General features: G+C 40.5%; 1 protein-coding gene and 1 pseudogene across 1 annotated transcript; one reads left to right on the top strand and one right to left on the bottom strand.

Moving 5' to 3' along the window:
• Nucleotides 1-14,996: 14,996 nt before the first annotated feature.
• Nucleotides 14,997-20,085, bottom strand: LOC111611344 (G2/M phase-specific E3 ubiquitin-protein ligase-like). The gene is made up of 10 exons (XM_023347369.1): nt 20,012-20,085; nt 19,863-19,918; nt 19,744-19,777; nt 19,505-19,569; nt 18,465-18,548; nt 18,073-18,383; nt 17,798-17,916; nt 16,168-16,340; nt 15,621-15,835; nt 14,997-15,544 (listed from the first exon to the last, which is right to left on the bottom strand). Exons 4-10 carry the CDS (start codon nt 19,534-19,536, stop codon nt 15,309-15,311), a joined length of 1,170 nt encoding a protein of 389 aa, XP_023203137.1. The 5' UTR covers nt 19,537-19,569; nt 19,744-19,777; nt 19,863-19,918; nt 20,012-20,085; the 3' UTR covers nt 14,997-15,308.
• A 22,873-nt stretch (nt 20,086-42,958) lies between these two features.
• On the top strand, nt 42,959-49,946 carry LOC102218050 (annotated as a pseudogene).
• The last annotated feature ends 22,143 nt before the right edge of the window (nt 49,947-72,089 follow it).

Raw genomic sequence — 72,089 nt, 5'->3', positions numbered from 1 at the left:
CCCGAGGGCCAAATCTGGCCCACTGTAGATTTTTATGTGGCCCTCTATTGTCCAAGTTACATCAGTAAGTCCCTCCAGTTTTTCACAAATCCGCAAAATTCATACAAAATCAACAGATCCTTACATTTTCCTGATTTTACTGAAGCTTTTCTCACAATTGGCCAAAACCAACTGACCTCAGTTGTGGTCCAACCACATACGACGATAAGTAAACCGTCAATAAAAAGTCACATTTTAACATCATACATTAGCAAAAATATCGTAAAGATTCCTGACAAATATTTCTAAATTAGCACCACAAATTCTGTGATTTTGATTGCAAAAAACACAAAAACAATCATTAACTGATCAGTGTGAAAAGATGTTCAATGTCATTTAATTTTAAGAGCCACTTATTGAATGCTGAAACAAACAGCTATTTATTGATATTTTTAACAGATTAGTTTGTTTTATCAAAACCGGCCCTTTAAGAACATTCAGATTTTCGATATGTCCCAAAATAAAAATGAGGTTGACACCCAAGACTTGGAAAGTAAAACTTTTTTTTTTGTAAAAGACGTTTGGTTTTTAGGGGCACTAATGGTCTTCATCTATTAGTAGCTGAAGGGGAAGACATTCAGCAAATGACCTGGGGCTGGGAATCGAACCAGGGACCACTGTGTTAGGGACTTTAGCTGACTTGTGGTGACCCAAAGCAAAAGTTGTTCTCTACTGTGAAGTCATCAACTCATTGCAAAGCAACCTTTAGTATTTCCTGTTCCTTTCTATAGGCTAGTAACTCAGGGGTGCCTACAGTTGGTCCTCGAGGGCCGGCATCCTGCACGTTTTAGTTCTCTCCCTGGTGGTAGTAATAACCTTTTCAGCAAGTCAATGTTCTTCTTAGGCCTTCTGATGAGCCATCATTTGATCCAGATGCGTTAAACCAGGGAGAGAACTAAAACATGCAGGATGCCGGCCCTCGAGGACCGACTTTGGGCACCCCTGGGCTAGTACAAAGTGGCAAACTGTGAAGAATCTTAAATCCAACAAACTGGAACAAAATGTCTGGCTCCATGTGACCTAAAAAGCGCAGTATCTTTCCAAGTTGCATAAATTCAAAACTTGGTCTTAGGAAAGTTGTTTTGAACGTGCAGCAGCTGCAATAGCAACCAAAAGCTGAATGAAAAAGACACCTTGCTAAAGAGTTCCAGTCTGTCTCGAAGGCATTCACTGACTCTACAGATGTTCCCGAAAGCCAGGTGTCAATTTGGGGGTCCCTTAATTCCCTCGGGTCAGCCAACTTCTGAATGCCGTACAACAGAACTGCTAAAGTTTCTGGACACGGATGAATCGACTGGTCTGGAGCTTGATTTAGCTCTGAAGGAGGAAAGCTTAATGTAAATAATCCACTGATCCATTTAATTGGATTCTGAATCAGCAAGAAGGTTCAGCTGGACTCTAATCAGAAAAGCACAGAGCATCCCGGTCCTTTGTTAGACTCACAGTGAAGCCCATTTATTGCCCCATATGGTATACGGAACGACAAAATAAGAAGCACATGCTCTTTGTTGACAAGAATTAATGATGTTCTTTCATTTTTTCTTTCTTTTTTTTTGTCCGTGCCCTTAAATACTGTGGAGTCCTGACAAGGCAACATCTTGTGCACTAAACTGTGAACTGAGCTACACAGTTGCAGCTGACGATGCACATTAGGAGAGAAGGAGAGAATGAACCTGGACTGTGGCTTCTAATAAAGTGGGCAAAAAAAAAAAAAAAAGACATTACAAAATACAAGGACGAACAATGTATGGCTCCCGGCCGGGCAAACTGCACATCCCACTCCGGCTGAGTTCTTCAGATGGGAATATAGGGAACGGGCCAGGAATTGTTGATCAGCAGAATTTGAACGTAAGCTAGCAGAGGTAAGCTACTGTGTTTGTAGACGCACGTCGGGATCTGTAATTTAGTTACATTGACAGAAAAGAAAACAACATCCACCGAAGTCCCTCACGCGTGACGCATACTCACACGTTCCCTCGCATTCATCATCCTGTCAGCGTTCAAATCCAGTACATTTATCATTAATAAATTAGCTCGCGATGGTGATGGGTAGATGGGCTGAGGGCCACGCGTCCATTCATGTGTGGTCTATGGATTCTTTTATTTATTTATTTATTAATTATTTACCAGAGAATAGAAAAAGACAGGCGAACGGATTGGAACGTGTTTTTCTGATTTTGTGTATCGTTCAATCAACAGGAGCTACGTTCTCTGCGGGACATGGCTGACATTTTGAGAACAGCTGGTGGGACTCATTTTGCAGGCGTCACGAAGCAGTGGAGGAGTTCAAGTATCTCCTCCACTGCGAATGAGGGAAGAAGGGAGCAGGAGATCGACAGGCGGATTGGCGCAGCTTCTGCCATCAAGCGGGCGCTGTACCGGTCCGTCGTGGTGAAGAGAGAGCTGAGCCAAAATTGATTTACCAGTCGATCTACGTTCCCACCCTCATCTATGGTCATGAGCTTTGGTTCAAGACCGAAAGAACGAGATCGCGGATACAAGAGGCCAAAATGGGTTTTCTCCGTAGGGTGTCTGGGCTCTCCCTTAGAGATAGTGTGAGAAGCTCAGTCATCTGGGAGGGACTCAGAGTAGAGCCGCTGCTCCTTCACATCGAGAGGAGCCAGTTGAGGCTCGGGCATCTGGCCAGGATGCCTCCTGGACGCTGTAAAGGTAAATGATTATTTTCTGGTGTTTAATACAGTTAATCTATGACACGTGTAACAGTTATATACAATACTCTTATTTGGAACAGTTTTCTGTTGAGAATTTGGGAATTCAGCTGAAGAAGCAGGCCGAAGCAGGGTTTTTTCCTCCCCCGCTGACACACCAGAGCAATAAAATTTGCATTCCAATGGGAGTGGGGAGTACGGAGGTGTCTGTGAAATCTCATCTTAGGACATTTGGCGTCAGGGATCTGCCCGTATCAGGCAGCGATGGGCACGAAGTGGTCCGCCCTCTTACTTAGATAAAAACCAGACATCTGAGCTGTAATGAGGGGAGTTTCCGGGGTTCTCTGGGGGGCTGTAACAGGTCCCTGATTGGTCAAAACAACAGAACGCCTTCTTTGCATATATTAAATAGGGAAACGCCTCTTTAGTTAAAATTCCAGGTTAGCACCGGAGAGTCTCAGAGTTTTTTTCCATCTTTTCTCCACGTGGGCGCCTTTGTCTGTCTTATGTGTTTCGTGTGTGTCTGTTTCCCCTTGTGTGTGTTTTTTATTTTTATGAGAAAATGCATATCTCTGTTCCTCTGCAGCTTTGTTGTCGATTGCTTTGTATGAATTAAACTCTGTGATCTGTGACGTCATTGTGCCTCGCCGTCTCCTTGCCAGCCGTGACGACATCCGCTCGGGACCCGGCCAACAGGAGGAAAAGAGAGCCATGCTTTTTTCCAAAATTTAAGCTAACCTAATAACTTTCTTCCTTAACAACGCCTCCCTGGTGAGGTATTCCGGGCACATCCCACCTGGAGGAAGACCCAGGACACGCTGGAGGGACTATGTCTCTCGGCTTGCCTGGAACTCCATGGGATTCCCCCAGAGGAGCTGGAAGAAGTGGCTGGGGAGAGGGAAGTCTGGGCCTCCCTTCTGAAGCTGCTACCCCCGCAACCCGACCCGCAAACAGCGATGGACGACAAAGCTAGTTCTCTTCGCCCACTGGGGGTAAATCTTTGCTTCAAAAACAATCTGGAGGTATGCTGAAAAGACTATTGTTGTATTCAAATTGTGCTAAAAGGAGTTAGCCTATCAGCAAAGCTAATCAAGCATAAAAGGGCATCTTAATGCTAAAAATGTAGCAGCAGAAGAGGCGTCCCCAACGCTAATGTCATCATCCAGAGTCAACATTTCTAAATAAGTTCCACGAATGATGAGTTCTTGTAAAACAATATGGTGATTAGATAACCTGAATCACAGTAGAAACAACTAATTTCTTTATTACTGAGCTCATACAGTACATCGGTTTATTCTATCATTTATGGTGTTTGAAATGAAAAAGTTGATTATTTTGTGGATATATAGCTTCGTTATTTAATCGGATCCCACCACTAACATACAGCGAAATCTACATACTGATATCTGTAGACAGCAGAAGTCCTCTGACATATAGTCAACTCACAGTTGGTAACAACTTTAAAATTTGACATGTTTTTAATTAATCAATTTTTTTACTTCATACAAAACAAAATTAGACAGTTGTAAACTTTGCAGATTTGGCAAACGAATTGTAGTCCTAATGCAAACTTTACGAAGCCCATCGCAGCACATTCTTCTGCCAGTTAATCACCAGCTGCCAATGACTTTATTAAGACATAAACAAAGCCACGAATCCCATTATAGATGTGACGGCAACATTTAAGGTAACTCTGGGTTTTTAGTTAATTAAAACGCAACAATGTGACTGATGGAGAATAATAGCGGCGCTGTCTTTTCACCAGTTCCAAAAACTGCGCCTCACACATTTGCATTCTCCAACCTCTATTAGCCTATAAAATGGAAAGAGCTCAAGGGACAGGGAGAGATCCAGAGCTGCGTACGACAGCATTTTGACAGAGGACGCTCGCCGCGTTCCGGAGGGAGTCATTATTTATGCATTAGCGATGTGAAACTAATTGCATTCATCACCAGCTCACAGGAGCCCACAGAGCTGACATGCATTTTCACTTTAACATACAGTCATTTACACGTACCTGCCAAGTGTCCAACAAAACACACGCACCAAAAAAAAAAAATGGACCTGGGGGAATTGAGGTGTTTGAAATGAAATTCCAGAACTCTGCTTGTAGATTGTTTATTGGTGCAGTAACACTTTGCGCATTGAGCTTTCGGGGATTAAGGAATAAAAGCAAAAAGATTTACAGCCATTCATCAAAAATAAATTGCATTACACGGCCCTAATGCCCGTGAACAAAAGCAGTCTTGGAATGCGAACGGCGCAGGCCTGTGTCTCTCTCTCTCGCTGTTTATCGTCGGGCTGTTTCGTTGGCCTTCGCAGGCGGCGGAACCTCGGCGCCGAGGTGGAAGCGGTCGCCCCTCGTTTCGCTCAAACCACGTAAAAAAAAAAAAAAAAGACAAAAAATTATTATTACAGTGACGATTTTTGGCAAAGTCGGTTACCGTAAAGGCTTGGCAGACGGGCAGGCGCGTTGCTGGAGCCTTATATCTCCTCCAAACTAGTGGCCCAGAGCTTCATCTGGGCTGTGGAGCGTGTCTGGCAGAGCGTGTTGGAAACAGGAGGGGGACAAAAAAAAGGAGAGACAATGGGATGAAATGTGTTGGCACCAGACGGGGAGCAAGTTTGGCTCAGAGTTTTGTCCCCCTGTGTTCTGCTCTCGGCTTCAGCACCCACCTCCTTCCCTCTGTCATCCCACTTGTTCCTCTCTCCTCATTTCTTTTCTCTTCTTTTTTGATGACATTTCTCCTCTTTCGCCACAGCACAATCTAATCTGAGCAGCGCCCTGCGATTGGCTAAAGAGCATCGGCGCTCTTCCCCCTCCCCCCAGCACTACAAGCAGTCTGCTCAGCTGGAGTTGGACTTTGATCCCTTTAGAGGTTGGAGCTGTCTGGGTTCACTTCGGCAGGCTGCGAGGGCCCGGGGACGAGCAGATCATTTCTATATTGGCTCTTTTTAAAAACAAGAAGAAGAAGAAAAAAAGCCAAACCTGCGCATCAACATTTTTAGCGCTGTCACTTTCAGAGGGGCGTTCACTTGACGCCAGCTATAATCTAACACTACCTGACACTCAGTGGCAGGATGGGGCCGGGGAAAGTGTGTGGGTGCGCACGTGTGTGTGCGTGTGTGTGTGTGTGTGTGTGGATAGAGAGGGGTGTAAGCCACCCCCCACAATAACAGCGTTCTTTGAAGATTAGACTGACTGGGGAGCGTGGTAAATTGCTCTCTACGTGTTGCAACGGTTTGTGGAACATTTGTCACCATGTCTCCACAGTGAAATGTTAGGCCTTCTTTTTGCTGAAATGAAACAGGAAAACCTGTTCAAGCTTTCATTTCCAGAAATAGCCGACTGGAAACGTCCTGTCTCCCAGTCACAACTAGCAGGGCTGGAGCTGATGATTATTTCTGTAATCAAGAGTTCTGTCGATTACTCTGACGATTAATCGAGTAACAATCGGCACATTCTGTAGATTTTATATTGTGCGATATTAGAAACACAAACATGCATAAATAGTTTAATTCCTTTATAAATAATAAAATAATTAGCTAAAATGCAACAAGACAGCATTCTATTAGTATATGCGTGATCATTTTTTAATGGTAAGTCTCTATTTTGATTTTTGTTCAAGTTTGTCCATGAAACCTTTTTTAAGTTGGGTTGTACTGATCATCCCAGTCTCAGTTTAATGTAAAGTTTCTCTTTTCAGAAGCACTTGCTCTGTTTAGCCAAAATGAATCAACGTATGCTCCAAAGTCTGCTCTTAAAGGGGATGTATTATGTAAATCTCACATTTTGCACATTTTTGTACTTCCATGTGGGTTTCTACTACTTCTAAAAAAACAACAACAACCCAGGTTCTTAAAAAATAAACACCCGGCCAGTTTTTGGCAACAAGTTAATATTTTTTGGTGTCTGGAAAATGACCCACTTCAAAAACGTCACAAATCAGCAACACAAGTGGCGCTTCAGCATGTTTGTTCAGCTGGCTTTACCGCTGTACAATGGCTGCTGGAAAACTCAAGTGTTTTGTTGTTGACTTACCTTCTTACCAACCACTTGTTGCATTCTTGTTGGTTGTGCAGGAGGCGCCACTTCTGCTTGTTAAATATGTATGGTTGTATAATTGCGCATCTCTTTGCAGCCATTTTCACACGTGACTGTAAACATTGAGTTAGGGGGCGTGGCCAGAAATGGCTTATTTGGATTTAAAGTGACAAGACGCCCTAAATCAGTTCATTCTGAAAGGAGCTCAAAATTGGCAGAACTTTTTGTGCCTACGTCCTCTGAAATTAAAATTAAGCATAGACATGGATGATAAAAGGCATACACTTTTAAACATTTAAACTAAATAAAAATTTGTATTTATTAGTGAAAATTTCTCGCTTAAATCTTTTTTTTTAATGTATTCTTTTCCACCAAATGCCTTTTTTGTAACCAAATTTCACTTGAAATGGCCCTTAAGTCACACTTTGATTCTGTGAAGTTCTTGGTATCAGTTCTCAACACTGACTCCCTGTTGCAGAAAGTACACTGTTAGACATTTTATTGTAATTTTACAGTAACTTACTGGCAACACTGTTGATTTGTAGAAATAAAATCCATTTATATATTCGCAATGTCATAAAGAACAATGTCACAATACAATATAATGTTATATAAAACAACAAAACCATAGAACACACTACAGGTCATGTCAATATTTTTTATGTCACATGTATGTAGCAACATGAACATGTGTGCATTAAGTGCCAGCCATAAACTATTAAAAGACTGACTTATAAAAAAATATAGGATATACTTAACTTCATTTGAATATGAACTGCATTTCATTCAGTATGGACACTTGAATGTATCTGGATCCAATGACCAACAATCTTTACATAATTTTTTTGTATTTGTTGCACACCGTACAACAAAAGAACAACTAAAAAAAATTGGGTACTGCAAATTTTATGTACCACATAAGGTATGCACCAACATGAACACGTATATCATTGAAATGGTGAACAATCAAAAACCAGCAGAAGCTGCATTGTCAGAAAGCAGTTAGCAGTAGCTTAAATGTGCACTGTTACACAATACATCACTCCCATCATTTCCTACATCAGAAGAACTTTTTTCCATTCGTCAAACAAAATCAGTGGGATCCATCTTGTGGAAGCTGAACTGTAAAGAATAAGACAGACAATGTGGGAGGTCATGAGATGGTCAGGAAGTTATTTACATTTTCAAATCAAATATGTTTGAAGAGCTGTCTTATTACCTGTTGTCTTGTCTTTTGAAGAGTTGAAGCTATGTTAGCAGTCAGCAGGACAGAACTGCACAGCCACTTGGAGGGAAAAAGCTTGGGAGTTAAAAAAAAAGGTCATCTGAAGAAAAGACAAAAAAAGAACAAAGTTAGAATTCATCCTTACTGACCTACGTAGCTAATCTGCACTTTTAACATTTGCAAGATCATGGTTTAAACAAATGAACAGTCATTAGATGTAAAAGAAAAAAAAAGGGGGGGATCAATTATCAGTTAAGGTTATATTGTTCGACAAAGGATGTAGCAACAATGCTAGCAGACACTCAGCACTGAGCTCATCTCAACCCAAAGCCGCCCGAGGAAGATTAAGCGGCAAAAGTCAAGCTAAAACCTTCAACGGTAAAATTAGCACCTTAGCTAATGTTAACTCCGAACCAGCTCAAAAAATAACCACATCATATTTTCCTTTCTTTCACCTCATTTACAGACACGTAACTTATAACGTTGCAATATGCCAGTTATATAAAACACCAGAGTTAGTACCGTAAAGGTAACGTTATTTTACCAGGCTAACCAGCACAAACGAGCTCATGCTATAATGCTAAGTTATAGCATTGTAGCATGATGCTATAAGCTACGTTAACTCCATCTAAAATGTACATTTCCAGACTAGGTTTTGGCTTCAAACAGTTTTCTAAGAAGTGTTTTTTTTTTACCTGTCTTGAAGAGCTGAAGCAGTGTGAGCCCACAGCACGGAGACAGAGCTGCACTTGCACTTGGAGAGAAAAAGCTTCGGAGTTTAAAACAAACGTCATCAGAAAACAGTTGGAAGCGAAGCCACTCTTGATGACGTAGCTAGATAGACTGCATGTTAATGTTAGCTAGGATGTGAAAAAAACAAAAGTACATTCTCTCTTTCTGCCTTAAAAATATGTTAACCACTAAAGGAGTAAAAATGCAGAAACAGGGAACCACGATGAAGCAGCTATGATGACCGTTGGAAATCAAATATAATTCTTACTGTATATTATAAGTACAGCACCACTACTGTAATGTGTAAACAGTAAATTACTGCAAATTCAAAACATACAGTAAGTTACTGTAATACTATGTACTATACCCATAATGCCATGCAAATTACAGTAACTACTTGTAAAGATGTCTTATGGTAGTTTTACTGGGCATTTTGTGGTATTTAACTGTAAAAAATACAGCAAAGGCTAACAGTGTAAATAAATCCTTGGAGCGGTGGAAACAACCAAATTATTTAGATATGATGTTGCTGATACATATATACATACATACATATATATATAAACTGACAAAAGTTGTTGGTTTTTTTGCCACAATGACTTCATCATTTTCTTTCTTGTTTTTGACTGTCATATTGCACAGCTGTCCGCCTCCAGGCTAAAATTAATTTCAGTGTGTTTTGCTGCTCTTTATTATGAGGTCGTAAAACAAATTGTCGCTTAAAGAAAGATATCTTTTTGTTTTTAACATACTGCCTCCTATCCAGAAAAAAAAAAAAAAAAATCAATCACAGAAGCTATTTTACAAGTTCTAATTTGTTTTCTTGTCACTCAATAATCCGTGCGTCGGCTATAAATTTACTGAAAGCAGAGATAAAACCCCTGGAATCAATAAATCTCCCCGGTTAAAACCAGCAAGAAGCAAAACGGTGGAGCCGTCTAGAGCGAGTCGGAGCTGGGAAAGTGTTGGCTCGACTTGAACGCGCTTCTTTTGTTTACCCCTTCAACGGGATCCAACTAATTACAAATAATTAGTTCCACACGCTCCTTCTCAGGCTGTAGAGATCACACAGCTCCATATTAAGCATTCCTTTTGATACCGGCATAATTCTGGAATGACCCGATCCGAGATCCTTCCATGTTATGTTACTGCTGAAAGATGGGGAACATTTTCTTTTTTTTTTTTTTACCTGATGATCATTAAACATCCTTAAAATATAAAAAGGTAGGGTTAAAAACAATACGCAATATTTAAATCGGGGACCTAAAATCGCAGGTTCCATAGGATTAAATGCTCTTTTTTTGTTTCAAAAGCGGGTAAGCTCAGCATGAGCATGAAATCAGGACAGAACACGAACCAATTCATCCCCGGCTCCGGCGCGTTGTTAACCTCTGTGGAAAATGCGGCTTACAGGAAATAAGCTGTAATATTGCAGCGGTGCAACAGCATCACTATCCATGCTATAAAGCGATTTCCCCAAATCCACAGTTCTATCACTGCAGCAGGAATCCACACTTTCAATGTATTCAAGTTAAAAGCAGTTCTTTCAACCTGTTTTTTTTTTTGTTTGTTTTTTTTACCTTGTGGAATAGATGCAGACACTGAACCAGTGTTGATCTGGCCTGAGCAAAATGCATGTGGAGGAGAGGTAAAGATCTGGAGGCTCGTGCAAAAAAAAAAAAGCCTATTACATAGCAGAGGAGTAAAAAAAACAGCTTCCATAGAATAGATATGGAGACGTTTGCAGGAAATCTGAAGCTGGTTAATTCAGCGTGAACCACTCGGCTACTCTATTAGGCGCACCTGTTGAATTGGTGGTTAATGTCGTAAATCTCGAGGCGAGCAACTCGGACGTATTCAGGAATTTAGATACGGTGAAAGAGACTCAACAGACTGGAAAAAATGCTTCCTGCTCTGATGACTTTCAGCTGATTTCAGATGGCGGAGTCCAAATTTGACATTAAAGACATGAAACCAGGAATCTATTTTGTTTTCCATCAACAACAATTCATCCCGGTGGGGTAAAACTTATTCTCGCACTTAGGCTATAATCGCACAGAAGGCAAATGTTACCCAAATCCGCTTATTTTTCCCATATGCGACGTTTGTCTGAGCAGTCCAATTTGGGTTATTTACACCCTACCAAAAAAAAGTATATGTGCCACTTCCACATGTGGTACTAAATCAGATATAAATCTGATTTAGTTGGCTGTCAGAACGGTCATCTTGCATTTTATCCGACTTTCACATAGTTGACGTGACACCTGCGTCATCCCTCCGTAACTCTGGACAGAAGCAATGGCTGAAAACTCTCAACTTATGAAAGAATCTGTCAGTGAAGCGCATCACATCACAATCCCACCGCTCTTGGCTCCGGCTACTACGGTGGCCGACAGGTGCAAATGCGCAGCAAAAGAGAAAACATGCAAACAAAAAAGAAGACACCCCCGAATGAAATGCAGCAAATAAAAAGAGAGACGCAAACACCCCCGAATGAAATGCAGCAAATAAAAAGAGAGACGCAAACACCCCCGAATGAAATGCAGCAAATAAAAAGAGAGACGCAAACACCCCCGAATGAAATGCAGCAAACAAAAAGAGAGACGCAAACACCCCCGAATGAAATGCAGCAAACAAAAAGTGTTGAAAACGGAAGTGCTCCAGACCACTAGGGGGAGTCAAAGAAAATAGTATTCATTTCTATGGGACCAGATGCAAGATTCAGAGAAAGAAATTTGAAAGAAAGTAAAGGTACGTATTACTATATTTCTTTTCAGATACGCCGTCTTTTATAATATTATAGAATAACAGAATAATTTATGGGTAGCGTGATAGACTTTGTGTCAGTCATACCGTTCTGGGCTCGGTCTCGTAGATGCTTGCCCGAATTAGCAAAGCAATTATGCTAATCATACCGCAAGAAAAAATAAATAAATTACACACTCGTATAGATAGATAGATAGATAGATAGATAGATAGATAGATAGATAGATAGATAGATAGATAGATAGATAGATAGATAGATAGTGAATTCGATTTATCACCTATCTGTCACAAGAGGGATAGTGATGTTTGTAACTTTTTCGTTTTTTTGTGGTGTATGTACATATCTGGTTTCAACTATACCTATGTGCATACCATTTACCTTTTTAGGTGGCCATGTTTTGCTGTTTCTGTGGACAAAATCTAGGAACAATTCAAGTTTTCTGTTTTTCATGTGGGAAGAATGTGCAGATCTTGGCACAAGCTCAAGACACTGGTAAGCAGTGATGGGTTAGTTACTTGTAAAAATTAACTTAAATCGAATACTTATTACTACTTGAAAAAGTAGATTAGTGATTACTTTTTTTGGAAATTCACTAAGTTACATATTTTTTTATTTATCTCCACCACTTGTGAAAAGCTTGAACGTTGCAAATAATTAATTGCAAGTTATTAAATTATAGTAATATCAAGTATGTATCTCCGCTTATAAGGTTGAACGGAACGGGAGATTAATGGTTACAACAGCACACACACACACACACTCACCCCCACACACACAAAAAAACCTTAGTATTTTGTGTATGTTTTTGTGATTTCCACTATTGTCTGGATAACTATAAATAAGATTGTAGAGCCCCCTCCTACCTCGGCCTCTAGGTTCTGCGCTATGGCCCTGTCCGCAGATTTGTGACACTTAAAGATTATAAATGCGTTTAGTTGGGCAACTTTACGGACACGTTCATTCATGGCTGCTTTCACGTTTATTGCGCTGTTCATATTAGTCTCGATTTTGCCGTTTTCTGGAGCGCAATGCAAAAGTCAAGGTCGCTCACAACAAATATTACCTTGACATTACCAAAAGCTCAGCAAGATGGATCATCCAGGAATAGATGTACCTGGAAGTCCTGACTAAAACTACTTGGATGTTAGACAAATTACGGGGCTTATATGTTTCTGCTTATTTCCAAGTCAAAATAAGAACTTCAGGATCAAAACCAAGCCCAAAAACTTAAACCCGTGATTCATAAAATTTGAAAGCGATTTCAGTAAAAAAAACGCCCAAAGCCGCTAATAATAATCGGACTTTGAGGACAGATGATCAAAATAGTTCCTGTTTTCCCAGCAACAACATACGCATCTCCCTCCTCCCCCTATTGTTTATGTTTCTGTCGCCGCAGATAACTGTCACATGTAAAGGGCGGTCGCTCCCCAAGACGTACATAGGGATTAAATTAAATTACAAAAGAAAATAGCAACGCACAGTGATTTGGATAAGTAACTTTAATATGGTCTACTGGATTTGAATTAGCAACGCGTTTGATGTCGCACATATTCATGAAGTACTTTTGGTTTAACAAGCCACACTTTTTTTAGATATATATCCCAGCTGTTTATCTCAATAAATATGGTCTTATTCTATTTTTTTAAAATATTTTTTAAAATTATCATGCCTAACTGCACATAGTTTTGTAGAGTAGACTATTTATAAGCTACTTTTAATAACAGCACAGAACTTTTGCCCTTACTGTACTGTATGTTACTCAGTTTTTACACAGATTCTATTTTGGTGTGAACTTAATTGTTTGAATTGTGTAACATTTTTACTGTGCCAACTTAATTTCCCTGGTGTTGGGCAGTAAAAAGATATTCTGCTCTATTTTGTTTCACAGGATCTGAGCTGGACACCCTCTCAGAAGATGACCTGATTAGAAAGTATTTTCATGATGGCTATAGTCATTCAGAAATTTTGGATTTCTTGGGAAACCTTCACAATGTTGAAATGAGCCTTCGCTCCTTAAAGAGCAAATTAAAAAAATTATCACTCTTTAGACAAAGAAGTTACACACCGCCTCACTTGGTACGTGCTGCTATTGAAGAAGAGCTAAAGGGACCAGGCCAGCATTATGGCTATCGCTTGATGTGGCAGACACTCCGACAGAAGTATTGTCTGACTGTCAGAAGAGACGATGTCATGGCATTGATGGCAGAACTTGACCCCTCAGGAGTACAACTGCGTGCAAGACGAAGATTTATAAGAAGAGTTTATAGTTCTTGTGGCCCAAACTATGTCTGGCATGCAGATGGTTATGACAAACTAAAGCCCTATGGCTTGGCAATAAGTGGTTGCATAGATGGGTATTCTCGGAAGGTGCTATGGTTAGTGTGTCAAGCCAGCAATAATGATCCTGGAGTCATTGCTCAAAACTATGTGCAACGTGTCTCAGAATTTGGGAAGATACCAATGCGCCTCCGCACAGACTGTGGCACTGAAAATGGAACAATGGTGGCAATGCATTGTACATTAAGGTCATCACACACTGATGATTTTGCTGGGGCTGCCAGCCATATGTATGGCTCCTCAACAGCCAACCAACGCATCGAAAGCTGGTGGTCATATTTCAGAAAACAAAGGTGAGTTTGTCAACAGTTTATTGTAATTTTTGTATAAATATCAAGTAGTAGACCTTGAAAAGGTGAATAAATTTAGTAGTCTTCTTGGATAAGCAAACATTTCAAAATTATAATGCAACATTTTACTCGATTACCTCTACTTTGTCAGAAGAAATGAAGTACTTGCATATCTCTTAATGACCATTATGTTTTTGTGCTATATACAACTTAATTTTATAGTGTAACATTTGAAATGGATGAATCAGAAGCTCAACATTTAAAGTATAACAGTTGATGTCTGCTTACATTATATTTAACTTTGTAGGTCAACATATATTTAAATATTTTCATGACATAGAAACTAGTCCTATTTTTTTCTGCTGATATAATTATCTTATAATTTTGGTTTATTGTAGATCTCAGTTCTGGATGGATCTCATGAACGATTTGAAGGAAAGACATCTCTTCAATGGAAGTCATGACCACACATGCCTTGTGCGGTTTGTCTTCATGGATATGCTACAGAGAGATCTTGATGAATGCAAGGACAGGTGGAATAAACATACCATAAGACCTGTTAAACAATCTTGCTGTCCATCCGGTAAACCAGATGTGATGTATCATCTACCTCACAGGTAATTTTTTGTTGTTTTTGTCTTCAACATGTGGTTAATTTAAAACCTCTTTGGGAACTCTAAAAAATAATTTGCCAAAACAAAAATAATGAACAATGTGTTAACAGTATGTCACTTTTTATTCTAAACATTTCAGATGACAATTTCTAAAATGTAAATTTAAATACAATTAATCATTTAGACAGGTTACAACAATAGTCACAGCAGTAACAGTTTAGTGAAGAAATGTAAATATAACTAAATGTTTACTGTGCTTCTTCTATTCCTAGGTTTGGTGGAACAGATTGTGGTTTCCCAGTCTCCCAGGAGCAATTGGGACAGTTTGTGACAGAGACTAACAACATTCAATGTGGAGATGAACACCTTCAGGCACATTTTGAGAACCTCCAGAGACAGTGTGGCCTAGCACACCCACAGAGTTGGGAATCATGTGTCGAAAACTATATCAAACTGAAAAACATGGCGGACTTATAAACAAACAAGAATCCAAATTTGAAGGTCGCACACAAACACTAAACAGTGTCATAACTGAACAGGTTTGACAAGTTAAATAGTTAGCATTTTGTTTTGTTGTTATGCATTTGACCTTAATAAAGCCCAAACCCAGGGGAGTTTTGAATCCCAAAGTCCATGTCTTCTTTAAACTGATGATACGTCTTGGACATTGGTATTTTGATAGTGTTGGAGCAGGTGCTACTGACAGGAAAACGAGAAGTGGCCTGAAAGATCAGTTTTGGTGGTGGCAGAATTGAAGATGGAGGTAGTGTGTTCAAGCCGGTGGCAAACATCAGGATGTCCTGGAGAGAGAGACCCGTTTTTTGTTCTAGAAAAGAAGCAATGAGTTTATGTATCAGATATTACAATAACACCAGAATATAGCAATAAATCTTAAAGTCCACCTTCTGTGTCAAGGAGAAAGTCTCTCCAGAATCCTAGCACTCTTGTTTCCTCATGTCGTCTGCTGCTACCCTTTTCACTGAGCTGAACCTCAAATATTTCCTCCAATATTTTGGATGTCAGCTGTTCCACTCTTGCACACATAAATGGCCTGAAGACGGAAGCATGCTGCTCCAAAGCATTCTGGAAGTTCAGTGTTGAAAGGCCATCCTTGAATCTAAAACGTTTGAAACAGAAATCACCTTAATTATTATCAAAAGAGCTGATATTTTTCAGTAACACAAAGAACATTAATATGTCTAATCTTTTTTATTATTTTTATTTAGCATAGGTAATATTGCTGATGCACTGTACACAGTGAATTAACCTACAGTAACGTTAATTTTCTCCAGTTAAGCCGTCCAATCAATAAGGCTCCTACTTATTTGGCTGCTGGGTTCTGTTGATTGATTGATTCTTGCACTATTGTACATTTGCTTGTATTAACTGCAACAAAATAGTAACTAAATTAGCATAGTTATTTTTTAAGTTAAGGAAGAGAAACATTACCTTTGAATAGAGAAATGGTTGCGGTAAATGATGTACCAATCAATGAACTCCTTTACAATTTTCAATTTGTCATCAACAGTCACAGGGAACTGCAAGCAGCCAGCAGTTTGCAAGATGCTTGCATGTCTTTCAACTGACTGGTGTAGTTCAGTCAATGTACCTGCACTGGATATCTATGGTAGAGAACAATAACCAAAAACATAAATTAATATTTATGAAATCATTACTTATATAAATTTGTTATAAAAGTATTACTGATTGCACTTTAAAAATTAGGTAAGTTTGTTATTAAAGATTAAGTTTAAACAGTAATGATTTATTGGTTAATGTCAAGTTGTCATAAAGACATTTTGAATAATGTCAACTTTGTATTAAAAGTGTCATATTTTACCGAATGACGCTTTATGACAACAGTCATAAATATTCATGAAGGCTTATTCATGTTCATGACAGGTGTTATGTCATGCTTATGAAAGTGTCATGACAGTCTTATTCAACCCCCTTCAAATAAAGTGTTACCAAAATATCCAGTGAGCAACAGTTCGGTGGCCGCAAATGCCTTGCTGATGCCAGAGTTCAGAGGAGAATGGCCAGAGAGATTTGAGCTCATAGAACAGCAACAATAACTCAAGAAACCACTCGCTACAACCGAGTTATGGAGAAGAGCATCTGAACACACAACATGTCAAACCTTAAGTCAGATGTGCTATAGCAGCAGAAGACCACACCGGATGCCATTCCTGTCAGCTAAGAACAGGAAGCTGAGGCAACAATTCGCACAGGATCAACAAAATTGGACAATAGAAGATTGGAAAAACGTTGCCTGGTCTGATGAGTCTCAATTTCAGCAACGACATTTGGATGGGAGGGTCAGAATTTGGTGACAACATGAAAGTATGGATCCATCTGGCTTGTATCAACGTTTCCACGATTCAGGGTGGTGCTATGGAGTGCACTTTGGCCCATTGGTACCGATCAAACATCGTGTCAACGCCAAAGCCTACCTGAGTATTTTGCCAAGCAAAATACTTAATGACCACAGTGTTTTCATCTTCTGATGGCTAATTCCAGTACGTGAACTTGCCATGTCAGAAAGCATGAATCATCTCAGACTGGTTTCTTAAACATAATGAGTTCACTGAACTCGAATGGCCTCCACGGTCACCAGATGTCAATCCAATAGAAAACCTTTGGGATGTGGTGGAAGGAGAGATTTGCATCATGGATGTACTGCCAACAAATCTACAGCAACTATGTGATGCCATCATGTAAAGATGGACCAGACTATCTAAGGAATGTTTCCAGTATTTAGTTGAATCCATGCCACTACAGATTAAAGCAGTTCAGAAAGCAAATGGGTGTACAAACCGGTACTAACGAGATGTACCTAATAAAGTGGCTTGTCTTTTTTATGCATAAAGCATTCTCATAAGTGAAGGTAGCGTAGGTACTTGTTTGTGCTTTAATATGACAACATGTGCCTTTTAGAAAATATCAGATTTATTCTGCACAATAGAATCGTATCAAACACAAAATACAAATGATCTTAATGTTACATGAAGTTATGGAATAACAAAATTTTTGCTTGATTGTAACAACTTGTAAAGCCTCATCAATAATGCTATCCTACCTCAATCAAAGAAGCCCTCATGGTGTTGTCAGTGATGTCTTCTATCTTTCCTTCTGTATTTGTTGATGTTCCTGTGAGGTGCTGGTAGAGCTTCTCAGATAAGAATTGAGGACCTGGACCTCCATGAACGACAGAAGTGGCAATCATCCTCCCAACCATGAAATATTAATCAGTTTTGGCTGCTGTATAGATTTTGCTCACATTAATTACACATTCACCAACAGCTGTCACATTCTTATGAGAAAACTCTGAAATATTGCCTTTAATGGCAATACCTTCACTGTCAAAAGTGATAAATTTCCTTTCTTCTGGCCCATCAAAGACTCTTCGAGTCCTTAAGCAGTTCATTAAAAGGCTTAGAAACTCGCGCTTGGGACCACCGTTATCAACGCCGTCTTCTGCCTGTCCCTCGTCATCGGTGAATTTTACAAATATGTCATTGAAAGGGTTGAAAGAAGCCCGCTTGAAACCTCTCAGTGCTCCATCCCATACACTGGCTCTGTTTATGTTAAAGCGGCTGAGAGATGATGACGTGATCATTGCCGAGAGCTCTGAAATGATGTCTGCAGCAGTCACGTTGTCTGTACTATAAAACATGAAGTGTACAATTATTTCAAATACAAAAAGCACAAAAGGATTTAGAAGAAAACTAATTTCTAATTAATACCTTTGCTCAGGGAACTGCATCACATATTCATCCGGCTCAGAGTCGCTGTCAACAATTATTGGTGCGTACACATTTGTGTAGTTGCTGTATTGAAAAGGAAATAGAGTAAATACTTTACTAGGTAAATTTAAATTCATCCCTGATAAGGCATAGAGACTTCTGTCAGTCATTCTTGGCAGTAGGACAGCTAACACCAGCATATTTGGGTAATTCTTGCACACTACTCAAAGTTTGATAGAAAAAAAATATTGAACAACCAGAAGTTATGGTGCTGTCAAGTTTTTTGCTCTTTAAACCACCTCAGCTTCTGCCCAAACTTGAAACAGCTTGCTTCCCTCAAAGAAAATCAGGAACCACTCATCTCAGCAACAATTTTTAGTTATCTTTTATTTTTGTCTTTAGATTATTTCAATTGACAGTGTAAGACCACCATGACTTCACATAAGTAGTCACAGAGCAGGTTGAAAACCAACAAACAAATTAAACAAAATCAATTACAGATCACAATGAACTAATTAAATATGTTTCAGGTAATGTTAACAAGCTACTTTTAAGTTAACAGTGAATGAACAAACAAATGAACTACATTCCAAACACATAAAACCCATTGAATCAAGGGCTAATTTTGGTCTCTGAATGCAGATTAAATGATATAATGTCCATTTCCTACCAGAGTGTCGTTGTGGAAGCTTGAAGCTGAGGCTCTTTGTCTGAAGAGATCATTGTGAGCACAGGTGTGCCAAGTTACCTTATAGAGTTCAGATGGGCCTAAGTGAAAGGGATGGGTGCGCTTGGTTCTCTGTGATGTGTGTGCCAGTTGGGTGGAGATAGTAAATGCACTCACAAATGTACCAGTTGCTGTTTTAACTGGACAGGTGCAAAACTTTTTTTTTCAATGACTTTTTTCAGTTTGGAAATGTAAGAAGACATTTTAGTTGAGATTAATAATTCAGTAAGTTACAGTTATGTGTAATTTCTATAAATCATTTCAGTAAATGTGTTGACATGTGCAAAAGTTGACATGTGCTCACACAACCTACCGATAGAAGTGGTTCTGGCCCTCTGAGGACATGGGATGCTCCTGGACGTTGGTGTTTGCGCCATCCTAATTTAACATAAATTAGTACTCCAGTTGTGGTAGTGGCAATACCATACAGACTTAGCTAACACAATGTCATGTATCTCATCTTGGGTGATTGTCTTTGTGAATTTTTGAAAATCTTTTATGGTATGTAATGTTTACATATTGAACTGTGAAAGGGATTGAGTTCAATCTTACCTGATCAGACCCTTGTTCTGTGTGTCCAAAAGGCCTGAAAATAAAAATTAACATAGCTATAAAGTGGATATAACAGTTTCTGCAACAAAATATGAAGCAAACAGTAATTTGTATTTTACCCATTCAAAATTTTCTCCAGTCTTGGAGTGCTTGCTTCATCTGGACCATCCCACACCTATGTACAACATATAAAAGACAGGTTTTATCTTATCAAAAGAAAGTGTAAGTAATTCAATTCAGGAGAAATGTCATAAAGATGCAGACTGACCACAGTGTCAGATAGTGGACTATCTTGAGATGGCAACCTTACATGAACCACACTGTCATCATCACTTGAACTCTGTCCACTGAAACCTTTAAAAAGCAATGATTATTTTGACATTTATTTTAATTATTATTTTTATGTAATTCCACAAATTGTTTAGTTGCATAGGAATTTTTCATAACTTCATATACATGTTAAACAACAAGAAAATGTTAGTATCAGTTGTACAAATAGAATTTTGTACAATTAGCAGCACAGTATATTCAGATTTCTTTATCCATCCATCCATCCATCCATCCATTGTCTTATACCCTTTTCCCAGAGCACCTGGTCAGAACCCACAGGGAGAACATGCAAACTCCATACAGAAAGACTCCAGGCAAGGAATTGAAACCAACACCTTCTTGCTGCAAGGCAACAATGCCACCAACTGTGTCACTGGGCAGCAGATTTCTATTTATCTTTTAGAAGTTATTTGAACACAGTAAGTCTTCTATTACTATGAACCACACAGTTTTGTTCGTTGATATTAACCAAAGGAAAATGGTTACTATCATTTCAATAACCAGTGAAAAGAAATATACTATAAATGTGTACTATAAATAATACATTTTCTTTTGCAAGGCTAAATTTTGCAATTAATAAAATGTACGTTTGTACATCAATCTTTACAAAAGGGAGGTGGTTTTGTAAAGAGGAAAATCCTTTGGCTTCTATTAAAAAAGAGGATCATTTAATGCTAGCTTTGGACAAAACGTTTGGCTCTTTTCCTCTTTAATCTTCCCCGGGATCGGTGAGTGACGTTCTCCGTGGACGACCTGCAGCGACCGCGTGCTGCTAAAACGAAACAACAACAAAGCGTGTTGACGTCACAGATCACAGAGTTTAATCTCATACAAAACAATGAACAACAAAGCTGCAGAGGAACAGAGATATGCATTTTCTCATAAAAATAAAAACACACACAAGGGGTAGACAGACAAACACAGAGACAGACAAAGGCGCCCACGTGGAGAAAAGATGAAAAAACTCTAACTCGTTTTCTGGCCTGGTATTTTTAAACAGAAGAGGAGTTTCCCTATTTAATATATGCAAAAAAGGCGTTCCGTTCTTTGACCTATTAGAAACTCCGTAGGGACTCAGAAAACTTGGACAGTCCCCTCATCATGGCAAAGGTGTCTGGTTTTTATCTAAGTCCGAGGGCGGACCACTTCGCGGTCATCTCTGTCTGGTACGGGCGATCCCTGGCGCCAAGAAGTCTCTTGCCCCCCCCCATCGGAATGTAAATTTTATTGCTCTGGTGTGGGGGAGACAAAGGGCCCTGCATCTCAGACGAGACCTGTTCCAAATAAGAGTATTATACATAACTGTTACACATGTCGTAGATTAACTGTATTAAGCACTAAAATTAATCATTTTCCTTAACACTTCCTTAGATAAAATATATGACATCATAGCTAGAATTAATCATGCACAGAATTCTGGATATAGGAGGAAATTTTGCCATTTTAACTATAAGACTATAGCAAAATTGATCTTCAAACTATTTGGAATGTAGATGAAAAGCACTTACAGCTTTTTGCAAATTCCTCAACAGGGCAAATGTAAAGTGTAATTCTTTGGTAAGGCTTTCCAATTGCCTCCTTGTACTTTTGCACTGTGAAAGGAATGTCTGTTCCTGGGATGTTCTTAACCTCCCTTGCATCAGGATACAACAAGACATGGGCACAATCTCTCAGGTCTATATTGAAATCCTTTTGCTTCTTTACAGCAGCAGCAAGCACTTGTTCCGATGCCCACTCAGGGTGAATCTCAACTGGAAGTAACTTCCCTCTCACTGTCTTAAGGGAATCTCCCTGCATCCTCATAAGCCCAACATTAATCTGGGGAGAGACAAAATTTAATCAATCAAATTAAATTATTTGATGAAGTCTGTAATTTCCAGTTTGTGTTTGCACTAAATTAAAGGCATACCTTCAGTTTATGTCCCTTCTGTGTTTTGTTCTGATGCTTCTTGGTAAAAAATTTCTTTCTTTCCCTCTCTTTTATAGCTCTAAAGTTCATGAAACACTCTACACCTGAAATTCGTAATAAAAAAAATACACGATTGGCACTTTAGTTATAATTTAAATGCATTAATTATTAATTGCAGGTACGATCAATACTGCAATGATCGTATCTGCATCTACAGATGGTCTAAAATGCTAACACTTAAGCATGCTGAAATAAATAACCCATGCTTCGGTTTACCTGTGCTGGTGCTTGGTTGAACATCGGGAGTTGCAGTGGTAGTGTTCCTCTCATCTTGGGCTTTGTTTGCATGATCTTGGACAAATTTTATGTTTCTGCCACATTGACAACAAAAGTCTGCAGAATTTATGGCGGCAGTTCCACAAAATGGACAGTACATCTGAAAGAAAATTTGTTTTTTAACGTCAGGAAATAAATACATTAAAAGTGGAGACATTGCCTACTAAAACGCTGAAATGAGTCATTCTCAAAAAAGATATTTAATTATACGAGTGTGTAATTTATTTATTTTTTCTTGCGGTATGATTAGCATAATTGCTTTGCTAATTCGGGCAAGCATCTACGAGACCGAGCCCAGAACGGTATGACTGACACAAAGTCTATCACGCTACCCATAAATTATTCTGTTATTCTATAATATTATAAAAGACGGCATATCTGAAAAGAAATATAGTAATACGTACCTTTACTTTCTTTCAAATTTCTTTCTCTGAATCTTGCATCTGGTCCCATAGAAATGAATACTATTTTCTTTGACTCCCCCTAGTGGTCTGGAGCACTTCCGTTTTCAACACTTTTTGTTTGCTGCATTTCATTCGGGGGTGTTTGCGTCTCTCTTTTTATTTGCTGCATTTCATTCGGGGGTGTTTGCGTCTCTCTTTTTGTTTGCTGCATTTCATTCGGGGGTGTTTGCGTCTCTCTTTTTATTTGCTGCATTTCATTCGGGGGTGTTTGCGTCTCTCTTTTTATTTGCTGCATTTCATTCGGGGGTGTTTGCGTCTCTCTTTTTATTTGCTGCATTTCATTCGGGGGTGTTTGCGTCTCTCTTTTTAGTTGCTGCATTTCATTCGGGGGTGTCTTCTTTTTTGTTTGCATGTTTTCTCTTTTGCTGCGCATTTGCACCTGTCGGCCACCGTAGGCTACACATCCAAACAGACTTCTCTACAGAAATTGCAGTCACTGCTCCACAAAAGGCCGCTGCCATTAGTTTTGCTTTCTATTTTACTAGCTTTCGTCATGTTATGATCTTGTGACGATGCAGTCGGCTCCCGTTGCTGAACAACTTTAAAATAGATTGACCGATGGCGGCGTCCGTTGTTACTTCTGTAAACAGAGCGCTGCTATGTGATGCATATGTTCTTCTTCTGCACACATGGGTCGCTTTGGAATCGCACACAGAAGTCTGATTGCGGTTACATTCAGTTAGTAGTTAGTAGTATTAACCGCACCAAAAAATAATACAAGATTGAATTTCAGCAACAACCAAAACAATGGGAAATGCATATTAAGTGTGAACGTAGCCTGAGTCACCTCTCTTTATGAGCAGAATGCACTCAACTTCTTATGCACCAAAGCACTTAAAAACGGTTTCCTGTATATGCTAAGGAGCTCACGGAACTCCAGTGACCTCCCAATAACATTTCCATTAAGGTAAAACTAACCTGTCTCATGACGATGTAAGCCCGCCTAAAGTTCAATACTGTTAGTGGGACAATCAAACGATTTGTGACTTCTGCTACACAATGACAAAACAAAAACCAATGTCTAGCTTAACCGACCTGTTTAAGATGCTGTTCTGTTAAGATGAGATAAAATATCAGAGTAATGTATCCAATGCCGTAACCAGGTAATGTACACCCAATCAGGCAGTTGGTGAGTTTACTTGATTGTACTGAGAAAATGTCCAATGGCAGAAGCAAAAATAACGTCTTATTTAACGTTTTGGACTGCTAAAGTTTGCAGTTGGACCGTACCGAACATGGTTGCGAATGCATCGATGTACATAAGTGTATCAACAAAGCCGTCCCCCGCTGACATACTGCCTGTACTAGAAATCGATTGGCAATGCGTTGCTTCTACCTCCATTCACAGAGACAGATAGACGGCAGGATAGCTGCAGTGTGAGGAGGACGCCTGCCGCTGGGACTGGAGAAAAAACTTATCAGAACATCTACAAGTTGGCTGATTCACTGTGCAAGTCTTAGGCTGAAGAAGAGTGAGGTATTACTAAAAGGTGCTTTGTGACTTGAGAAGTTGAAAGTACCAAGAAGTGGGCAAATCCTCCTGTTGGTCTTGATTTTTCTTCTTAATTTGGTAGTGAATAGTTTCAAATAATTCATACAAATTCCACTTGTTGGTCCAAATGCAGGTAGTTCTGACCGGTAACTTTCTGAACATTGGAAATGTATCTATGAAAATCTGCTGGAAGAATCCGTCAGGCAGCTGGAGAAAACTCACATCAACTCAGCTCCTGTTAGTACAACTTTTAATTTCTTTTAGTATCCACAGCTAGGATCTGCAAGTGCACAGCCTGCAAGTAAAGCTCATAAAGTGTAATGTTTATGGATCACACATAAAAGCTTGATAATTAAGAGTCTGTCCAGTATGCAGGAAAAAAATTCTGTTTACTCTTTTTACTGCTTTTTCAAATATTTAGCTGTTCAAAACAGAGTATACTGCTAATGTAGGGACAGCAGTCCTGCTTTCACAAATGTTAGTTGGTTCCAAGCTCATTGCTTTTTTCTTTGTATGTGGCTTATTACTCCTGACTAGTTTATGCAAAGTCATACTATCATACCTCTTTGGTATAACTTTTTTTTTTCATTCAACAGTGAAGGAAAAATTACAAACATTGTACTATAATTTGATTTTATTGTAATGTTCCAGCATTTCAAAAAGTGGCCTATGGAACTGACAAAAAATTTGGTTAAATTTATAAAACTAAAGAAGATAAGTGGGCACGATGATAGACGTATAGAAGGATTGTATCATAGTTGAACCGCTTAAAAATGGTCATGTTCTTGTTTTAGGACTGTGTTAGAATACAAAGTTAATAAAACGATGACAAGTCAACATTGATTAGAAATGGTGTCAAAACAAGTAGGTCGATATATTGGCACATATATATTGTTGCAAACTGGAATGCCTTTTCCCTTGTGTATACGCGAACACAATATACAAACTTTTCTCAAATCTTCACTTTGGAGTTTATAAAAATAATCATTGTTATTGATATTAAACCAGAATACCAACACACATACAAATGTATTCCTTTTTCCAGCTATCTGGCTTAATTACTGTATACTTCGTAGTATACAGCAAATGTCACTCATGAATTATTGTCATTACCGTTAACATTAGTTGTTTCCTGCTGAATAAAGTTTTCTTTTAAGTTGTACAAAATAATACATCCCAAAGAGGGCTTTTAATGTGAACCTACACCTCTATTAGACAGGTTCCCTTACTCACCACATCAAGTCTCACCCAAATATGAAAAATGTTAGCCTTTTGTGCTTCAGAGCCCGAGTTATCTCACCTTCTCTCCTTCCAGCTCAGTGGAGCGGGAGCAGGAGGTAATTGATCATCTCCGTGGGCTGGAGATATTTAGATAGTTACAAAATTCCCTTTCAGAGAGAAAGACCACGAAAGGCAGTGGCCATAAGAAGACATTGTTTGGCCTTGTCAGCTCTGTCAGAGGAAGCTGTCGGTGTCATCCTGCGGCTCATCGAGACACGAGGCAGGTTTGGATCCTTATCTGTTTTTTAAAAAGGAGGGACGCGTCGAATTTCGCTGCCGTCAGCAGCAGGTTTATCACGGCGGACGGCGAAAGAAGCGGCGCGCCGTCGCGGGCTTTAATAACTCGACGGGCTCGGTGTCTTCGCCTTAATGTGCGGTGAATAGTTAACATGCTCCGGCTTCGCCCCGAGCCAGCTTGAGCCGGGCCAGAGTTCAGGTAGCAAGGCATGAATAAAACATGCTCAGCAATATTCACCCCCAAGGGCATTATGTTAGATATCCAAATTGCAGATCCGTAACTTTTCACAGAGGGGAAACGTCTGATAAATGGGCTCTCGGAGGGTGTTTTTATGATCGCTGTTCTAAATAAATGATGCTTTGTGTTCCGCACTGGCTTGATTTATTCGGCCGAGTAAAAATAAAAGCTGGCAAGGACGCGAGTTTGCCCAACAGGAAGCGTTTCAAGAGACGAATGCAAATAAACGCTTACGCGCTCACGCGGCGCCCGCGGGTCTTTAAAGCTGCACGTGCCCAGCGGCAAGGTGGGAAGAAAAAGGGAAAAAAAAGCTACGTAATGGACGTATCGATTTTGAAGCCTGGCGGTGATGGAAGCGCCGCGCGCTCTCTAAATTGTATGGACTAAAGAGTAATCTTCCAATTTAATCTGGCGGAGGGGTGGCGCAAATAGATTTAGCAGAGGAAAGAATTGCCAATGATTTTTTGTTGTTGTTGTTTAGGGTGGAGAGGGAGGAGCTGGATGTTGCATTGTGGTTGTTATTGGGGCAGAGATATGCATGAGTACGGGCAGTGCCCACATGGGTAATTTCTAAAGTGGGGAGAAAGGCAGGGGGAGCACATCATTTTCAGTTCATTCTCGCCGAGGGCGAGCGTAAATTCTCTTTGTTGCACTATTACTACTGAGCCGGGAATAGCTGCTGTCAGCAAATACCCACTCTGATGCCTCACAGTGCTAAAGGCGCGCACTAAATACTGATTTTATGGGATAAAAAAAATACTCCATTTGCATCCCACTAAGTGTAACACATGCGATAAATCCGATGTAATAAAAATCTGTACTGGACTGTGCCCTTATTTTACCAATAATTACTCTGTCTGAGGCTAATAAGATATAAATGCACCCTATTAAATACAAATACATACACATACAAAGCTCTGCAGCCCAAGCTAAACTCTTCATCCATTTAGCATGATGCACATCTCAAATTACTAAACGATCATGTAGTTTCTCTATGAAATAATCATCCTGGTCATTCCCGGAAACTTTTAGAACCTAAAATATACTAAGCAGTTGTTTTACTAAGTTCCTTTTCTGCTTTTTCAACCTCAATTTGCCTTCATTTCTGAGCAGAAATCCAGTCTTGCACCAACATGTTTTTGCTATATTTTTGTTGTTGTCTCCTTATATGAAGAAAAATCCCTGATACAAGCAAAAAGTCAAGAATTTAAACACACCAAGCTGTTTTTCTCCACACATTCAATATTTTTTGACAGTTGGAATAATTAAAATAATATGTAGTAATACCACAGTTTGCATAATACACTACTTAAATATTTTCTAAGAATCTGCCAGTGAAACACCCACGAGAAGTCACAATAAGTTTTTTTTACTCGTCCAATTTACCAGACATTAGATCAACATCCCATTACACGGATGTCTTATTGCGTCTCTATCTTCGGTGCATGCAACCGCTGATTGCAGGCGCAAATATGAAAAAGTGACATCAGTGAACTGGAAGCCCCCATCTGGCCGCGCTGCTTCCTGGTTTATTCTTTCCACATGCCAAACCAAACCCAGTCCAGTGCGTTGTTTCCAATGCGTTTGAAGATAAATGTGAAAATGACGGGTTGCAAAAAGGAACCCTTCGAAGAGAAATTGAAGATTAATATTTATGCCATGCAGTGGGGCAATATTGGATGTTTTCACTCAAGCAAAAGGCAAAAAAAAGAAGAAGCAATATAAGTCAACAGCCAGGATTTCTTTTAGATCCCTGTGTTTTACTGTAGCAGCCAGAACAAACACCTAAAGGCTGCACAGAGATTTAAAACGGATCTGTGAATTTTTACTGTAGTAAGCATTTTGGTTTTCTCTATCAAAACATGCATCTGCATTCATCAACCACATTGTGTCCTCCTTGAAATGAAAATCATTTCGACGGCCAAACTTGTAATGACCCCGAATTAAATAGGACCTGGAGCAGATTGAAGAAACAATTTTAAAGAATTCAAGAAACAAATTCCTTGACCTGCGTTTGTCTGGAAAAGGATTCAAAGCCGTTTCTAAGTCTTGGGGATTCCAGTAAACCACAGTGGAGAAAACATGGAACCGTGTTAAACCTTCCGAAATTACTTCCAAAAGCACATCAATGACCCGTCTTTTGGGAAGATATGTCACCTGTTGCATCTGGTTTAGTACAAGCCGGATTTTGAAAAAGGTACAACCTGACAGTCAAACACGGTGGTGGTAGTATAATGGTATCGTCATGCCTAACCGATGGAACCAGGTTAGTTTTGTCTGGTATCTATGTTTGGCTGATGATTTGAAATATTTGCTCTGTGACAATGACGCCAAATCAGAGATTTCATAGATTTCTTAACACTCATGTAATCACTCTACCCTAGAAAAATAACTGATCATGTTTAATCAACATAATACAGTATTCATATCCATAATGAGTGGAGGTAGACGGCACAGGCATAAGAATAGAAACGGCCAGGAGAAGCTCTATGGCAACATGACCAATAACAGCCTCTGCTTTATCCTCCACAGCTGCCTGTGTATTCTGACACCATTAACCTTTGAATGTTCGCTATCAACGAGATGCCACACAAGTAAAGACCGATCAATGTGGAGGGTTTCTCAAGGACTGTTTGAACAAAACGAGATCTCTCAACAAACCCGTCCTCTTCCTAGTACCGCATGACACGGATCTTCCCACAAGCGGCGGGCAGCCAGGCGAGAACAAAAACACACTGGCACAGCCGCACTTCCTTATTGCCCACACAATTAAATAGCGTGTTCTCATGCTAGTTTAACAGCTTCTTCTTCTTCTTCTCCTCCATATTAAGTTAATCTCAGGCAATGCGAATTGTACGGACTCGGTGTGTGGCGGGCGCACACCTCGTTTCCCCCAACAGAGAAAGATGCTCACGTTGGTGAAAGTGCCAATTGCTTATGCAAGTGGTGTCTGGAGTCTGACTAAATCAAAGCCAGAAGGTAAAAAAAGAAGGCATACATAGCTTAAATACCGACTTACGTAAGCGAAAGGATGCAAAGGAGAAAATGCGGCGGAGTTATCAACCATCTGCACACGTCTCACCCGCTGTGCCTCGTTGCACAGCCCCTGCCCCTGCCCTCCCTTTGTGCACAGAGGCTGTCGTGTGATGCTTCGCCAACTCCATCCGATCGCACATATCCCCATCCAGGCAGAGCCAGATGTGACCCCGGCCCCCGTGCACACAGGTTTGATCGCCACCGATAATGCCAAGGAAACCTCAGCATGTAAGTCTTAAGGAGGAGAAACCAGAATGGGCAGTGACACTCTTAGATTATTCTAAGACTTATTTGAATTGAAATGGTATGGGAGTGTGTGTGTGTGTGTGTGTGTGTGTGTGTGTGTGTGTGTGTGTGTGTGTGTGTGTGTGTGTGTGTGTGTGTGTGTGTGTGTGTGTAATCAGTGATAACATTTTGTAATCAAGTCTATACATTTCACAGGCAAATGGAGGAATCCCCTGGATTAGTATGTAATAGGAAGCTTCATCCACCTCAGTCATTTTGACTGCTGGCCTTTAAAGCCATGAAGTTTGACCTTTAATAAGTGTCACCAAGAGAAAAATCTGTCTAAGATTTAAATGTTGGTGCAAAAATTCATCTTTCTCCAAGGCTCTTTGGGAATCTGCCTTTTTCCATGACTGGAAAATCAGCGGAGGTACTGTATATCTTCTGACAGATGGACTCAAATCAACCTCTCCACTGTGTAGCATTCGTACGAGTTACGAGAACGATCAACTTCATTTTTAAGTTCATTCGACCATGAACTTGTTAGCAACTATCTGTGACTTAAATGTGGATGTTATCTGCGTAGTGTAATGAGAATGTTTTCAAATTGCTGGTGAAAGATAGTACTGAGAGCACACTTTAAAATATTTATAAATTGTTGATATCTATTAACAGCCATCTGTTTTGAAAGAGTGAGTAAATCCTTCTTTCAATGTAACATTTAAGTTTTACACCACTTCTGTTTTAAGACAGAACATTTTATTATTAATCAATGATAATTGATTAATAATTAAGTTAAAGTAGAAGTCCACTAGTTGAAACTGATTTGACTGAATTAAAATGTTAAAAACATTTAATCAGCTCAAAATGTCGAGCACGCTCCCCCTAAATGTTCCTGACAAACAAAAATGTGCCACCTCGGTACAAGAGTGTTTTTTACGGTGAATCTTTGGCTATCTGTTGTTTACACTAGTAAATAAATGCGAGTAATAATGGCTGCTAAAAACTACACTGGTTCCAGGAACAAATTACTGTAAACAAAACACGTTTTTTGACCACACTGAAGGAGTAGTCATTATTTTTTTTTTGTCTCCTACTAAAATGTTAGCATTAGTATGTTAGCATATAACACCAGTTATCTTTTTGTCTGTTACTAAAATGTTAACATTCATGTGTTAGCATTTAACATCAATTGTCTTTTTGTCTTCTACTAAAATGTTAGCATTTGTGTTAGCATCTACTATTAGTTGTCTTTTTGCCTCATACTAAAATGCTAGCATTAGTATGTTAGCATCTTACTAGTGAAGCAGCACCAAGTTGCTGGGTCACCTTGTCAGCTCCTTTATCAGTTCTCAGCATTAACTTGTCATTGCAGGAGAAATAGCTGGCTTTGGCAGAGAAAGCTTCCCCAAGCCCGCCCAAATCCTTCATTTTTGTTCTTTAAATTGCACCACATAACAGATTGGTGTTTAATAGGCAGTATGAAAAATGTAAGGCATTTTTTGTCAAGCTTTGAGTCATGAAAAGCTATTCTAGTGTAGAGCCAGAATAAAATATAGAGTTGAAATGAGTGTAATATATCTGAGGATTTTAACAACCGTACGCAGCGCTTCCCTGCTCACTGCTTCAGAATTGCCTCAGGAGCGTTTCTGAGTATCTTGGCCATATCTATAATGCTTTATTTTTCTGTCCACGGCGTCCGTCCAACCACTGCTATCAACAGAGAGCACGTCCTCTCTTCTAAGACAGAATAATCACTGCAGCTATATTAACTATTCAACGGCGACCTAATACACGACTGCGCCATTATATCACTGTTCCTATAGCTGGCAAAGTTTGCCTCAGAAAAACTAATTAAACCTCTGAAGGAGGCCATTAGTTTGCCAGCGTTGGCCAAAAGCCTAAATCTGACAATTCCCATTGTATGAGCCGCTTCCACACTAATCCTATGGATTGCGCAGTGTTCTCCACGAGGGGTTTAGGCGGATCTCGAGCACCATATGTTGCGTATCATCACCTTAACCAGAGGCATGTATGTGTCTGATGGTGTGGAGCGCTGCTTATGTACAAGTGCACAGATGTGCTCGAGTGTGCACATGCTTTCTGAGTGTTAGATGTTTGGAGGGATCGGTACTTCAAGGCTGGAACGGAGAAGGAGAACAGGTGGCCTTTTAATGACTCGCTTATGACTTGGTTCGTTGATGAAAGAAATGAGCTCTGAGTCCGCTCCCTACTGTCTGACAGGATCCTCCCCTGACTGACACTGTAGCAGTGAGTGCTAAATGACCAGGGTGGTTGTGGGGGAGGGACCTCTCTGCAAACCGCTGGCTTCAATCTGCATCTCTTTGATTTGCTGTCCTGGGAGCAGTGTCAGCCACGCTCAGACCTCGTTGCTCGCGTCCAAGGTGATTGGACCCCGGTAAGGTACAGGTAAGGCTGAATTTTTGAACATCCCAAAGACGTGGCGAGAGAGAGAGAGAGCTGATTGTCACAGTGAATCAGCCCACACTTCAGTGTGATTGACCTCGGCAGGAAATCTCTAAGTCGCTCACGCGTGGATGGAGAAGGAGAGGCGGCGGCACATCAAAGCGTCAGGGATGCAGATTGCTCATGCATGCTAACGTGGCAGCTAAGGTCAGGAGGAGCTGCTAAGTGACTGCTCCTGATCCAGCTGCTGGGAATTAAAGTGGACACTTGGGTAATGCTTCTGTCGCAGATGTTACATTGATACAGCTTTCATGCATTTCCTGTTTATTTTGGCACGTTTAGCTCTTTTATTTATGGTGCTGAACATTGAGATCAGTTGATCTCGCTGGTACAGGTCCAACTCTGTAAACAATCACATTTCACATCAGAATGTGATGATTTTTAAGAAAGAAAGTTTAGGCCGTGGCCTATACAATCATGGGGATTGATAATCAATATGACCCTTCTACAAGGAGGTTAAGCTACAACTGGTCAGTGCTAAAGTAATTAGCTGCTCAAAAACATCCCACTAAACATAAATGGGATGTTTAGTGGAAGCAAAAAAGTGTGGTAGGAAAAGGTACACAGGCAACAGGAATAACACCTGCTTTAAGATCGTGAAGGAAAATCCACTCAAGATTTTGGGAAACTTTCATCAAGGAAAGATGGCAGCTGATTTCAGAGCCAAAACACGGAATCAAATTCAAGACATGGGATCCATTTGTCAAGTTCCTTGCATTAAACATTCTCGAACCAGAGAAGACGTCAGATGTGTCTTACCTGGTACAAGGAGTAAAAAAAGATCAGATTGTTGATCAGTGGTAATTTGATTTAAAAAAAAAAACAGACCCTTGTTATACGCTTTGCTTTGGTGTGGACCCTCTGAGAAACGACAGACCCTGAAGTTTGAAATGATCAGATCTGATTTCACCCACGCGCTACAGTTTGGTAATGACGTACAAAAGCTCACCGGAAATCGCGTGTGCTGTGAACAACCCCGTGGGGAGTGAGGCCATCGCATCTGTGCCAGGATGAAATTGTCTTAAATATTCCTCTGGCTGCGACTTTGATTGTTCAGTGTCTGGAAGCATGACCAACATGGACTCAATGGTTTCATTGACGTCCTCCACTGCCATTACCAAAATACGAAGCCACATAGGCAGACTCCAATTCAAAACAGGAGGAACAACTGGAGGAAGAGTGGAGAGGCACATCTTGCTTCCACAGCCAGTGGCGATTTGATGTTTTCATGCTTCAGTGGTTTAACATAGATGCTGATTTCATTTTCCAGCAGGACTTGGCACCCTCCCACACTCCAACCATATGTATCTTCTTCTTTTTTTTTTTTAAACTACACCTGGCCTGTCTGTCCAGGAGCCAACTACAGGCTGGCAACCCAAGCAGATAACCTAATAAAGCAGCTATAATTGTCTTAGACTCGTCTCACTCTATAAAGAGCAGAATGGCAGAAAATGTTGGGATTCTGCTCGAGAAGTAAACTACGTTTACATTTACTACAGTGTTACCAACCGCGCCACCGTGCAGCCTCCCTGATTATCAAAATATTTTAACTTCTTCAATAATTATTTGTATAACATTTCAGCATAAATATAAATAATTGTTGTTTTTCTATAATAATTTAAAAACTGCTTCACAGTGGACTTAAAAAAAAGTAAAGATTTTCATGTAAACACACTCAAGGGTATACTATATCCACTATAGTGACTATCAAATTATCTAACTCCTCCTTATTTATACCAGTTTCTAAGGATTCTTGACTTAGCTGAAGGAAAAAGACAAAGTAAGCACGTGTGGAAGCAGCAAGAGGGCCAAGATTTGGAGAAGGCTGCCAGAGTCCAGGTGGGAGGAGGGATGAGGTGATAAAAATGCTGATTTGTTCATCCAGGTCACCTTTACGCATTACATAGCTTTCAGTAATTAGGTTTTACAAGGAGCAGTCTGTGATTTACAGATTTTTCTGCTCGCAGTCTCACCTCCGAGGTGAAGCCACCACTCGACCTACACGAAAAGAGTTATGCCGCGGCAGCCTCCGAGGAATATCTGCAGACGGTACTCAGGACTACCAGACTGTGAAAAGGCTCTTCTGCAGCCTTTGTCAGAACAGGAAAAACACATTACTCTATAATTAAGTCATTCAAGTACAAAATCTAACTATGCTCTTTGGGAGATTGTAGATTCTGTATAGGATTTGTCTCCTGGGATGTTGAACAACATCGTTAATGAGAAATTGTATGGTATACAAGCCTACGTCTGTGTGGCTTTTGGGCTGGTACCATGGTGTTTGTGGAGTACAGCGTCTTATCCAATTTACTGGATGAACGCTTAACCAATAATTTAAGGGTAAGCACTCTTACCAGTCAATACCATCATACGGTACAGCTAAGAGTTCTATTCATCAGAAAGCATTCAGTTCAGTCTTCAGATCAGCTGAAAGCACCACAGTGAATGGCGCTTCACCACTGCAGTGATTCCCTTCTGTGGCAAGGTGAGTCCAACATCAACTGACAGGAAGCTTCAGAAGACGTCATCTGTGGATCGACGCTTGCAGGACTCACGTCGCTGTAAGTTACCATTGGAAATTTACAGAATGTGAGACTTTTTCTCTTTACGAAAGTAAGATCAGCAACTCCCGAGTCTGGAGTGAGGCTGCCACTATCGGTGACCTACATGAGAGGAACTGCTCAAATGCTCGAGAAAGCCCGTACTCCCTTCCCCAAGTCCTAACATTTTTGGGAACATTATTGCTGAAAGTGTAGCGTATGTTTTCGTGACATAAACATGAAACCATGTTATTTAGCCAACACTTAGAGGGAGGCGAGGCAGACTTTCACCCCGTGAGAAAGACACGTTTGGCTACAACCATGAGAGACGAGAGGGCCTGTCACACAGGCAAAGGCACAACAGAGAATGGGTTAGATTCCCCCAAAATGATAATGAGACAGTCTTGCGTATTATCTGCACTCTGTACGCAGCTTGATAGAGAAATTATCAAATCAAAAAGCTGTTAGTCAAAACCGGTCACCAAGGGTGGCATCAGGGTATCCACATCTGTCACAGGCAATGATGTAACGCATCACAGAAACGTAAACAACGGAGGGAGGAGAGAGATACGCACTTTGTTGGAAAAACAGAAAGTATTTTGAGTTTTTGTCAGCAAAGGATGACAATATGAAGGTTCACTGTGCCTTCTGTGCTGGCGGGAAAGTTCTGTCTACCTTCAAAAACACTACATCAAGTCTGAAGAAACATTTGGAGTCGCAGCACGGGACAGTCAAGCTGATTCACCCACAGATCAAGAACAGATTTGAGGATCACAATAAAATAAAGTTTGTTGGACTATTGGAAGCACAGCGGTTTAACGCATTCAACAAAATATTTCCCGAGGCAGAGCTCAAGACATTTGACAGACAGTTATGGTTCTCATTTTGATCTGAATAGACTTAAAGCTGAGCTCAAACTTTCACGGCAAAAGTGTCAGCAATCTTCTGGCTTTTTTTGAAGGGGCCTTTTAGAAACTATGACAGAACTGTATGCCCTTGTGTGTCTGATCCTGACCATTCCCATGTCTACTGCGTCCGTGGAGCGTTCGCTCTCAACTCCCAAACGGATACAAACCCATGCAGGGAACACAACTGGACAAGCGTGACTCTCTTTGGCATCTCTGTCTATTGAGAAGGAACTGAAGCAACAAGGACACCTGCATGACGCCGTCATTGAACGCTTCATCCAAAACGCATGGATTTTATTTTTAAGTAATGGGTGAGTGTTACTTTTCTATTACATTCTCATACAAAGTTTACTTATTATTTTTTTCTTTTAGTTGTTTGCACGTGCGATTTGAGCATTGTGGATTAATGTGGAGCTTAACTGGAGAACATAGAAAAGTTTTGCTAAATGGATAATTATGTAATCATTAATTTGTTAAAATGCTGATTGCTTGATATATGCATTGTTAGGCTGCGTTGTTGCTTTACTTGGCGTATTTTTATTTGTACATTATTGGATCCCTGTGACTTGGTGTGGTCACAAAATAGTTTTTGCATTGTCCTGCGCAACGTGTGTATAGTTCAGGTATAGCTGACGACTATAGAAGGCCCTGACCCCACAGCACGCCACTGCAACATGGCAACGTCTTTGCCCAACGATATTCTGATAAGTTTGGTTTTAAAATGACCTAACTAATGATGTAAAAAAAACATCCTAGAGAAGTAATAATACTTATTATTTTGAATTAATAAGTATGACCTGCGTGGTACTGCGTTCAGATCAGTGGCTTATCTGATATTAGGTTTTGTGACAGGTGCTTAATAAATAATGAATTGTTGCTATGCATTCTGGGTTTTTCCTTTTGTGTTATGAATCAACAAAAATTGATTTTTCAGCACCGGTCCCCTATCTAATCATGTTAGGTGTTTCTGATAAATAGAGTGCTCTGTGAGTGTGTGTGTGTGCTAAGTGTGATTGGAGTGAGCTGGTTGGTTAACAATTTGCATTTTGAATGTTTTCTACCCCAACGGGTTTTAATATCAACCATAAATGAAGAGATTGCGAGGAAAGCTGGGGATTGAAGGAGACCTGTATTTGCCATGACCAGACACAATTAATGTATTCATTACCTTTTAAACATCCGTGATAATAAACATTGCATGCTGTACATACTAATGGGCTCTGTTTTTGCTTTTGGGGTTTATACTTAAAGCCAAGATAATGGCGAAAAACACAAAAGGTGTTGGATTTTACTTTCAGTGCCTGGCAAGTGGAAGGAAAATCAATGTTTTTACAACTTCTTTTTTTTTTTCAAAGCTTCAAAATGTTGCTATTAAACTTCTGAGTCAATACTGTCTCTATTAGTTTTGCATGAGAGACTAAATTTGTAAAAAAAAAAAAAAAAAAAAAAAGACAATTCTGCCGATTCCTCTGTTAATGTTAATTTTCAAATCCTGTCAGATTCTCATTTGACTTAAGATGTAGACATTTGTAGGAGTTTGAAAATGCAACAGCCTGGAAATAGCTGAAATCCTCTAATATTTAAGATCCTCTCTCTTAAAGCGCTTATAAATGCTCGCATTAACAGTTCAAACTACAAATATATCTCATTATACATCTATGCGCACAGTGGAAACTGCCTTGGCACTTACCAAGTTTATTCATTTTCAATAGTTTAGTTATGCTCTACAGACAAATCTGTGAATGGGCAGTTCAACTGAACTGAATTGAATTGAGATCATTTCAGACCAGATGATTTTGGCCAGAAGCCGATTGCCTGATTATAAACTCTGGTCCCAAACCAGAGTGCAAATCCCAAAATCGCTGCGTTAGGTGATTGACTGTTTTATGGAAGTTCTCTTCAGAGGGAGAAATCACACAACGGTGCCTGAAAAACACAACATTTCTCATTTATTTACTGGAATTACAGTACATATATAGTGGCACAAAGACCTTCCCTCTCCCAAATGGGGGAACGGTTTACAATCTAGTGGTAAATCACAAACAGTTGTGTCTCGGAGGATTCCACACAGCGTCACGTTGGAGAGTCACATCCTATTGCCTTTCTGATATCAAAGAGATTGGACTGACCAGCTGTGGACTGGAAGACAATGGGCATCTGGAACATTACCAATTGGCTGTGGGGGGTGAAAGCAGGATACAACGAAACAACATTCTTTAACACTCCATTTTGGAGTTACGTTCCCCACAAAATCAATAAATAGGTGCAAAGAGTCCATTTCCGTCTACTTCACAGTTATGCACTCCTTTGCATCAGCCTGCCACAAATTGATAATAAAACACAATGAAGGTTGTGAATATAACGTGACAAGACGGGACAAGGTTAATGTCACTGTTTGTATTAGTTGTATATATGATGCTTCACGTGAGGATCTCGTTTTTCTATCCTCAGCTTCAGCAAGACCCATCGTGTCGTTGAACAGTGTTTCTGCATGATTGGCCCCACATGCCTTGGGCTTGTAACACAGCGATTTCTTCTACGGTCGCCTTTCCCTGGAACTCCCTCTGCAGTTGTTTCCCCAAATTAATATTCCTGTAGTTCCTCCCTCACCCCATTTTGTCTCAAACACATCTTCAGGAGCCCTCAACCCTGAACACAGCGCTCCTTGAGTTGACTTCAAGTTGCGCTACCAATCTCTACTGGGTGGATGCGTGGGGGGTGTTGAGGGTTTTATTTCATATCATGCTTCATAAACCAGCACTAAACCTGGAAGGGTGGGCAATCAGGAGGTGAACACATTGTGGACCTGTGGGGACTCTCCAACATGGCTGTACCTCTGACTTCCCCCCGCGCGATTCACGCCAAGCGTTAAATCAAAGATGGGGGAGCCGGCTATATGCAGAGCTCTGAGATTAGTTCTGGAGAAATGACTCCACACTAATTGGAAAAAGAAACCCGACGACACTATATAAGCACAAAACCTATTATGCGGCATCCAGGAGCGGACAGGGAGGAAGAAACTGAAAGAATACAAATGACGACAGGGTTTAAAAGGCGAGTCCTGTGAACTTGTGACGGACGGATCAGAGTAATAGGAGATGAAAGTGTTTGGAATGAAAACTACAGAAGCGGCCGTATTTGGAAGAACAGTATATTGCTAAGGGATTAAAGGTTAGCCCCGCCAAACCTGATGGATGCTATGCCCCACCTGTTCTGTGATTCCAACAGCTGACACTAAAGGACAAATGATTTCAACATTTCACATTGTGGCCTTCCACGGCCACCATGGGTGAAAAGGAGTGGACAGAATGTACTGAATTGGGGGTGGGGAGCAGGAGCTGAGAGGGGCTTCCAGGAAAATGGAAAACCATACCGACAGTGCAGCGGCTCGTAATGGGGCCGAGGTTCAGCTGAAAGGTTGGGGTTGTGTACAGCTAATTCCATCTGACAATGTAAGGGATAAAAATGGGTTTCTCCTGCGCAGCCAACTAGAGGGCCCAACCCCGGTCCAATCTCGGTGATAGAGTGGGGTATGCGCCGGCCCATTTCCCCTCCCCATACCTGGGAAAGGATGAAGCAGAGGCAGGGAGGAGGCGCTTTATTGAAGGTGAGAAGTTGCAATGTTTTCAGAGTGGACACCCTCAAGGGCAGCTGACAAGAGATTAGAGGATGTTATTAGAAAGCAATAGGCTGTACCTTCCTCTCATAATCCTCCCACACAGGCTGTGCACTTGTCTGCCTAACTTTCATCTATGGCAACTGCTACTGAAAACATATTTTTTGTCATAATTCATGGGACGAACACCCATTAAAGGTATTATGTAAAATCAACTTTTTTGAGCTGTACATAATGTTATGTTAATCCTCCATTAAAAACATACCTGGATTGTTGTATTGATTATTTCATCCATGTTTCAGAAATCCTTTAATCTCTCATGGCAACCGTTCAGCTGTGCAAAACAGCTGGGTGGACCTAGCTCCGCCTTCGAGGACCTAGCACCTATTCGGAGCTGCAGTTTCCAAGCTTCTGCCTCACGAAGTGGAACTTCCTCACTCAGCTCCTTCAGACTAGCCAGCAGTCAGTGCACCTGAGCTCATTATTTAAACAAACTATTAACGTCGTTAATGTGAAAAGTAATTGCACCCTAAATTTAATTACCAAGTCTTGTGTGGAATTTTGTACATAAATACAGAATTTATTAGAGTAGAAAATTTAATTTACTGAGACAGACTGGCGACCTGTCCAGGGTGACCCCCGCCTCTCGCCTGGAACGTTAGCTGGAGATAGACACCAGCAGCCCTCCTGAACCCACTAGGGACAAGGGTGTCAGAAAATGGATGGATGGATGAAAATGTATATATGGAAGGATAGATATGATGTATATATATATATATACATCCAGACCATCCATACATCCATATATATATGTGTTGTGTGTCCTGTGTGATCACATAAAAACCGCAACATATTGGGGGCTCGTCCGGTACAATAAGAATATCCAGAAACTAAATACTACAGGTTGTGACATTCACATGATTAACAGAATACACCAGGACCCGGGGAGACAGATCTAGAAACATTTACAAACCAGAAATAATACAACTCAATCCAACAATAAATCAAGATTTTGTTGAAAAGGTGATGCATATATGTTCAAGAGCAGGAACAAACAAGAACTACGGTCCAATGAGAACTGAGATTTTTATTTGTATAAAAACTAATTGAAAACAGTCATCAGTTTCCTTTAATTTCAAATTTAAGCTCTACTTTGTGTTAGCCTTTCACATAAAAACCTCCCAAAAAAATTGTACTGTGACAAAACATGAAAGTTCAGCTGAGTTGGGAGAAATTCATATTTCTAAAGTATTCAAATATGTAATTCTCTGTCACATTAATCAGAACCTAGTTGATTCACTAACTAAAAGTTTTAAATTTTCCTCTGCTAATACATTGTACAATCCTGAGCTTTGCCCTGCTAAGTTGCATATTAAAGGTCACTGGAGCATAATGCAGATATCCATTCCAGTTACCTCCATAGTTCTCGTAAAGTAGCTTTAATTGCTCCTGATGAAGTGGCTATATTTAATATCTTGTGGGGGTAAAGAAAGTTTATCACGCATATTCAAACTGTCTTCATAAGGTTTCTGTAATTAAAACACATCAATATCCTAGCAATAAAAATTAGCGTAGATTTTCTTCCTGCATGTATGGAAATCTGTATTGCTGCCCATGAAGATCGGTTCTCCACTCTGTGTTCCTTCCCTCTACGCCAGGCAATACTTCCAAAAACGCAATAAAAATACTGCGGCTGATGATCTCCCTTCATCCATAATTCAGCACCAATGTGTCGACACGGTGATAATTATAAGTAATTTCAGTGGAAGGCTGCATGGGGAGTGGGTCGCCGTAATTGCAGCCATCATAAATGCTCGCTTTATTACCATTTTAAAGTATTCATGCGCCGCAGAATGTTTCACGACAGAATCGCCGGCGTACGGCGTGACGGATCAGAGCAATGAAACCCGGCGCGGAGAAGAAAAGCAGCACGATTCTAAGAGATCCGGCTCGGCCACAACACGTCAGACTTACGAGAGAGTCGTCGTGAACGCTGAGAGCCGCGGCGCAGACTTTACCTCTTCGCCGCCTGTAGTTGGAGCAAGGAGATGTTTGTCTTCTTGGAGTGTTTGTGGCTGCGCATGGAGAAAAGACAATTACTGGGAAATCAAACAGAATTTTCAAAGCTTGCTCCTACTCTTTCAAGGCGGATACATTTCCTCTGTATTTTTTTTAAATCACTTTACCATTTTTTTTTTTCAACAGGGCAACCTGACATCTAAATCAGCTGGGCAAAAGAAAAACATTCAGGAAATGACAAAAATATGTATATTAAAAAAAAACAACATTTGGTACTTTAGTTGTTATTCAATAAATGTAAGTAGTTTTGGTTACTATAATAAAATACAATAATATAATCAATTTGGCACTCTGTCAAACATGTGGAGCGCAATTGGTACTTTTCTGCATATTTTCACTGTCACTTGCAGTTTAAATTGTATAATTTTCAACATTATATGGAAATATTCTTAGTTTATTTATTTTTGCCATCTTATACTAAATCAGACTAAACCTGTCCAGTTTTAGGTCAGTCAGGATCATTGTCATTAGTGTTCACTGAAACTAAGGAAATGACAAAAACCGAAACTGAGAAAACATTTTTGTTAACTGAGAGAAATAAAATCAGTAAGTAAAGAGGAAAAACTATAACTAACTGGAACCATGCTAAGTATGAAAAAACTAAAACGGCTATTATAAGTAATAGAAAGTAAAACCAAACCATATTTAACAATAACGGATAAAAACAACCAAACACACTAAAAACTAACCGAATTATACAAACAAAAAGTCAAAACCTAAAACTACTTCAACCCTTGTTTGGATTAACAAAACTATTTATGTTTATTTATCAGTTATGAGAGGGATTGTTGTCAGTATCTTTAACTGTTTTATTCCAATTCAGAAGCTCATACAGTATAAACAAAGCTGACGTTGCTTTTAGTAACTTGGGAAAGCCCAAATAAAGTTTCCAGTTTGAGAGAAAGGTGGCATGCACCATTTGCAGCGAGGAACAAAATTTCATGGTTGCATGATCAGGCGTTGCGGCCGGTTAATGGACAGAGCGACTTGCTCAGCTACAGGTGTATAAAAATACCTATTTAAAATAAATAAACAATCAACACTTAACCTGGCAGGGGGATAAGTAAAGCCTGGTCACCCGCCAGGCTTCATGTTTTTATACTGTCCACTGATTCCCTATATGGAGGACTAAACAGGGTTTGAAGAATTTTCTTCTTCTTATGGGTCGAATGATTTCCCCTTTTTCATAGAATATGTATGTCTATCGCTTGCATTATACTCAAATGAGCTCTCTATTTGAGTATAGAGACAGATCTATACTCAAATAGATAGTGCTATCTATTTGAGTATAGATCCGCTGGATGCTGGAAAGCAAAAGTACAGTAAATGTGTCTACATAGCTGTCAATAACTGCAGGCAAGACAGTCTATGGTGGTTCAAAAAAAATGTAGTTTGAGAAAACTCTGAGCTCACACTGATCTGAACCATTATTAGCCCACATCTGTAAATCAAAAACACTAAGTGTGTCCCATTCAGTGCTTTGGCCTGTGGCATGGCTGCCAGATTACTTTTTCCCTCAATTATTTGAAATAACAATTTACTTGGACTTGAGGTCTCACTAAAAATATTAGAGTCTTTAGAGCGTGGTTAAGAAAAAAAAAAAGGGGGTTTTGGTGTTTTTGTATGACTTGAGTCTGAGACTTGAACTCGACATATTCTCAAATCACAACCCCTTCGCCCTAATGAGGTGAGAGTCCCAAACTGACAGGTATGTAAAAGGACTAAACTACAGACTCGTGAAGCAGTTTTCAAAAAATGTTTTTTTTTTCTATACAAGCTTGTTTTGGTATCTGGTTTTGTTTGTCACTTTGTCCGCACTGACTGACAATCAGACCCGACGCACATTCCAGTGGGATTTCAGATATGCTAAAGTTGTTTCCTCGTGTTCCTCCGACGTGCTGTCCGCTCGCTCGCAGGCACGCCGGCACGGACTGATCGACGGATCGAGTGCGGTATCTGGTTCGGTCTGTTGCTCAAGGACGCTTTGACATATGAAGTGGGGAAGCAGGAATCCAACCCTAATCTCCTAACCGCCAGATGGCCGCTCTTCCTCCTGAGCAGCAGCCACCCCAAAAACCGCAAAAAACTCTGAAGGCAGACGAGAAGGCTGTGAGTCAGAGAGGTAAAGTAGAGGCCATGGGCTCAAGGAGCTACAGCAGGGGAGCATTCCCCGTCTGCACATGCAAGAAAAACAGTTTTTTTTTTTAGGGACTTAAGATATTTGAAGGAAAGCAAAGTGGTGAGAACATGCAGCTAAAGTTGAACTTTTAGGATACTTGAGAAAATGGCAAACGTACAAATGCTTGCACATTTCTAAATATGGAAGTGGGTGACTAGAGAAAAGAGAGTGCTTGTAGAAGTCAAGAACGTCAAACTGCAAGAGATGTGGAAAGGTTTCTAACACCCACAGAAAAAGAAGTAAACCAATGCAAAGTGCTGGTTGGTGGTTCAAAGTTAGTTGTGTCAGAAATCTTGGGTAAAATGTGAAGGGAAACGTCAAGGTAGGAAAGGAAGCGCAACAAGGCGTTTCCTTTCCTACCCAAAGCCTCAAACAAAAAAGGAAACGGAAGCCATGTGTGCAGAAACAGGACTCATTAGATGAGTTTCCATCCAAATTTTGTGGATGTTCCGCCAACGTCGAAAACACGCAATGTGGTGGTTTCCGTCACCTAAGAAATACAGTTAAAAACGTCATTAAAAGGGTGAATAGAGACGTGATGGGATCATTTCCTGAAACGGCAGGATTTTTTTAGAGACAGATGCCCAATTTTTAGGGGTTAAATTACAAAGTCAGATTTCTTTTTAAGTCACACTTGACATACATGGAGTTTTTATAAAAACTGGCTAGAAGTGCACCAACAAATCGGCAACGATTTCCTTAGTTTTGGGAGGTTGGTGAAGCCGATCTTATCCACTGATCTTATCTAACTCGCCAAAGGTCTAGAAACCCGTTACCTCTACTGTAAATGCCCACATTTCTCAGTCCATCAATCCAAACTAGTTAGAAGCAGTGCAAAGAAAGAGCACTGCTCTTCAGATCAGCTCAGTGACAGGACTAGCAAACATTTGGGATCTCAATCCGGCTGGAAGATTTGTGTTGGAAACAGCGCGACTGGGCCCCTCATGTCATTTATGTGCAAAAAAAAAAAAAAGAAAGAAAGAAAATTCTTTTCTGAACATCCTCCAAGAGTGGCAATTAACAATATATACATGTGCTAGACATATGCAGAATGAATCATGTCTTGTTTTCCAAAAGCGATTTCAAAATGTAATTGATATAAAATGTGCTCTAACGCTTCTGTCTCTCAGAGAAAAAAGCAGGTTAATATAATTTCAGCTCCATTATTTTGTGTATCCTGTATCAGAAAAGGACAACAAAGTTCAAGATGATAAAAAGCAACAGATGGTAGTTAGTCATGGTAGAAGCAAATGCCATTAGTAACTTCGAGATTGAAGTGCAACATCACAGAAGAGCCGACTCATTTAGTTTACCACCAGAAAGGTCTCTAGTGGCTCCTAACTGTGTGTGTGTAGGTGTGTATTGTTTTTTTAGCTTCTCTGCCGGGGGAAAAAACACCGTCATCAAATCTGACGCAACCACACCCACCCAGGGAGCGTTGGAAATGAAGCAGCTGGCTGCTGATGAAGGTTACTGTATGAAAATGTTGTTTCCCGTCTTTTAAGCTCAGCTTTGCGGCATCATTTACGGGAGAGTTTCAGATTAAATTGCACGTTGATAAGTGGGTGGGTGGGTGGGGGTGGGGGAGGGGGTTTGGTTTGTCCCAACACATTTACATCCATGATCTAGCACTTTTCAGGACAGTTATTTTCAAAAAAATTGCCATAAAAACATGCTAATTTTCCTTTAATGCGTGTTATTTTAAAGCCACACTGTAAACCAAAAGCAGTTTTGTTTTTGTATGTCCAGACAGTTCCATCCTATTGCCAGAAACATTGGAGATGCTGATTGAAAACTCAGAATTTCCCCCGAAAAGCCTCAGCAGCACATCCTTCTCCCCCCGGTGCTGCTGAGGCTTTTCCATTTTAAATGGCTGCAAATCGTTCAGACTTGACTTTACGGCTGAGTTTGGACCCGAATGGAAATGTTACAGGTCAGAACTAGCGCGATTGCCACGGTGGCTTTTTACATGAAAGTGGCCGGAGTGCCTGTTGAGAACTGACAGGTTGGCATTGGATTCATGCGAAGTTGCGCCTGCATGGTCACCACAGAAACCCTGTGATTTAAAACCAGGTGTGTATCTCCCAAAATCTGTCAGAATGCGTGAACATGTAATGTAGCCGTGCATATAGGAGATCTATAAACTCCATGACAGCAATGTCAAAAAGGTGCTTGTAGTGCTTTTCAATGTTGCTCTTCAACGGATGAAGAGCAGGAATCATTGCCACGTTGCAAAAGATATCAGCTTCTTTCAATGTTAAGGAAAAAGGTAATGTTTGAGGATACGTCCAGGAGAGATACCTAGCTAAACACAGATACTCTGAACCAGGCTTACAAACGAAGGTAATAAAACCAGAATTGCCCTCATTAGCTCCTTCAATGGCTAATAAGAAAGGGCTAAACACTGTATCATATGGCTAAAATAGAGAGGAAAGCAGTGTTAGCCTCCTAGCCAGGAAGCTAGCCCAGCTAAACAGAATAAACCTTTTAAACGGTACTTGTTTGGAGAAAATCCAGAATTTAGCCTCGTGCTATTCAACGCAGACGCCCTGTTTGCACCAAAGAAAATTCACTCAGATAAATACGTTGAATGCTTGAGGCAGCTAATTTGCCCGCTAACTAATGTGCTAAAGCAGTTCTGATACTGTAGAATATGAAATTATATTCTCAGTACCCAATAAATGTTTGAAAAACATTGGCTAAAATCAATCATTCACTGATGTCTTCATTTGCTTACGGTTGGGGTGAAATGACAACACTTGTGGATGACAATTATCCGAGTTTGCAATTAGATATCGGCCTGGTCTTTGACTGGGCCAATCTACTACTAAATACGCATTGATGCAAACCGTTCCAGTGTATTTTAAGTTACACTTCAAATTGAATTTAATCACATTTTGATATCAAAATGCAGGGCATGTCACCCTTTTCCGACTGTAAATTAAAAAAAAAATTTTTTTGCATTATATTAAAGTGAAGTTTGTGGTCACAACATGACATAATGTTACAAAGCTCAAGAAGTCTGAATCATTTTGTAAATCTCTGTATTTTTATTGATGCAACATAACAGTTTTGGGACAATATAAAATTACCTGAGATATGTAACCAAGTTTCTTATAGACCAAACAAAGCACTAAGGTCTTGTAGCCTTAAAAACGAGAACTTGTTTCTCTTTTCTACCCCTAATTATCGCTTAGTGAACACGAGCGCAGAGGGGCCACCAATCTCGAGATTATTCACATTAATAAATCAGAGGGAAATCGACACAAAGTGCCGTAATATGCGTTTCGATGAAAGGAAGCGAAGAAGTGGCCCCTTCATGTGCCGTCGGAGTTTACGGCGCTGCCTTCGCCGCCTCTGACAGCGAACAGAATTAAAAATGAATCAATCAAGGAGCCATTCAAACAGCCGCCGCCGCCGCCGCCGGTCTGGTCTAGTGCATAATTTGGAGGTTATCTGTCCTGCCGGAGTTTTAAACACTGCCTCAAAAATCACCGGGAGGGAGAAATAACGAGACGCGGCAATTTAGGGGATCCCACGGAGCCAGAAAACGTCTCATTAGGTTGTTGGTGGGATAAAAGCGCAGTAGTTGGAAGTGAGCCGCATGAGCTAATAATTTACCGGGCCTCGACTTATTCTTCCGTACATTCAGCTGGTGCCTGAGTTTCTACATATATACACGTCCAGGTCGTCTCACCTGCACAGAGCACAGGATGTGAACGAGACGTACCCGAATCACCGCAAGGTAAGGCAGACACAGATGGGGTCGGCCTGCGGTGTAAATCATTTAGCAGTTTTTTAAGAATTTCATTTAAATAAAATAAAATAAAATTAAAAACAAAAATGTGATGAGGACCAAGAGGGTGGATTAGTAATCACTGATGAAGTTCCTGCGCTCGCTAAGTGCTGCTTGGTGGTTTGATTAATTGGTCATTTTCTGCACTGAGGGCCACGTCATCAACCACAGCAGGTCCATCAGTAGAACATAAAAAGGCCTTGTCCTCCATTGGAACTTAATAAACCGGGGCTTAAGTGCTGCGATGTGTGCTGCTTCTTTTTTCTTTGGTATCAGCCGCTTTCTCGTTGAGTTTTCAAATGAATTCAGAACATGAGCTTAATTGGACCTGATGCCAAGCAGCCTGATTCAGCTTTCTCTGTACTTTTGTTTTGTCTGGATCGCTAATGCACACAGGAAGCACAGCAGTTCTGTTGAGCGGGCGCTTTTATTTCTAACTCATGTGCCAAAGTGCTGTACATGAATATCAGTTCTTTAAAAGAAATTGCCTTCAAGTTCCTTTCAGTTTTTAGTGACTTATTCTCTTTTATAGACAGCAGGTCCCATTGATCCTTCATATACAGTAAATGTGTGCAATGAAATGCAACTCCTAGTCTGTTGTTTGGGGGGGAGGGGAGCTTTAAATTCCTCTTGAACTACCTAAACTGTCATGGTTTGAGTTTTTCTGTGTATTTATTTTGAGTTTTCTGTGTCTCCATGTTGTCCTGTTTACCCCTTGATTGTTCCCAGGTGTGTCTCGTTCCATGATTACCTCTTGTGTATTTAACCCCACCTGTGTTCCTTGTTCCTCGTCTAGTCTCGGCGTCATTTCTGTCTAGCCTGTCGTTCTGGTCACTCGTTTAACCAGCTGCTACCGGCGTTGAGCCCTGGCCTCTGCTCAGCTGTGCTGCCTGGGTTTTGTGGACTATTTGTGGATTGTGCTTTGGACTGTTTGGACTATTTTCCATCATTAAAATATAATTTTCTCATTTCAACCTGGTTCTACAGCGTCTGCCTCACCACCACACACCGCAACTCCTGACATAAACAAAGTAGTATGTACAGTAATTACATGGAAGGAAAATGATAACGCGCCTCTTTATGACACCAGTCACAGAAGTGAGTGTGATTTGAATCACTGAGCTTCACCCAGTTTACTTTCTATATTATTTATATTGAAATTCTCATTGAACAAACGGTGGAGGAAATAGCAAACCAGTGTTTCGACCCGTCTAGGGGTGGCCAGATCATAGGATGAAGGATCTATTCTCTTCAGATTCCAAGCAGCCAACACACACGAAGTTGAACAATTTATGTTATTTATTTTAAAAAGATGTATTTTTGATTGAGATGTTACGACAAGTGGAGTATATGGCTTCAGCGAAAGCTAATGCCGAAAACAACAAACAAAAGGAAACTATCTGAACATTAACCAACTTACCTAATTGAAAGTGAATAAACCAAATGACAAAAACTTAGAAACTAAGTTTTTGTCTAACTAAGAAAAATATGAGAAAACTAAGGAAACAAACGGCAGCTCACTCCTACAAACTCCAGAACTTTACATGGTAACAGTGTGGCCGGTTGGGATGAACTGAGGATGGATGGCAGGAAGTCCGCGTCTGCAGCTTTTATATCTGTCACCTCTGGAAGGCCACAAATTGGACGTCTCTGTCGTCGTTATCAGGGTTCCAAGATGGCCGCTGCAATGACACACCCACAAGATAAAGAATTTGAGAGAGTCAGATCAACTCCTGGATGGCCTTTTGCATGATGGTGTGTTGAAGGATGCAGTAGTTGAAGAGAACGACAGCAGAGCGGCTAATGCACGCCATCTCATCGACAAGGTGAAGAGGAAAGGACATGAAGCCAGCAGCAAGAGGATTGCTCACCTGAAAAGTGTGGATAACACACTGTACTGCGAGTTGGGTCTGTCCAACGTCCAGCCCGCTCAGCCAGCTTCAGCAGGCCTGGTGGCTCAGAGTGGATCAACTCCTTCAGTCTCCAGCGTGGAAGAGTTCTGGAAGTCCAAAAAAGACAATCCAGAGATCTATCCTGTGACCCAAACTTCCTTAAGAACCGCGTAGCCCTGCTGATCACTAATATCAAGTTTTCTGAGAAATCAATGAACAGACTGGGAGCAGAGAAAGGCGAGGAGAACATGGAGAAACTGCCTTCTAATCTGGGATATGAGGTGGTGAAATACACAAACCTCACTGGAAAGGCGATTGATGAGGCTTTAATTGACTTTACTAAACATCCCAAACTAAAAAACACACTGACAGCGTGTTTGTGGTTATCATGTCTCATAGAAACCAGGGGAAAACTCTTGGGGTTGACTGGAAAGAGGACAAACCAGATGAATTTCCAATCGACAACATTTTCAAACACTCCTACAGCTGTCCAGAGCTAATAGATAAACCAAAGGTCATCATCATACAGGCCTGCAAAGGAGAACGAAGAGGAAGCGTTCTGGTCAACGACAGTCCAAACACAGCCGCTCATGTTCCACAACCTGAGGATATGGAAGCAGACAAGCTTCAATTTGTTCATAGAGAAAAACTTTATTTCTCTTCTTTCCTGCACACCTGACACTGTGTCGTACAGACAACCAGATCGTGGGTCTCTCCTCATCCAGAACATTGTGGAGGTTTTCAGTCCAGAGTCGTATCAGGAAGATATTTGTGGGCTTTTCGAGAAGATAGAAATGGCGACACGCCATTATTTCTTTTGGTGGACAAAAGATGTCAAACATTACTGGAAACACACTGACAAAGCATTTTTACCCCTTAACAGGAATCAGAGATAGAAGTGCCTTTGTGATGGAAGACAAAGACACAGTTACAGATACATTCTCAGAAAGTGAGGGCAGTAGCTTTGGAACATCCACCAAGGTCAGCTCACAAGAGAAGAAGGAGCAGGAGGAGGAAGAGGAGCAGCAGGACGGATGGCAGGAAGTCCGCGTCAGCAGCTTTTATATCCGTCACCTCCGGAAGGCCACCAATTGGACGTCTCCATCGTCGTCTATGAACCAATCAGAGACGGGCACCTGCACACTCATATTTACATAAGTTGACGACGCCAGTCATCACGCCCCCATTCACACGAATTAAACACACCCCTAAGTGTTTAATTCAAATTAGTTAAAAACTTCTCCGCTAATGCATTATCCTTAAATCTTGCGCATCAGTCGGTGGTTGGAATTTCGCATTTGGGAGACAAAAACCAGCGGGTTATGATCAGTAAACACTTGTACAGGTTGCGCACTAGAACCAATATAAGCGTCGAAGTTCTGTAACGCAAGTAACAAAGAAAGAGCTTCTTTTTCAAATGTGCTGTAATGAAGCTGATGATTATTAAACTTTTTCGAAAAGTAGCAGAGAGGATGCTCTGTGCCTTGCTCATCTTCTTGCAGAAGCACAGCTCCAGCACCACACAAACTTGCATCAACTTCGAGTTGATGAGAAGTCTGAAATTGCCGCATGTTAGACGCACACAGTCTTCTACAACAGAAATCAATCTTATTCTAACAGCCCTTCATAGTCCTGGTTCTGCATTACATTTCATTCGTTGTTCTTTTTTTCCACCTACTTACAGTGAACGCTTCGACAAATACTGAATCATTGTTCATTTCCGGGAGACTGCGCCACAAAAACATTTGTGAGAAATAGAGAGGTAGCTGCTCCACTTGCTCCTGGTATATATGCCTACTTTATTTTGTGCCCTTCAATTAACCCAAGAAAGCAGCACACTAACCTGAGGAAACACTTAAAACACGCCGGCGTTATATAACTCCTAATAGTCGCCTCCCGTTAATACAGAAATAAATACGTCTGTTTGAGGGAAAACAGACCGGTCTGACCGACGACAATGTGGCGCTCAAATATGACGAGTTGCTTCTGACCCAGACAGAATAATTACTGCTCTTTTAGAGTAAAATGATTAAAATTAGCTCTATCTCTCATTTTGCTGCCGTCCCTCTTTGTTACGTATGATGGAGGAGAAAAAAAAAACATTCGCGGTATCAACCAAAGCGAAACTCAGTCTGTGAGTTTTGCTTCGTAGTTTGAGTCGCTACATCAAACGAGGTCACAGACTTCCTCCTCGGACTCCAATGGCCGTTATTGATGTCTTTAATAAGTTTTGCCCTCTCTCTCTCTTCCTCTCTATCTCTCAGCCGAGTATAAATGGACGCCGTGATTCCGGGCGGGGTCTGGCGGTGCCACGAGAGACTCGACAGCCGAAAAACGTTGGAGAGAGGACGGAGAGAGAAAGAGAGAGAGGGAGCGCGTGAGACGGGCAGAGATTGAAAGAATGTGGAAGCGATCCCAAGAGTTCTATCATACTAATCCCTTTGGCCATGAGCTGTGAGTCAATTATTCTTCATTTGTCTTTTATCCTGGCACTGCTGTGTCTGAGAATGAGGCTCCTCTGAGGACTGTCAGGCGCTTATTGATGCCGTCTGGCCTGAAGGGCTCACACTGTTCTGGAGACAGAATCGGAGATGTGCAGGGTCCAAGAGTGTGATTGTGTCAGGAATAAGGGGTTGATCACGGAATGGATTCCTTTCTCGGCTGCGGCGCTCGGCATGAAACGAAGATACGTCTCGAAGGCTAATGTTAGCTTGGCGGAGTTTGAAAGAGCTAAAATGAGTTTGGTAAAGTTTGAATCTGTTACTCAAGGAACAGCCTAGTGTAACCAGCATCCCAGACTCTTTGTTACTTTTTACCATGTAAATTGTGAAAAAGTTTAATGTACTTTGCATTTTGTTCAGCTGGACCATAAACAGGTTTTAACCGAAGCTTCAAAAATGTGGTGAGATTACATAACCCCAGTATTTATACAATACCACTTCTTGAAACTTCATGAATTGACAGAAAATTGAAAATCACTACGGTGAAGCGATATGGCAATGAATAAGCTGATGTTTTGTTCTGTATATTTTGCTTAATTTTTGTGTATTTGAATGTCTGTAATAGTTCTTCTGAACTGAATTATGGAGAAATTTAACTGCAGTGTTTGCTTTGAAAGCAGAATTTCATTTCTTTGTCCGCAAAACTTGTAATACTTCCACTCAGATCTTCTGCTCTTTCAAATATTCCCTGTTCTCTCTCAAATCTTTGTGCTCACGCTCAGACTTTCTCCTCGCGCGCAAAACGTCTCTCCGCATGGATCACCTCTCCTCTCGCAAACATCTCTGTTCACTTGCAGAGCATTTTCTGCTCTCTCTCAAAACAAAAAAGTACCGTCGCCTGGCAACGTCCCAGCCAATAGAATGAAAGTGTTATCCTGGGCTGTGGGAGCTTCCTTGAGGATCTATCCATATTGATGTGATTTTGTTGTTTATCATTAATTTTTATTAAAGATTTCAGTTGTTTAACTGTCTGTCTCAACATGTGCGTCCTCTGCCAATCCAAAATATCACTTTTCTTGTTAATTTTACAGTCTCTGCCGTGTTTATCTTGAATAAAAACCTGTTCCTGTTTAAGGAAATCAGCTGACGAAATCTAGAATCATATAAATTAAAGATATTTATGCCGTTTCTTTCAGTTGCTTACCTGTAAGTACAAAAAAAAAGCTTTAGTTTTTGATGGTATGTATTTAATCTCTTAGTTGAATTTTTCACACTTCAAGTGAAGCTGAATGCAGGCTCAAATTCAAAGTAATGGGAGAAAAATGCTGAATCAATGTTGGGTTCCCATAAAAATTGCAAAACTGTCAGCAAGAGCTGAACTGCATACACGGATGCAGAGCAATGACCCTGAGGGGAAAATTTTGTTGCTCTTTTCTGCATTAAATACCCAAAGTTTGCCCCTGAAAAATCCAAATGGAGCAACTTACACTGACCTTTGGTTGAGCTGCATAAACTGTCGGTTTTCACAAGTGGAACTCCTCTAGAAAAGAAGCCCAGTTGCCTTCTACTTAAGCTCTAAGGATTTACTTTTCCACACCAATGTAAACATGTAAAAAAGAGTTAGATATTTTCTCCAAACCAAGCATTAATCATGTTTTCTAAAATCATCTCTGAGCTGCGAGCCGAAGCAGTTGTCAGAGTGAAGATGGACCGCTTTTACTTGTAATGGTTCAAATTGAATTGGACTCATAACGCCGACAAACGAAATAAATTTATTTAGAAGCATGAGAACATGCTAAGTGATCGGCAGCTTCTGTTTTGATCCGCTTTGTGGTTAAACAAAACCCCAGTGGTCAGAGTCGCCCCCGCTCTCTTTGGTGCTGCTGCAGCATATGAGACAAATCTCAGTTCATGACCAGCAGTTTTTGCTTATTGAAAACAAAATGTACAGTAGAATCCTCGCTGTTTCTTTTACACGTTTGTCTGACCAAAAAAACATGGCTGGATTGTGGTATTGCTTTGCTTTAGAAGCTGTTATTGTTACCCATCTTAAAATGTCTGGAACTCGGCGTTTTGACTTCTCGCTTGTCCACGGCGTGCAAAATAAGCGGACAAAGGAAGCACGAGTGGTTTGGATTTTAACATGACATATTTTCGGCTCGGCAGACTGCTGGCTCAGGTGGATATACCTCTACAGAGTCTGTAGAAATATATCCTGCACAAAAACAAAAACATGCCTCAGGCTTCACTCACACGCCATGCAAGACTCGGGCAAAGCAGTGGGAGCAACTTTGCTTTGTGCAAAGACATCTCTGCATGTGGAGTGCCCTGGGACTGAACTGCTGATCCAAGGATTCAGCCAGCAGGATGAAATGTTGGTATTTTACCTTCTGGGAAGCTGGGACATGTGTAAGCTAAACATGCAGAGCCTTCAGAGAGCATCTGTGACCTCTTGAAGATTTTTTCACATTTTGTCACAATCACAGGCATCAGTTTATTCTATTGAGAGGTTTCTTACTTTCTTTTTTTTTTTTTTTCTTTTGGTGCACATAACTCTTAGTTGTACACTGTACAAATCTGACTTTTGGGGAAAAATTACAGTTTTTTTTTTTTAAACTATAAGAAGTTCTGTTTGTGTTGTGGCACCAGCTATTTGTGACATATGGTAAAATACAAAAGGTGCTCTGGTTAGATAACTACTGAGTTTAGATCGAACCTAAAAGATACAGCTAGCTAGCAAGATGGATAGAGATACAGCTAGCTAGCGAGATGGATAGAGATACAGCTAGCTAGCGAGATGGATAGATATGTAGATTTTATTACAGATTTATAATCCAAATTACATTAGAACAATCAATAATAAAAGAATAAGAGTACATGAAAAGATCCCTCTCCTTTCAGTAGGCAGTCATACTAATGCTTCCAAAATATATGTCTTGCTGTGGTATGTTTAATGTTAGTCAATAACAGAATGACTCTATTATTAGACTTGTTTGGTCAGCAAATAAATGTATATACATGATTTCTTAAAACAGCTCCTCAAGAACAGTTCATTGGCATCTGGGCTTTTTTTTTTTTAAACAAAAATACTTCCAGTCCTTTGACTTTGTACTCTCCTGATGTAGTAACTACTTCCGTTTTTTTAGCTTGTGTTTAGCATCTCCCAGCTCCTTTTTGTCACTTTTGTTGCTTCCTGTAACTGGAGGGTCTTGTCTGGAGCGTGTGATCGATGGGAGCGGAGCAGGGCGCAGCCTCGTGCGCATTAGTTGTGCAGTGCGCCGCGCTTGTTACAGTCTAATTAACCTCTGTCTACTGAATAGTGCAGTCATCAGGCAACTTCTAAAGGCATTTGGTTGCGGTCACACCGTGACCATGTATAATTTTCTTTCTACTTCATAACTGTCTACTACTTAGTGTTGGTCTTCCTCCTTACATTCCAATAAAACGTATATTTATGTTTGCGGTTGCAACGCGACAAGATACGGAAAATATAAAAGGGGTGTGAATATCTTTGCAAGCCACTGTATGTTGCAGAACAAAGCTGGTGTCAGTGGGTGGCACAATCTGCCAGCAACGGCCTGGAGGTTTAAAACGAGGCTTTAAATGATGCAGTTTTGTCCCAAGCTAGCCTTGTTTCTGCTACATGTTCAGCAATAACAGATGTATTAAACCGGTAAGTGAACTGTGGAGCTTCCATGGTCCATACTGTGTGACATGTAGGTCTTCGGTAGCCCCTCCCCCCCGTGTGCGCTCGTCAAATCCTACATGCATTTGACAACACATGAGCAGACGTGAAGCTAAAAAGAAGCTATGCTGACAGACAACCAACACAATGATTGGAGGAGGGCAACAAAAAAAAAAGAAAATTGAGTAAAAGAGGTACCCCACTATGAAATATCTCTTTGATGCCACAGTACATCCTGAGATGAGAAGCCTGGCCTTTCAGCAGTGTTTTGACAGAAATATAGATGAAAAGTCTCCATCTTTTGAAATCGATACAAGTGTATGTTTTTGACGTCAATTAGAGGCTATGGAGAGAATGTCGGGGAACCAGACAGAGCCCCAGAGAACCCGGTGAGTACATCACACCACATCTACCTAATGCCTTATTTTGATGTCAGCTGCCAACTTGTTAATTGTTCCGAATGTACAACTGTGGATGCTTCAAATCCGATGTCTGTCCACGGGCGGACGAGCAATGCTGACCGACAGCGAAGTTAGCCAGCTACAGGAACGAGATGGATTATTTGCTTTGACCTTAGTGGGGAAAAACTGCTCATCAACACTCAACAGCAGTGGAGCGAGAAAATACCTATGGGGCATCCAGGCTGTGACAGTTACCCACTCAAGCTAAATGCTAGTTGGCTAACAAGTAACTGGAGCACAACATCCATAGTTCCCAAAGAATTTTCTAAATATGGCAAATATTTTCTCACTGCGAATAAATGTACGCTATATATGCTATCTGTTACTGCTGCCACCAACTGCTTTGGAGGGGAACTGCTGGTGAGTTACCGCCCCATGGGAACAACCACTGACATGACAGGCATGGCCACCCCCTTGCTCTGCCCCTGCTTGTCAAGTGGCTGGAGCAAAAAAATTTAAAGTGGCAGTATTATAGCCAGCAAAAATTAGCAAACACCTGATGGAACTGCGCATCAGATGAGCTCATTATACAAACTACCTCACAGTGAAACGGTGGTAAAAAAAAAAAGAGTTGTTATAGGGTTAATAGAAGAGTCATCCGGACTTCAGTCATCCTAAAGTCAGGATGACTTCCTGAAGGCGGAGTTTAGAGAGAGCAGCAGTTTTTAAAGAGTCAGAGGCCCAACTTCAAGGTTTTAAATTACAAAGTCAAATTTCTTTCAAGCAATTGGAAATATAAAGCATTTTCATAACAGCTGATGTTGACATAGCTACTTGCTTGTGCTCTAAAATGACACTATGTGCCTGGAAAATACAATATATAGCCCCTTTAACACCATAATCCTTTATCTTTTTTTAAAGGTTTTGTTGGCACTAGTGGCTTTTATTTAAAAGTAATTCAACAGGAAACAGGGTAATCAGAGGGGAAGACATGCAACAAATGTTGCCAGGCCGGGAATCGAACCTGCGACCACCGCCACGAGGACTAAGGCCTCAATACACGGGTCGTGCTTTGTCCCTGTGCCACCACAGCACCGCAAATGCTTTATCTTTTGGCAAAACTTGTTATTCATAGTTTTTTACTTTCTTGAGCATACCCTCTAGACGAGCCCTCGTGTTCTGAAAGCCGTCCTACGCGAAAACGTTTGTTACTATTATCGTTAAAAGGTGTTTTTCACAGCTGGTGCTAACGGCATTTGAAACTGGAGGCAAATTTGGCAGGGTTTTTTGCTTTGTATGAAGACTTTCTTCACAAAATCACACCAAATGTCATGTCCTCTCATGTTTCCATGCCAACAGCCAAACTACTCCATCAAGCCCCAGTGCACCGGAGAGTTTCTCCCCCCCCCAACTGCTCCTCTTTGGAGGCAGCCAGCTACTTCACGAGCTGGTATGGCGTCAAATGACTCATGACTGAAGAAGGCACCAGGTAAGATGTCACTATGACCATTATCATTTCATGTCAAGTCTTTGAAAGTTGTTTTTTTAACAGATGGATACCCAGATACTTCTGACTTGAATTACGGAAGCGTAAAAGGATCCACTGGTATAATATCTCAGTAGATCACAATATTTCTCACTAAGGAGAACCCCGTCTTATGAAGCACTATTTGGTACATGGATATTTATTCCTCTTATAATTTTTTTTTCCACATGTTTTCAATTCAAATCCTCTTTTTAAAACCTGTTTACTTGCAGTGAGATACTAACACAAAGTTCTTATAAACTGAAGTCTATCTTGCAGAAAGCTGTTAATTTGTAACTTGATCCAGCAATCCCTTTTTGTCATAAACCTCCAGATATGCAGTTAATTTCTACAAACCCCCCCCCAAAAAATCTAAATGTAAATACTTTTTTGTGTGAATTTGTAGCAGTCATTCAATAGGTTGTACTTTTATTCTCTCTGATGAGACATTTTGTCTTCGTGTGGCGTTTCCTCAAAAAAGGTTTCCAACTTTTGCGCGTAGATCACTTTTCAGGAATCAAAGTCTGAAAAATAAACAAAATAAAATCATCTCGCATCCAATCATACTTGTTAAAGAGTTGCACAAGAATAGACTTATTTTATGATTGGATATTGTCATTATTTAAGTCATTATTTTTTTTATTTTTATTTTTTTCTCCGAAGAGTTTTTGCGGCGCTAGTGGCTCGTATTTTTTAGACAGTAGGCAGACAGGAAGGAGGGTGAGGGGGGAAGACGTGCGGCAAAGGTCGTCGGGACCGGGAGTCGAACCCGCGACGTCCGCGTCGAGGACTAGGGCCTCCAAACGTGGGGCGTGCTAACCCACTGCGCCACCACAGCACGCCCTGCTTTTTAAGATTTTGACAAGAAATATTCTACTTCTTACTCCTATGGAGTAAGAAGAACTTACTCCATAGAAGTAAGTTCTTACTTAGTTACTTACTTACTCGGAGTAAGTAAGTAACTAACTTCTTTTTCACAACCTCCCACATTGCCATTAGCATGTTTTCTTTTCAATTAACAGTTATTTTGTCTATTTACAATCAAGATTACATAAAGCAATCCTGACTAAATGTATGGCTAGAAATGTTCATATTTCCTATCAGAATAATAAACCTTGTAATAATAATAATAATAATTGTAATTAACTTTGAGTCTGTCTGTATGATTGGATGTGGAAGTGAATTTAAAAAAGTACTTTTTGTTACCAAACAAGACGGAAAGGTAGAATCGTGACATTTCAAAGGGAAAAGTAGAAATAAAGACACGATGACAACATTTTTCTATCTACACCTTTTCTCTCCGTAGCATCCACTACAACTGGACGTGCGTGGAATATTCTGGAATGAGGTAACGGCATCGTTAGGAGACTTCTGCTGACAGTTTTGGACATTCCCCAGTGAGGCAACACTGAATGTAGCCTGTCTAATTTTCAATATTTTTGGGTATTAGGATGTAGAATTAGACACCCCAGAGGACTTCACCATGGACTTTTACCAAACTTTGGATTATTTTACACTCATTGCAGATTCTTTTGAACACAAGTAGGGATTTTTTTCCTGTTTTTGTGAAAAGATAAAAATGGAGACTTTTAGCTCTCCCATAAATATTCCATGTCTCAGTATCGTATGCGGTCTTTTCTTGTGAGTTGGATGTATTGTAGGTTAAATCTGTCCAAACTTCTCTTGTTTTAGGTCACTTAAAATTTCTATATTTTGAAGACATTAAATAAATCTGACATATTCTTTCATTAGTGTGGCACTCAACAGACTAACTTGAAGAAAAAAGTAGTCTGATTTAACTTAATAGATAGAAGAGGAAAAAAAGGAAATTAACGGTATGTAAACTTCTGGTTTCGACTGTGCTTAAAAACTAGTTATGGAAATCCTGTTAATATTGATATGTTTAATATACCAGAAAGTGCCGGAAGGCGTTTCACTTTCTAAAAATGAACGATCCTCTAACAAGCGATACCAAATTTCCACTTTCAGAATAGTTTCTTTTTTCTTTCTACACATTTAATAAGCGGGCAGCTGAAACTCCAGACGCCAGACTTCTGCTTTTGTGAATTAAAAAATAATACTTTTTGCTCTACTGTTTTCCTCCGTGTTGCATTCCTTAATGAAGTATTGATTTCTCTGGGATTCAGAGGAAGAACCCTCAGTCGGGTCGGGAGCTCGCTCCGAGGTAAATCTTTGCTTTTGTTCTGTCTTTACGTGTGACCCTGTTCTCCATAGTATTAAAAGAAAAAAAAACACAAAAAATGAAGAAAGCGCCCAGACAGGTATTATTTATTATGTAAGAAATCTCACATTTCTCGATCAATAAGTTAAAAAGCTCTCTGTTTACAAACTCTACGTTATCCAGCATGCGGTGTCCTGTTGTTTGGTTTATTCTGCTACAGTAAAAAAAAAAAAAAAACTTTAAAAAAGTCCAGTGGCTACAGGGAACGATTTTATGCTGCATAATTAAAATTCTGGAACCTGTGCAGCCAACAATGGCTTCCCAAGAGGTAATGTCAGTCTCCCACAATTGCAGCGTGTGATAACACTCAACCAATTAGTGTCTCTGAACTCTGCCGTTTCCTGCTGCTAATTGTCTGTCCTCCTCAGAGTCTACCTAGCGGTTCTGGATGTTCTTTTCATGCTTTTATATAAGATGATAAGCAGAACAAGGGGCTTTTTTTTTTCTCACACGAACTGAAACGCAATGTAGGTTCCCACCAGGACTCTTCTCTAATTACAGTAATAATAGTAATGATTTGAAACTGAGTAACGATTAATTGGTTTCAAAAAGGCAAATTCGGGGTTAAGCATAGGAGCGTATTTAAAGCCAGCTGGTCAATTAGGCAGTTGGTTAAACACGACCCGTGTGATATTGTGTTTCGGATCAGTGGAGGTTTGTGCTGAAGGGTCGAAAATCTATTTACTATAAACAATATTCAACCTCTTGGGTGTTTTATCTTTTTATTCATTTCACAATTTGGCTTTTTGACGTTAAAGAAATCCCTTCAAAAATGCAACATGACTATAAGAGTGATTGCAGGAATATTCACCTTGTTTAAATCGGCCGACCTAATTTAACAGAGGTCCAGCCAATCGGTGCCAGTAGTTTCAGAATGAGTGGAATGGAGATCACATGTCTCAACTTGATACACTAGATCAGGAGTTTTGAAGTTGCTCTTTAGTCTCTCGCTTAATACATTAAACAATAAAATGTTCTGTTCTTTTAATCTGCCCCACAACACGTCACACAGGCAGTGATTGTAGCATAAAGACATGTGTCTGGAAATCCATTCGCTGGTTAGTTAGTATTCCTGGCTACCAGGAAGAACACTCCAAGCAAATTAGAGAGGAAAGTTATGGAACGGTATCAGTCAGGGGATGGATGTCAAAAACATTCCTAAAGTCCTGAACATGCCCCGGAGTTAAGTTATATTCATCATCAAGACATGGAAGAAATGTGTAAATCTGCCTCAATCAGGTTGTCCTCACACACTGAGTGACGGTGCAGGAAGGAGATTAGTGAGAGAGGACAACAGGTTACCATGACTACACTCAGCTTTCAGCAGCTGAGATGGGAGAGACTCCAGTTGCCCTTGTTGCTCCCTCTATTCAGACCAATGAAAAAGTCACTGTTGAAGGAAACTCAGGTCAAGGCTGGACTAGAGTTTGTCAAAAGACTCCATGATCAGGTCAAGTGGTAGGAAGGTCGTTGGTTGGACAAGACTAAAATGGAGCTTTTGGCCATTAGACAAGATGCCATGTTTGGCGAAGAACAAACACCACAAGCACACCAGGTACTTCGTAGTACTGTAGGCCTTGGAAGGGTGGTAAAGCAGCAAAATGTGTTTACGGAAATCCTGGAAGACAATTTCTGCAAGAGAACAACATCTTTATTTTCCATCAAGACAATGACCTGAAGCATCCAGAAATGGCTTAAAGAAAACCCAATGGATGTTTTGCAGTGGGACAGACCTCAACACCACAGAAAATGTGTGGCTGGACTTTAAAAAATGCAGTTCACAGCTCATTCCTGGTCAATCTGACAGAGCTTAAACAGTTTTTCAAGAAAGAATGGAGGAAAATTGCCTAGACGCACTGTCCACCCAGACTCTGGGCTGCCTATCTTCAGCAGTGATGGGGCAGAGCCTGGTCAGGTCGCAGGTCCATCACTGGGCAATATATATTAAATGGCCTGTTCTTGTTTAGCCCCTTGTCAAGGCCTGGGACTCCGAAGTGCTTTACACCACAATCTCTCGTTCTTACACACATTCACACACCGAAGCTACCGTCTTGTCCCTGGGGCAGACAGACAGAAGTGAGGTTGCTATTTAATTGGGACCACTGGGCCCTCTGACCACCAAGACACAGGACAAACAACCACGCTCATACTGAACGGTAATTTTTGGACTGTGGGAGGCCGGTGTCTCCAGAGAGAAGTTAACACAGGCATGGGAAGAACATACTAACTCTGTGCAGTAAGACTGCAGGCAGGAAGGTCTTGAACCCAAAGCTTTCCTGCTTCAAGGCAATAGTTCTACCAGCTGAACCACTGTGCAGAACAAGGATCGTACAGAGACGTACTTTTTACCCTCCCAAATACTAATTTTTTCCACATTCTGTAGACTTAGAGCAAGCATAAGTTTTCCTAATATTTTGATTTGGATTACAACATGCATACTTCTAATAAATTTGCATGCATAGAAATGAAAGGTATAAGGTAATTTGCTTCACCTTAGATACACTGCTATCATATGGACTACGGAACTAAACTGTATATTTTAAAGGAGATAGCATCTTTTTGTCAACCTCGAGTTGCTCGACCGTATCCTGTTCATTCATTGGTTTAATCTTTTTTCTTTTTAAATATTGTGTTAAAAGGGGCTGCATTATGTATTTTACAGCTGCCATTTCTGCCATTTTATAGCATAATCAGATGGCTGTTGCATTCAAATATTATGAAAAATGCTGTTGTGACATCAGTTATGACTTAAATGTTTTTGACTTTGTAATTTTACATCTTGAAATTGGGGATCTGTCCCTTTAAGAAACTCCTGTTCTTTCTGAAATGCCACCTTCATGAAGTCATCACAACATGGCTCCTCTATAAACAGTATCAGTAACGTTTATATCAGTGTTGCACTGAGATGTAGCTCCTGTAATGAGCTCGGCAGATGCGCAGTTCCACCGGGTGTTTGCTAATTGCTGCTGGCTAGTCTGAAGGAGCTGAGTGGGCGGAGTTGCCTCACAAAGATTCATCCTCAAAAGCAGCATGAGGTCCACTCAGGTGTTTTGCACCGCTGAACGGTTGCCATGGGAGATTTAAGGATTTGTCAAACACGCATAAAAGAATCAAAGCAACTCTCCAGGTTTGACTTTGATAAAGGAATGTCATTATAGTGTAATGCAAAGCTTTAAAACATATGATTTTACATAACACCGCCCCTTTAAGGTGATAGCCATGTGCTTAATCAATGTAACTGAGGCGTTGATAACATGCGATTTGGCATTTTCCTAAATGTGCCAGTTTCCAAGGATTGTGAGCAAAAAGAGAAAAAAGAAAAACTGGCAAAAGAAAGGAAACATAAGGGCTGTGAATTTGCTAGTGTGTTAGCCACCCTTATGTCCAGTATCAATTCAAAATGCAGCTGGCTGGAAAGATGTGAGAGCCACACTGCCTGCTTTCTGGGCTTCATCTCACTCGCGTACATCTGCAGTCACGCACACCTCCAAGCGCTGGAACGCAACTCATAATGAGAAAAAGATTAAATTGGACTTATGGAGGAGGCAGCGGCGTTTCCAGCCAAGTGTGTCTCTTAAAAATGCATCAACACTCATTACATTGTGCTTAATGGGCTTCAGAGAAATTTGTCCCTTTGCCATTTGGTCACAGCTAAGGGAAAGCGGTCATAATAGATACAAATTAAGTCATGAGAAAAGCTGGACTCACAAACTGAAAAACACACACACACACACACACACACACACACACACACACGGCCTGGGATTTTGCTTCCGGGCAACTGTGCAGTTCCTCATCCATCATCCACAGTTTGATGAAAATGTCGCTGTTACATGATTCAGTGGAAATAGCAATAAGTAATAATTAAAAATGGTTGTCTCCCAGTTAGATTGGACCCTTTTTGAAAATGCTGGCTGGGACTCTTTGCAGCGCTGATGTTCCAGACATATGTGACCGAAGCGCGGCGAGCCAAGACTCGGGACACCGAGGCAGCGTGAGCCGGTTCTGTGTGCTGCTGTTGGATTCGAACTCATGTTTAGCAAAGTCAACTTTTAATCGCCAGGAGTAAAAGGGGAGAAAAGAAAAAAAACGTCAGTTCTGCACAAAGACTACTATTCAAGCTGCTCTGCTTAACCCTATTCTGTCTGAGTTCAGTATTAAACTCAATTTAGAAGCAATCCAATGAAGCCACAAAGTGACTAAAGCTGGTCAGTGAATCTAATGAACAAAACTATAATCATCTACTTTTCCATCTGGCCATTCGGCCTCCTGTGTCAGGAGAGAACACTCTGCTGTGTGTCGCCTCAGCGCGGCCAAACACTCATATGCTTCTGAACCGAGGTTTGGGCCGTCTCACCAAGATGATCTGCAGTCTTCACCTGGATTGATGCTAGCTGCAATGCCGTGGCTAAGTGTTTATGTTCCTGTAACTTTTACAAATAGGCTGATGTTTTCAACACTGGTTTCTATGGATTTCATTGGGATGTGGTGTTATAAAGCAACACAGTCAAGTCTTTTGTTGCCTCCACCAAGTTTTTGTTTTAATACGGTCCTGTATTAATATCTTCAGAACAACTCTGTCTATCTTCCAAACTAATTTCCCTTTGGGCCATATCAAGATGATGGATGTTCTCAAGGGGCATTTAAAGCAAAATTAACAAATTGCTAAAATGTGAATAAGTAGTTGCCTCTGCATTCGATGAGCACTACTTAAAATGTAATACTGTTGAACATCTTGCCGCATTGATAAGTCCCTCCAGGATTTAATTGTTCATTTATTAATTTATGTGGCGTTCATTTTTAAGTATTTGCGAAGAATTTTGCAATATTTGTGCTTATGTATGACAGTAAGTGTGACTTTTTGTTCCTCGCTATAGCGATCGTGGACTACAACTTAACATCAAGTAAGGCTGAGGCAGCGGTGTCTTAAAAGAAGGAATACTGCCACCTGCAGTTGGGAGGTAGCAGCCGCTTACACCCAATGTTTTTGACCGTTTCTGCTGAAAATGTGCAGTGCACTGAGTTTTATTAGGGAAAAAAAGTCCAGATCTGATGATTTTGCGTAAACATTCGTAAGAATAATTCTATAAAATTAGTCATAAAAAGTTACGGCGAGATGGATGTGAGCCTTGAGGAAGTCATCATAACATTAATAATTTTTTTTTTACCAGTGTTTCACTGAGAAGTAGCTTGTATAATATAGGTTGCATTTCATGTTTTTTTATGAGCGTTTGTGTCACATCATTGAGAAACAAAAAAAAGCTTTATGTCTGATCAGCGTAGCTCAAACATTTTTTTTTCTCTAAACGCTAACTCTTTAGTCTTAAAATAGTCTCTACCAGGGGGTACCAGGAAACGTCAGGGCCACTGTACAATCACAAAGTGCTGCAGTCTCCCTCAACAGACAGCTTGTCCCACCGCGGCTCTCGTGGATTTTGCCTGAGGCGATGGCCTGGCCTCCAAATTCCCCAGATCCCTATCAAAGCAATGGGCTGGAAAAAGTCAAATTCACCGCGGCCCAACTGGACAACTCCGGAGATCCCCCAGGAGGCACCCGTTCGCGTCTGTCAGCGACGACTACATAAAGTGCAGATGACCCACATAACACTAGATTGGAAGCTTTTAACACTGTGGGATCTCTTGCTGGATTTGTTTAAAGCTGATAACTACAGGAATGTATATTCAAAGCGGCACAGAGCGCTAAAATGGGTTGATGTAAAGTTAGGTGGAAATAGTAAGGGCTGAGAAGACTTTCCTCCATGTTACTTTCAGAGCCTATTGTTCAGATGAAGTCCCAATGCAGATGCAGCAGAAGCAGCGCTTTGTCACTGTTTGAACTACTTTTCTGGTGGAGGAGCTCTGCAGGTCTCTGAAGCTTTGGAAAAGGAAAATCCCTGATGACCGAAAACAGAGGTGAGCGAGAAACTCATTGTTCATCGTCCTTCTGCAATATTTTTATTCGGGGTAGCTTCAGGTGTAGGTGTTGCGTCAGATCTGGCTTAAACCTTTGTTGGTTACGCTCTACTGTTCTCAACCGAGAGAGATATAACTGCAATGGGTTGGGAGTCAACATTTTCATCAATGTGACTTATGTGATTATTAATGAATTATCCCATAAATAACATCTTTCTCCAACTACTGATGTGGATGTGGCGACCAATGGAGAAGGCAACAAGAATATGTACTCAATGACAAAAGACGAACAAACTATAATAACATGAAATCAAATTACGGAAAATAACTCAAAAATGAATGAATTAACTAAACAGCACACACAAGTAAGAAAAGTTAACATGAACCATAAACTATATAGGAATGCCACCGCTCAGTAAGACATATGAGGATGAAGAGGGGGCACAGAAAATGGATGGATGGACTTGGGCCTGAGATGATGTCCAGATTTAGCGAAAAACACAATTTTGCAATTCTGGTGTTTCCATTAAAAAAGAAATGAAATAAAAAAATCACGCATATTTACGCTTATTCACACGTTAAGTCCTGGTTCTGGTTCTTCTCTGCATCCCTAGATCCAGAACCAAAAAATCTAGGGGGGAGGGGGGAATATATATGTAGCATCCCGATCCAAACTCCATTTCAGTTGATGGCGGTAATGCACATCAAGAAGCAGCAGCAGCGATCTCTCAGGTCTCCAACTGGGACAGACCCTTTCCGTTTCGTTAATGTTGTTGTGCTTTTGTAATGTGTAATTGTGCTTCGTTAAGGTTGTAGTGGTTTGCCCCTCAGGGCCACCGTAGGGAAGAGGTACAGAGAGCAAGACTCGGTTGGATGGAGAGGCTAAGCTAAGATAGCTGGCAGATTTCAACGCTCTCAATGTTTTTCCCAAAAGCCCTGCAGGAGTTTTTTTCACCCCCATCGAGGTCTTGTGAGTACAAAACTTTCACACGTTTCTTGCTTTTATTTAAGTTGACACTAAAGTTGCGCCTTAAACGGCAAGGAGTGTCAATTCAGAATACATTTATTGATTCTGCCTGGTTTAATGAGTTACTTGTTCCGGGACCTTTGACTTTAAAGTTTGGTGATGAATAAAAAAAGAGGGCGCAAAATACAAATTCTGTCATAAATTGTTAGACATAGATTATAGGGGAAACTGATAAGAGCACAGGAAAACTAGGAAATTGTATCCAACTGACAGCAGGTGAAGCAATCAAGTAATGGAGAAAACCTGTTGGAGGAAGCGAAACCAGGGAGGCTGAAGAGGACGGAGGAAGGGAGGCTAGGTAAAATGTTAAGGCTTTATTTTGTGGCTATAGTGGTCTTTATTTGATAGTGGTCAGACAGGACAACGGGTTGAGAGGGGGAAGACGTGCGGGACAGGTGACGGGTCGCGCGCTTTGCTAGAGCGCCATCGCAGTTGTAACGGAAGTGAGCGATGACGTCATTAATGGCGCTGAACACACAAAAAGGCTAGCATAAACAGGAAGCGGAAACTAAATAAAAAATGCAAGAATAACAGAAGGTGAGAATAACCAAAAACTATTTTGTTTACTTTTGCTTATAGTTGATTTTAATGCCTGGTCTTTATTAATGACAAATTCTTCTTTTTTTTTTTTTTTTAAAGATTTTGTAATAAATCTTTTTCTAACTTCCCAAAGCTAATGATTTTTATTTTTATTTTAAATCTGACTTCTTCTTTTTTTTTTCTTTTGACAAATCTTTTGCAGTTCAGATAACTATTCATTCAATACATTAAATCTATGGAACCTATCTTAAGAAGGATCATCCATTGCCATGCACTCTGATGCACTTTATGATTTAAATAAAAATCAGACATTAGGTAAGAGACCAAAGAACTGGTGACATTTTTTTTTCTCTTCTACCAACAAACCAAAAGATTCAGAATTTGAATTGAAAAGGCCGTCCTCAAAGAAAATTGAAAATTAGTTCTGACCGTAAAACAAACACCCTGATTGATGCTTTTTTTTTTTTAAAGGTAACTTTTTTTTCCATTTAAAATGTGAGGAAAAAAAAAAAGTTTTTTAATTAAATCCCACTCCTGATTCTTTTTTTGGAAGTCTGGTAATGGAAGCTGAAACTTTGTTGGTGCCTGTTCGGCTTTCGCCTGTTTTCTTCCGCGAAGTAAATTTTCTTGAACCCGCATTGTGCGTGGGTGTGACAGTTAACCTGATCACACACGCCTCTCCCTCCAGGAGCTGCTTCCTGAGCACTCTGCTGTGACATTTCCAGGCTGTTTACATGCCGCACCATAGCGCATCGATTCCATAAGGACGATCCATCCGTATTTTGCTCGCTGCTGAAATGAAAACAAGACTTCAGCTGGTCTGGGGCTCGATAGCATTTCCTCTGGTTAAACGATTCCCCCGTGAGGGTCTTGTTTCATTTGTACACTTCTGTCAACGCTACGAGCTATTTCATAGGACGTGGCTGAACACGCACGCAGCGATGGCATCAGATAACTCGCCGTTGTTTTCTCCTCCGGAGATGTAAAGCATTTATAAACGCGTAAAAGATTCCGTGCAATCATCTGCAGTTCAGTTCGTCAGCCAGTCAGTCGTTCACTCCGTTCAAACAGTCCCCCCCGCCCTCCCTTCATCCGCACTGTCCAAACATGTTAATCCACCTACTTCATCTTTATTCCCATGGATTCTGGCGGCTGGCTGCCACGGTGCTCCTGGATCATCCCCAGGGAAGCGCCAGCACTTCCAGCCAGCCTCTAGGAACAAATAATTTTTTTTATCCACTAACGCCATGGGGACTTTGAATGATATGGGAAGGGGGGAAAATATGGGCGGATTTGTTCTTTGGAAACTAAATAGACACGGGTGTTGGGAGGCATGCTTTCATGTCTCTTTGTGAAATCACCAGCTTAAGCTAGAGATGCGCCGATGGGCCTGTGACAATAAATTTTGCTGGGCGATAAATTGTCTCAGAAGTTATTGCAGTAATTGATAATACTGTTGTTTTTCAGACCATTTCCAAGTAATATAATGCAAGACCACATTCCCAAAGATCAACAAAGTTGAAATTCTAATGAACATTTAACACTGGGAAAGGTAGACATTTTAAATATCCAAGATTGGCTATCAGTCACAATGTGCCCGATTCATGAGGGCAGATCTATTCAGTCTAATCCTATGCTTTGTGCTCTGAGTGACATCATGCATATATTTTATGTATTTGATGGCAATTCTGAACTGTTTCAGAAGTTCACATCCTTTGACAGTTTTTGTTATACATATTTGACCAAAGTAGTCAACCTAATGTTTTCGTCAGGTTCAGTTATACACCTAATTGCACTTACTCAACAAATTAAAGTTGTGTTTTTACATGTTTCACCAAGCTGGTGTAGCTATTGGTGTATAAAGTGTTCTGTACTGGTTTAGAGTAATCAGATAAATTAGCAATAAAATAAATGTTTTCAGTCAATTCAGCACTTCTTTCCTGCATTGCGTCGGTATCAGCCGATACTAAACCTCAAATATTGGTGTCGAAGGGATGTAGATCGGTGCATCTCTACCTTAACAGCAGGAATGTACAGTGTTGTGACTGTGCTGAATAATATGCTTATTTTTCCCCCTCACTGATGTCCCACTGGTGCAGAAGTCACTGCTCGGTTCAGACCGCCGCCATCTGTTGTAGTGATGCTGATGTTTGAATATGCAGCCAGATGTACAGTTAGTCATTTGAAGTGTTTCTGGAGAGCCCTTTGTACGGCCCTGTCGTAAAAGAGGCAGCTCCCTTTTGATGCCACACTCTCTACGAGGAATCGATGCACTTTACTGGATCTGCATTTCATATTGATCGTTGCGGCATATTATATTTACTGTACTTTAAGAGAGTTGTGTTTAATAGTTGCCGGGGGTCAGTAATATCTCACATCTTGGCTACAATAAAAATACTGGAGCCAATTCTAGAAAATTCTAGTAATTTTTTCCCCCCTTTTCTTCAGAGTGTAGTTTAGTTTCAGTCTATATTTGTCCTGGGGGCCCAGCTGCTGTAGATGTGTGTATTTTTTTGTCCTTTTGAAAGTTTTACTTTATGTTATTAGATTTGTTCAACTTATTTCTTTAGCCTTTGCATTCAGAGAGTGCTTGTGGGTATTGTTGCACACATATTAATGTAGGCAGTGTGTTAAATAAATGAAAGTGCTGGTAATCTTTCATCTGCTACAACATGTAGTGATGGTTCTCGCAGAAACAACATTTCCTCAGTATTTGGTAGCGTTTTCTGTGAACGTCATGTCTTGGGTCAAACCTTTTGGGTTTTCCCCCACAAGTTTGATGACATTCTGGTCCATTCCTCCAGACAGCACTGTTGGAACTGAGTCAGGTCTGTAGACCGTCTTTGCAGATGCAAACTCTCTAAATTAGCAACACCGAAACACTGACTTTGTCGTAGGCTTGGTTCATTGTTCATTTGGAAGACCCGTTTTCACCTGATCTTTAACCACCTGGCTGATGTCTTTAGATGTTGCTTCGATATTTCCACTTAATGTTGCTTTGTCACGATGCCATCTATTTTATGAAGTGTACCAGTTCCTCCTGCTGCAAAATAGGCCGTAAACATTGATACCCCTCTTATACTTTAGAGTTGGGATGGCATTCCCAGGTTTTCAAGTTCACTCTTTTTTCCTCCAAAAGAAACGATTATCATTATGGCCAAACAATCCCACTTTAGTTTCATTGGACCACAGGACATGTCCCTAAAATTAAAGCAAATGCAGGCCAGTGTATGATTTACAAACTTTTTTTTTTTTGACGTCTCTTTTGGAATAAAGCCTTCATCTTCACTCTTCAGCCCGTATGGACACGTTTCTTATGCCTGGTTCCCATGGCAAGATATTAAAATTGTCAGCTGATTTCTTAAAAAAAACAAGAGACCACATGTCCATTGGACCTTTTGGGAGGCCATGGCAATTGCTTTGTCTTCTATGTATTTTGGATTTCCCTTCGTGTTTCTGTCACCTCGCTTTCTGACTGACAATGCACCACATTCAACAGGCTGTGTTCTTGCTTCTGTTGCTAGAAGTGTTGCTGCACCAAGAAGAAACGTCTACAGGGATTATCTTGCCATCTTATGCATGCCCATGCACATCTACTCGAACTGTAAGGAAAAAAGCTCCTAACAGTCATCCATAAATGTATACTTTTCATGAATCATACATCACATCTGTATTCCCAGGCACCACCTAGCAACAGCAGACATATTTTCAGCCATTCTGTAATGTTCTAAGTGAGGGCTCTTTGCTTAAAAACCCACAGTGGTACTTAAGCGACATGACGACAGGCTAGTCCTTTTACAAAGAAGTCTAACTTTACCTTTTATTATGGTGAAGTACCGTGTGTCCACGTGGAGAGCAGTTTCTGTAATTTTAATGTAAAGTTCCTAATGCCCTAAGGTTTAGTTTGCAGATTTGCCTCAGAGCCGTTAAGGAAGGCAAACTGCTCTGACTGATGTAGTTTCAGGCAGCCAAAGGATTTGCCTCTGCATACATGAGAGCTGGGACTCAACAAACAGCGGTGGCTGTGCATAATTGTTACAAATAAAAAGCTGGAAAGAAATCTCAGTTCCTCTAAATCTACACTTTGTAGAATCGTCTTTTACTGCAATTAAGGTGCAAGTCTTATGGAGTACGTCTCTATCAAATTTTGTACGTTTAGAGACGGAAATTTTCCCCATTGATCTTTGCAAAACGCCTCGGCTCATTTTGTAGCAGCTTTTCTTTCATAATTGAATTTAGCTTAATTTGTCTAATCAACTCTGACCAGCATGCAGAAATGACAATTCACAAGTATGAACGTGTGTATACGAGACACTTGTTCAGCTAAAGAGCTGCTCGGATTAGGCTATGAAGCCACTCAATATTTTCACTTAAAATCAATTATACATCCAACAACTCCAAAACATGCAGACAAGTTGTTGCCAGCACAATATGCCACAGTAGCATGGTGATATTTATTTCACTAATGCTAGTGGTTTTGAAACCTTGACTTTTTCATATTGTGGTATACGTTGAAACCTGTAACCGGCCCATTCCTAGTCCTGAGTATTCACAGATTTTACCTAATTTCAGGCTACTGTGGTGCCTAATCCATGGACCTTTGCCTTCATTGGATTCCTAACCCATGAACTACAGTGACCCTCGTCCACTGAAGTTAATTTTAGTCTTATCCGACCAGGGAATCTTGTTCCACCTACATTAGTTTGGCCAAACTGTTTTGTGAGTGAATGACTGACTGTCCTCTTGACAGTTTCTCCTACTTAACCTGTGTACTTAACCTCCTCTTTACTTGGACTCGTTGACTTCTTTGAATAATGCCTGCCCAGATCGGTGCAGGTGGACTGTAACTTTTCTGTTACGCTATACGTTTTCCATTCCATATGACTGAACAGTTCTGTCAGTAGGAATACTTTCATAGCAAACCAGAATGTCCTTGATTTTTGCTCTGGGTTTTGACACTTTGCAGCAATATTTTCTTTCTATATGCATTTTTGTGGGAAGGATGCTAGGAAAAGGATGGACTCCGGACAGGAAGTGAAAAATGAGCGCTGGGGCAAATTACACTGTCCTCGGGTCTACGGTGTAGTTGGGTAGGTTTTTATCTTTGTCTCCCCCTGTGCAAAAAACCCCAAAGAAAACAACCTTTTAACCTTGCCCTGCACACCTCTAAAGCCGAGGCTTTCATACTTGCTGAAAGAAATGGGTGAGGGAGAGAAAATACAGTAGAAGTGAAGTGGGCAAGAAGGAGCCAAGGAATGACAGCAATATTATCAATAAAAACCAGTGGGGTTTCTTGCTGTGACCTTGTGGGTATTAGCACTTTTTTTTTTTCTCCCTGTGGTTTGGTTTTCTGCGGCCCCTGCCACCAGGAAGAATTATTACAGTGACTTCACAAAGGCTGGCAGCTCTCCCTGACATGCAGAGAAAACACTGATCTTACTGATGAAAAGGAAGGGGGAAAGTGCTATCCCATTGATTCCCTCAGGTGTAAACAAAAGCTGTAATTGCTGTGGCTGGTTTTGATGGG

This window comes from Xiphophorus maculatus, chromosome 15, assembly GCF_002775205.1.
Source record: "Xiphophorus maculatus strain JP 163 A chromosome 15, X_maculatus-5.0-male, whole genome shotgun sequence".
Classification (NCBI taxonomy): Eukaryota; Metazoa; Chordata; class Actinopteri; order Cyprinodontiformes; family Poeciliidae; genus Xiphophorus; species Xiphophorus maculatus.
This window is presented reverse-complemented; position numbering and strand designations above follow the sequence as displayed.

What these genes read in the sequence shown, in the direction of transcription:
- LOC111611344 (XM_023347369.1), bottom strand. Translation starts at nt 19,536, where the DNA reads ATGTCCTCAGAGGGCCAGAACCACTTCTATCG. An exon ending in GGCCAGAACCACTTCTATCG is followed by an intron (nt 18,549 to 19,504) that starts GTAGGTTGTGTG and finishes TTTTCAATACAG; the next exon opens with CAACTACACAAATGTGTACG. An exon ending in CTTTCTCCTTGACACAGAAG is followed by an intron (nt 15,545 to 15,620) that starts GTGGACTTTAAG and finishes CTTCTTTTCTAG; the next exon opens with AACAAAAAACGGGTCTCTCT.